Source organism: Rutidosis leptorrhynchoides, chromosome 7 (assembly GCF_046630445.1).
Source record: "Rutidosis leptorrhynchoides isolate AG116_Rl617_1_P2 chromosome 7, CSIRO_AGI_Rlap_v1, whole genome shotgun sequence".
NCBI lineage: Eukaryota > Viridiplantae > Streptophyta > Magnoliopsida > Asterales > Asteraceae > Rutidosis > Rutidosis leptorrhynchoides.
The window spans coordinates 300,491,707-300,563,795 of record NC_092339.1 but is presented as its reverse complement, the minus strand read 5'-3'; the positions used below and the strand labels follow the sequence as shown (position 1 = coordinate 300,563,795).

The 72,089-nt window shown below is 34.3% G+C and overlaps 1 protein-coding gene across 1 annotated transcript; it reads left to right on the top strand.

The window, feature by feature from the left end:
* The first annotated feature begins 34,802 nt into the window (after positions 1 to 34,802).
* LOC139857739 (BTB/POZ domain-containing protein At1g50280-like) lies at positions 34,803 to 42,034 on the top strand. The gene is made up of 3 exons (XM_071846567.1): positions 34,803 to 34,917; positions 35,059 to 36,171; positions 41,464 to 42,034. Exons 1-2 carry the CDS (start codon positions 34,852 to 34,854, stop codon positions 35,626 to 35,628), a joined length of 636 nt encoding a protein of 211 aa, XP_071702668.1. The 5' UTR covers positions 34,803 to 34,851; the 3' UTR covers positions 35,629 to 36,171; positions 41,464 to 42,034.
* Positions 42,035 to 72,089: the final 30,055 nt, after the last annotated feature.

The window sequence follows — 72,089 nt, the reverse complement described above, 5'->3', positions numbered from 1 at the left end:
TAGTTTTTGTCCATAACAGTCCATCAGTCATAAATATAAAGTGCGAGTGTCCTCGTCAAATTATCCTTATACCTGAAGTTTAAATATTCCAACTAATTGGGGACTTAAACTGTAACAAGATTTTAATACTTTGTTTAATAATTACACCAGGATGTCGACTGAGTGTAACCCAAAGTTTTAATGCTTTGTTATCAATTATGCCAAGTGTCCTTGTACATAATTTCACCCCTGTGTTAATAATTCTAGTGGCTATTAATCCATTCCCGTGTCCGGTTTAATGAACGATTATTCGTACATATAAATACCCCGCCCATCGTGTCCGATCGAGTGTATATGGTTATTTATAGGTACGTCCAATTGTAAATCTTTATATTAAAATTAACAAACTATCATTTAGTTAAACAAATATAAAGCCCATTAATAGCCCATAGTCTAATTTCCACAAGTGTCGTTCTTTTGTCCAAACCCCAATTATGGTACAAAGCCCAATTACCCAATTTTAATATTTTTAGCCCAACATCATGATTACTTCGGATTAAATAAGCATAATAATAACTTAGCTACGAGACATTAAATTAAAAAGGTTGAACATAACTTACAATGATTAAAAATAGCGTAGCGTTACACGGACAGAATTTCGACTTACACCCTTACAACATTCGCTAACATACCCTTATTATTAGGATTTAAAATTAAAATTAAAATTAAAATATAAATATAAATATAAATATTACGTTGAGTGAAGAAGAAAAAGATGTGTTTATTTTGGCCAAAACGCGTTGAATTTATAGGACCTGGGCTGGATTTCAGAGCCATACGATCGCATGGCTTTTGTGCCTCCAGGCCATGCGATCGCATGGCTAGCTGGGAGAAGTCACATATCTTTGTTTTCTTTCTTGCCGACGTTTATAAATAATAATATAATATATAAATAATTATAAGAATTATTTAAATATTATATTTTATTTATGTACATAGTTAACTTGTAATTTTTAGTCCGTTGCGTCGAGCGTTGAGAGTTGTCTCTGGTCCCGGTTCCAGATTTTCGAACGTCCTTGCGTACAATTTAATATCTTGTACTTTGCGTTTTAAATCTTGTACTCTTGTAATTTTGAGACGTTTCTTATCAATAATTGGAACCTCATTGATTGTATTTTATACTTTTGAGCTTTTTGGTCGTTTGCGTCTTCAATTCGTCGAATCTGTCTTTTGTCTTCACCTTTTATTATTTAAACGAATATCACTTGTAAATAGAACAGTTGCAACTAAAAGCTTGTCTTTCTTGAGGAATAATGCTATGAAATATATGTTCGTTTTTAGCATTATCAAATATTCCCACACTTGAGCGTTGCTTGTCCTCAAGCAATATAGTCTTGAAATACTAGAATCACTTCTTTATTCTTCACACTTTGTACATCAGTGATTTCAATATGGCGGTATAAACAATGGTAGTAACGATGTGGTTTACAGTCCCACATGACTATAAAATTTAGATCCTTTAAGGAAATTGGATCTTTATGAAAACATTTGATCTTTTGAAAATTTAATCTAGCTTTTACCCTAGACAAGTTTTTCAGAATAACCCTTCACCGGTGTTTGCAAAATATTTTTGTGGGCTTGGTGGGTTTCAGATTTGAAAATTTTAGCTCAAAACTTGTGGTTTTGTGTCACCCACTTGCTAACCTTGTATTAGGAAAGCAACACGTCCAGTTTACTTGTCCCGTATATTACCTTTCGGTAAACTACCGTCCGGTTGTAAAGGAAAGCGTTGAACAAGCAACTGTTAAGGCAATGTCCCTGACATGCTTTTAATTATGGTCTATAACGTGTCGGACGCAATTACTATCCTTTGTAGGAGCAATAGTAAAGCTCACCCTTATAATTTGTCAGTCTGGCACAAGGTCCTGTCTTTGACCATGCTATGCAACCACCGTTCTTACGGTTGACACCCGATTTGGTTCAGGTGACCTAATGAATTCCAGGTGAATTCCTAGGATTTTACGTTCAATGGTAATGAACGCATTAAAAATGGGTTTTCAGAAAACAAATCGGTTTATAATTTGATCAAAATATTTTCTCGTTCAAGCTCGAGTTTAGATATCATTGAATTCCATGAGTTTGAATTCTCAATCTTTAAGGTCAATCTCTAGGATTGAGTAATATCAGGCTTAAAAGCTGCTTTTTAATCTTTAAGGAGATTATCCTTTCTGGGGATCTGATTCATTAGTCTTATCCAGCTAATTTGCACGGTGCCCCCCCATTTTACGAGATAAATCCTTCTCATGGTTAGGATAAATCTGACCACTTGGCAACCCTGTTTAATGCTGAGGTCCGTGGATTTCCTGCTGATTTTAGTGATGACTTTTCTAGGTTTTTCATCAACCTACAGCTGGTCTGGACGACAACTTCATGACCTAAATCAAGAAGCGCGTTTCTTTTTCGGAAGACTTTACTTCCTTTTAATGATGGAATTGATTCATCGTGTAGATCTATCTCTTCTTTTCTTTCATCGGGTAAAATAGTTTAGTTTAGTCCAAAGCAAAAGTATTTTCAGTTATTTGTTACAGAAATATGTGACATATGTTTAAGATAACTTGGTAATTTGTCCCACACTTGGCTTTTATTTTCCTTTTTATTGTCCTCTATTCCATTTTAAATGAATTTTAACATTTTGGTTTGTTTCTCAATTTATGTCCTTTCTGAGGTAACAATAATTTCGGTGTTAACACCTAGTTTTATCGTTCATAAATATGTATAAACATGATTTTGAGTTCATTTAATTGAAAATTTTGAAAAATTTTACTAGAATTGGGTAGTCAGTATATAAGACTAGGGCTGTTCTTTATTATCAGAGAGCACTAGATTCTAATACAACTACTACTTTACTAGTATTTCTAATGGTAACCAAGTGTATAAAGTAAAAATTTTAAAATCCGAAAGAATTTAACCCCTTCCCACACTTAAGATCTTGCAATGCCCTCATTTGCAAGAAATCAGTAACAATTTAAATTATTGAGGGTGATTAGCATAGAAAAGATTAAATTTTACCAAAGTTTCCAAACATATTGGCGTTTGGTTGCTGAATGATAAATGGTGCATATCATTTGTTCATTTCGTCTGTTGTTACATCACATTTATTTGTCATCTTGTCGTCAAAATTAGTAGCTTTTGCCGCACTTAATGCCAGTCTTTGAAAATGCGCTGTTTTACCCTGTTTTGTACAATTTACAATATACATACATACATACAAATATAAACATGCATGACAATTTGAAATGGGATTTAATATCCCACTTTCAAATTCTAAATGTGAAATATTAGTACGCAGTAATAATAAAAATGATAAAGATTACATAAGTATATTCAATAACATAAGTTTAAACATGAATAAGTAAAAAGATAAAAACATAAAAATCATATAAATAACCAAATGGAACTAAATCAGTCTGGATATGGGTTCCAGTTCATCTCGTCAGGTGGGTTCCATTGTTGGTTATAGGTGTTCTGATAGGCTTGGTTATAGTCATACCGGTTAAAGGGTGGTCGGATATCGGGGCTATGTGGCGGAAAATGAGCAGGTCGAGTAGGTACATAGTTATTTGGTACCTGATATGATAGCTGGCTCATGATTTGGTGCTGATGAACTAACCAGCTATCGTGTTGGCGTCGCCTATAATCCTCGTATACTCGTTCGGAGTTCCACTGCTCATACATACTATGTCTGGCCGCGTTCGTCATTGCTTCCTCATCTATACGAACGTGGACGTCAAGAATAGCATCTCGAAAGACATCCCTAATGTCATCCGCCTCCTCCATTTCATCGTCTGAGCCTCTCTCTACCTGAGGATGAGATCCCTCATAGGGTACTGCCTGGTTACGTCTACTTTTTAATACCTTAGCACCCACATAAACTTTCAATCCTAAGGGCTCAACCTGTTCTCTACAAAGCTGTAATGGACCCCCTTGGTTCCTATCAACACCTAAATACTCTCCAATGAGAGTAACAAAAATACCTCCTCCTATTATACTCCCGTCCTGCATTCCCTCTACCATTTTAGATAAATAAAAAGCAACACAGTAAGGGATATTGACAAAGCTTCTAGGATCCCGAATACACTTTAGGTAGAATAAATCATGTAAGGTAATTTTTTCTTTATTATGACCTCTCTGTGTAATCGAGTTAGCCAAAAATCTATGAATAATACGAAGCTCGGCTCTGTCAATATGTGTATAGGAGTGTCCTCCTGCTCGTGTAAAAACATCAAAATGTGACATACGCCTCCAAATGGCGTCAGCGTCAAAGTTACTATCTACCCTTTCACCATAATGAATCAAATTTGTACAATCGGGTAATAGCAACTCACCAGGAGTATATATCTGTAAGGCCCTGGCCATGTCCAGCATGGACATTCTGTACATCCTACCGCCAAGGATAAATCTAAGAAATCTTCTATCATCTATTCTAACTATATTTGTATCAAGTGATACAGTACTCATCAACTCAACACACCATTCCTTATATACAGGTCTACGAATGGTGAAAAGACGTTCCCAATCTGTAAAAGAAGAACTGCCATACCTTTGAACTAAAAGCTGTCTAACACGGTCAGCTAGATGGACCGTTTCCAAAGGGGCCCAATCGATTACCCTTGGCACCTCTACATTTTTTGTTACCAATTTGAATTTATTCCTTTGATATGTCTCGTAATCTCTCCATCTTCTATCAAATCTCAGATTAGGATGTAGAGTGTGCTCAGGAACCGTTGGGAATTCTACTGGCGGCCTCATTAGGAATACTATGAATTCATCAACAAACTGTACCGGATCATAATAAGGTATGTGCTGATCAGGCTGTTGTTGTGGTTCTTGTTGTGGTTCTTGTTGTGGTTCTTGTTCGTGTTGCATTTATGGTTCTGGTTCTGGTGCTGGTGCTGGTTGTCTAGATGATGATGCTCCTGAACCTCCAGAATCGGCTTTCTGCAAAACACATTAAACACAAAATTTGTGCATCCAAATATGCATTAGTGTTAGCAAAATAACAACTTAAAATAATCACTATAACATGTTAAATCAAAATTAAATTTATACACATTTTCACAATTTTCTACAATTCTACACTTTTCAAATAAGCACATATGAAAATGTATACAAAATTCATAAGCATTTAACTCAAATAACATGTCAAAATAGTCATTACTAATAATTAAACAAGTCTCAAATGGCAAATATATCAAATTAATCAAGTTCATGAATTTTGGACTTAAAAAGTCCACTTTAATTTCTAAAAATCATGTTTAGGATCAATGTTTGGATCATTTAACTATCTAAACATGTTACACTACTCAATTTAGCAATAATTCATGACAAAAATCGGCCATAACCTGTTTATATCAAAAAGCCCCAAATTGCTCAAGAACACAAACCCTAGATTTCTAAAATTTTTGAAGTTTTTGACTTCAAATCATGTTAAATAGCATCAATCTAGGTTATACATGCATAAAATACTAACAATTTAACACTAATTACACTAGAAATTAACAAAATTGCATTAGGTAAAAAATTGGTAATTATCACAAAAACTAGGAATTTATAGAGTTTAGGGGTGTAATTTTTACCATTTTGCTGAAGAATGAGAATCTAGGCATGATTAGAGCAAGAAAAATGACGAATTACGGTGAAAAATGGCGAATTTTAGAGAGGATTTTGGGGTTGGTTCATGTTTGTGTGTGTGTTTTGTGGATGAAGAACAGAACATGCTGTATGTATCAGACCTGCATTTGGTCCTCATGCGATCTCATGGGTTCCAAGTGCAAACCCCATGCGATCGCATGGGGTGCCGGCTACAGTACTTCAGCCTTTTTTTTTTTTTTTTAAATATATCTTATACTAATTAAAACAATTAAGTAATTAATTTTAAAATTTTGTTTCCCTTGTTATTTAGGATGAGGTCGTTTCGGATCGATGTCCTAGTCCGTCCTTTGACAAAATTTTAAAATTTGTCTTTTTGTAGCGATTGTTTTAAAAGCTAAGATTTTTGGGTTTTTTTTAATATTTTTGGCATACTTTAATTCAATAAGATTAAAAATAATGATAATAAAAGTTCTCGTCCCTCCCTCGGGTAAAGCAATTTCGATTCAATGACCTAGTCTTCAACTTACGACGAATTTTAAAAATTATATTTTTAACTTAATGAGATAAAGTAAATTTTTGTTTTTAAATTCACACCAAACTTAAAATAAAAATACATAAAATTCAAAATTAATATTAAAAATTCACACCAAACTTAAAATTTGAAATGCATAAAATTAAAAATTTTTATTTAAAGATTAAAAATTCACACCAAACTTATATTATATTTTTCAAATATTTACAATTTTAAATATATTATCTTTACAAAGTTTACAATATTAATTTAAGATTTATATATTAATTTTAAAAACATGGTAAAAATAAAATTAAAAATCTTTTTGGCTTTTTATCCCACTTTAATCAATCAAATATTATCAAAAATATACGCCCCTCTTTTCGGTAAAGTAATTTCGGTTCCATGACCTAATTTAACTCATGACGAATTTTTGAAATATTTTGTGTTGATTGATTAAAGATATTTATACCTTAAGAATAAACGTTAAATTTCGCAGTGATGTAATAAATTTTTGAATGATATCAATAATTTCGGTCGCCAAACCTAATTTTATTTAATACCAATTTAATACTTTATAGCGAACAAATTAGCATTTATTATCAAAAGGTTAAAAATAAAAAATAAAAACTGTACAGACATACCTGTGAGATAGTATTCTTAGTTATATGATCTATCCCATTCATAAGATAGTCGGTTTAATTGGTTTTCCATGGCTACATAGGCGTAACCTCGAGCATTCAGTGTGTTTTCTTCTAAACATATGAACGGTCCGTCTCTGCATAAAGTAACAAATTCGGTGTTTGAATAGGTTTGATTATTTGAACATTTACCTCCATGTGACCATTTTCCGTATTTGTGACATCTTTCAAGGTGTCGTGCTCTTCTTTTCGCTGCGGATTTTGATTTTCCTTTACCAAATTGTAACTTATTATCTTCGCATCTGGATTCTTTTCTTACTCTGTCCAATCTTTCTCTGATTACTGATACTATTTCACTCGGAAGTGTGTCATTATTACGTTTAGTGATCAAAGCGTGTAGCATTAGACCATGGTTTAGTTCACAGGCAGTCTTCATTTCCTAAAAAAATAAAAATTCAGAATGGGGGGAGAAGACTAGTTCTTTAGGGTCTGCTAGGGAAAGACCATTCGAGTTCCATTTTCGAGAACTACACGAAAACAGACAATCTAACTCTAACAGAAATACATATTATCCTTTAAAGACTTGATTCTCCCCACACTTAGTTAGCTGTGGTATCGAAATTGTGATTAACTTCATTGTCGAATTCCATTGGACTATCTATGTAGTGTTTAACTCTGTGACCATTAACTTTAAATTCAATCCCATTTGAATTTATTAATTCTATCGTTTCCCATTTGAATTTATTAATTCTATCGTTTCGTATGGGAAAACTCTTTTGACTATGAATGGTCCAGACCATCTTGATTTCAATTTTCCAGGAAATAGCTTGAATCGTGAATTGAAAAGAAGAACTCTGTCTCCTTCTTTGAATTCTTTTAAACTTCTGATTCTTTTATCATGCCATTTCTTCGTTCTTTCTTTATAGATTAACGAATTTTCGTATGCTTCATGTCTTAATTCTTCTAATTCGTTTAGTTGACTTAATCGTAGACGTCCAGCTTCATGTATATCAAGATTACATGTCTTCAAAGCCCAAAATGCTTTGTGTTCAATTTCTACTGAAGATGACATGCTTTTCCATAAACAAGTCTAAAAGGTGTGGTTCCAATTGGAGTTTTGTAGGCTGTTCTAAAAGTCCAGAGTGCATCCTCCAATTTAATGGACCATTCCTTCGGATTTGATCCTACGGTTTTCTCTAGAATACGTTTTAAAGCTCGGTTGGTATTTTCAACTTGTCACTTGTTTGTGGATGATATGCGGTGGAGATTTTATGAGTTACTCCATATCTTTTAAGAATTTTCTCAAGTTTATTATTACAGAAATGAGTACCCCGATCACTTATTAAAGCTTTCGGTGTTCCAAACCTTGCAAAAAGACGTTTTAAAAAGTTGACTACAACTCGTGCATCGTTAGTTGGGAGAGCTTGTGCTTCCGCCCATTTAGATACATAATCAATGGCAACGAGAATGTAGAGATTATTATGAGATTTTGGAAATGGACCCATAAAGTCAATACCCCAAATGTCAAATACTTCACATACTTGTATGACATTTTGTGGCATTTCATCACGTTGACTTATTTTTCTGGCCCTTTGACAAGCATCACAGGATTTGCAAAGAAGGTGTGCGTCTTTGTAAATTGTAGGCCAATAGAATCCAGCATCGTAAACTTTTCTTGCTGTTAGTTGAGGCCCATAATGCCCTCCTGTTGGTCCTGTGTGACAATGGTTTAAAATTTTACTAGCTTCATCTCCAAATACACATCGGCGTATTATTCCATCGGGACAACTTTTAAACAGATGTGGATCTTCCCAGAAATAGTGTTTTATATCACTGAAGAATTTCTTTCGTTTTTGGTACGATAATCCTTTTTCAAGGAATCCACATACTAAGTAGTTTGCATAGTCTGCAAATCATGGAATTTCATTATAATCTATCTTCAATAGATATTCATCAGGAAAGTTGTCTTGTATGGCCGATTCATTTAGAACTTCTAATTCGGGATTTTCAAGATGAGAAAGATGATCAGCGGCGAAATTTTCTGCTCCTCTTTTATCTCGGATTTCAATATCAAACTCTTGTAAGAGTAAGATCCAGCGGATTAATCTTGGTTTAGCATCTTGTTTCGAAAATAGGTATCTAAGAGCAGAATGGTCGGTATAGACCACCGTTTTTGCTAGAACGAGATATGAACGAAATTTGTCAAAAGCAAAGACAATAGCAAGGAGTTCTTTTTCAGTAGTTGTATAGTTCATTTGTGCTCCTTGTAACGTCTTACTACCATAATATATAGGTTGAAATCGTTTTTCAATCCTTTGTCCTAAAACGGCTCCCATTGCAAAATCACTTGCATCGCACATTAATTCAAACGGTAGATTTCAATTTGGTGTTATCATGATCGGAGCATTAGTGAGTTTCTCTTTAAGAATATTAAAAGATTTGATACATTCATCTGAAAAGATGAATGGAGCATCCTTTTCTAGGAGTTTATTCATAGGAGTGGCAATTTTAGAAAAATCTTTTATGAAACGTCGGTAAAAACCGGCATGCCCTAGAAAACTCCTAACTCCTCTAACATTGGTGGGATGTGGAAGTTTAGCAATTACATCTACTTTAGCTCTATCCACTTCAATTCCTTCCTTCGAAATTTTATGACCAAGAACGATGCCTTCTTTAACCATGAAATGGCATTTCTCCCAATTAAGTACTAGATTTGATTGTTCGCATCTAATAAGCATTCGTTCCAGATTAACTAGACATGATTCAAATGTATCACCGAAGACTGAAAAGTCATCCATGAAAACTTCCATGCATTCTTCTATCATGTCGTGAAAAATCGCCATCATGCACCTTTGAAAGGTTGCAGGGGCATTGCAAAGTCCAAATGGCATGCGTTTGTAAGCAAAAGTACCATAAGGGCACGTGAATGTGGTTTTCTCTTGATCTTCGGGTGCTATTGGAATTTGAAAATATCCGGAAAATCCATCTAGAAATCAATAGTAACTATTTCCGGCTAGCCTTTCCAACATTTGATCAATGAAAGGTAAGGGAAAGTGATCTTTTCTGGTGGCGTCATTTAATTTTCTATAATCAATACACACAAGCCATCCTGTAACAGTCCTAGTAGGAATAAGCTCATTTTTTTCATTTGTAATGACAGTCATGCCACCCTTCTTAGGCACGCATTGAACTGGGCTTACCCATGGACTATCAGAAATTGGATAAATTAGACCTGCGTCTAGAAGTTTAATAATTTCTTTTTTAACTACATCTTGCATATTCGGATTTAGTCTTCGTTGGCGTTGCACATACGTTTTATGACCTTCTTCCATAAGGATTTTATTTGTGCAATACGAAGGACTTATTCCTTTAATATCATGAATCTTCCATGCAATGGCTGGTTTATGAGCTTTCAACACAGAAATGAGTTGTGATTTCTCATTTTCAGTAAGAGAAGACGATATTATTACAGGTAATACAGATTCACCATGTAAATAAGTGTATTCCAAATGGTTTGGAAGTGACTTTAACTCTAATTTCGGAGGTTCTTCTATCGATGATTTGTATCAATATCTGTCTTCTTCTTTTAGCATTTGAATTTCTTCTGTTGTTGGTTCATATCCATTAGCTATAAGTGTAGCTAACATTTCAGCTTCATCAATTGGTTCATTACCTTCTCCTAAAGAACATTCTCCTGTTCCTTGTAATTCTGGAAATTCTTCTAATAATTCTGCATGTGCATCTATAGTTTGAATATAATAACATGTATCATCTGCAGATTGAGGTTGTTGCATTGCTCTATCAACTGAAAAGGTAACACTCTCGTCCTCTATACTTAGGGTCAATTTCTTACCGAACACGTCTATCATTGCTTTAGCCGTGTTTAAGAATGGTCTTCCTAATATGAGAGGAACTTGAGAATCTTCTTCCATGTCCAGAACAATAAAATCTACTGGAAATACTAAAGTACCAACTTTAACTAGCATATTCTCCATTATCCCTCTAGGATATTTTACTGATCGATCGGCTAGTTGTATGCATATTCTTGTTGGTTTCAATTCTCCAAGGTCTAGTTTAGTGTATAGTGAAAACGGCATTAAATTTATACTAGCACCTAAGTCTGCTAATGCTTCTATTGAACTAAGACTACCCAGAAAACATGGAATTGTGAAACTTCCTGGATCAGATAGTTTTTCTGGTATCTTATTCAACAGTACTGCTGAACAATTAGCATTCATAGTAACAGCCGAGAGTTTTTCCATTTTCTTTCTATTTGTGATTAGATCTTTCAAGAATTTAGCATATATAGGCATTCCTGAAATCACATCAATGAAAGGAAGATTTACATTTATCTGTTTAAACATATCCAAGAATTTGGATTGCTCGGCTTCAAGTTTCTCTTTTTTCATTTTACTAGGGTAAGGAAGTGGTGGTTGGTATGGTTTAACATAAGGTTTATCCTTAACTGTGTTATCTTCATTAACCTTTTCAACTACCAGTTCTTTTTCCTTATCTTGTTCAGGTTGTGGTTCTTGTGGAGTAGGAATAGCTTCATCAGAAGTTACAGGTATTTCAGGTGGTTTAAGTGTTGTACCACTTCTTGTGGTAATGGCTTTGGCTATTTCATTCCGGGGGTTAGCATTTGTATCACTAGGTAGACTTCCCGGTTTTCTTTCACCTATTAACCTTGCTAGGTTACTTACTTCTTGTTCCAAGTTTTGAATAGAAGCTTGTTGATTTCTAAATGCTTGAGCATTTTGTTCATTAGTTTGTTTTTGAGATGTGAAAAACTGCGTTTGAGTTTCAACTAGCTTTGTCATCATATCTTCTAAATTCGGCTTTTTATCATCGGTTTGTGGTGGTTTGTTTTGAAAATTAGGTCTTTGCTGATTGTAATTATTGTTGGACACTTGTTGATTGCTAGGACCTTGTTGGTTGTTGTATGGAATATTTCAGTTATAGTTCTGGTTTTGATTGTAAATCGGTCTTGGCGGTTGATAATTATTCTGATAATTATTTCCAGGCCTTTAGTTTATGTATGAAATATTCTCTCTTTGTTCCATTGTTAATTCAATACTGAGACAATCTTTTGTCAAATGTGGTCCTCCACACTGCTCACAACTAATTCGTATTGAGTGAATATCCTTAGTCATCTTTTCCATTCGTCTCTCGACAGCATCTATCTTTGTGGAAATGGAATCTAAGTCATGGCTAGAATCGGCTCTAGCTGCTTTAGATGATCTAACGATATCTTTTTCTTGGTGCCACTCATGTAAGTGGGAAGCAGTGTTATCAATAATTTTGTAAGCATCAGTTTCTGTTTTCTTCATAATAGAACCACCAGCTGCTATATCTATGTCTTTCCTTGTAGTGATGTCGCATCCTTGGTAGAATATTTGTACTATTTGACAGGTATCTAAACCATGTTGTGGACATCCTCTCAACAACTTTCCAAATCTTGTCCACGCCTCATATAGAGTTTCATTCGGTTTCTGTGTAAACGTAACAATTTCTGCTTGAAGTCTTACGGCTTTAGATGCAAGAAAGAATTGTTTAAGAAATTTTTCAACTAAAACGTCCCATGTATCAATCGCCCCTTCAGGTAACGATTCCAACCAATCTTTGGCTTCTCCCTTTAAAGTCCAGGGAAATAACATGAGATATATCTGTTCATCCTCCACTTCTCGGATTTTAAATAGTGTGCAGATCCTATTAAAGGTACGAAGATGTTCAATTGGATCTTCCTTCGGCGCACCACTAAATTGGCATTGATTAGTCACCATGTGTAGAATTTGTCCTTTGATTTCATTGTAGTGACCCGAAATTTTCCATGTTTATATATATTAATTGAGATTGATATTTACATGAATAAATGTTTCCAACATGTTAAGCAATCAAACTTGTTAAGACTTGATTAATTGAAATATGTTTCATATAGACAATTGACCACCCAAGTTGACCGGTGATTCACGAACGTTAAAACTTGTAAAAACTATATGATGACATATATATGGATATATATATAGTTAACATGATACTATGATAAGTAAACATATCATTAAGTATACTAACAATGAACTACATATGTAAAAACAAGACTACTAACTTAATGATTTTTAAACGAGACATATATGTAACGATTATCGTTGTAAAGACATTTAATGTATATATATCATATTAAGAGATATTCATACATGATAATATCATGATAATATAATAATTTAAAATCTCATTTTATATTATAAACATTGGGTTAACAACATTTAACAAGATCGTTAACCTAAAGGTTTCAAAACAACACTTACATGTAACGACTAACGATGACTTAACGACTCAGTTAAAATGTATATACATGTAGTGTTTTAATATGTATTTATACACTTTTGAAAGACTTCAATACACTTATAAAAATACATCTACTTAACAAAAATGCTTACAATTACATCCTCGTTCAGTTTCATCAACAATTCTACTCGTATGCACCCGTATTCGTACTCGTACAATACACAGCTTTTAGATGTATGTACTATTGGTATATACACTCCAATGATCAGCTCTTAGCAGCCCATGTGAGTCACCTAACACATGTGGGAACCATCATTTGGCAACTAGCATGAAATATCTCATAAAATTACAAAAATATGAGTAATCATTCATGACTTATTTACATGAAAACAAAATTACATATCCTTTATATCTAATCCATACACCAACGACCAAAAACACCTACAAACACTTTCATTCTTCAATTTTCTTCATCTAATTGATCACTCTCAAGTTCTATCTTCAAGTTCTAAGTGTTCTTCATATATTCTACAAGTTCTAGTTACATAAAATCAAGAATACTTTCAAGTTTGCTAGCTCACTTCCAATCTTGTAAGGTGATCATCCAACCTCAAGAAATCTTTGTTTCTTAAAGTAGGTTATTATTCTAATACAAGGTAATAATCATATTCAAACTTTGGTTCAATTTCTATAACTATAACAATCTTATTTCAAGTGATGATCTTACTTGAACTTGTTTTCGTGTCATGATTCTGCTTCAAGAACTTCGAGCCATCCAAGGATCCGTTGAAGCTAGATCCATTTTTCTATTTTCCAGTAGGTTTATCCAAGGAACTTAAGGTAGTAATGATGTTCATAACATCATTCGATTCATACATATAAAGCTATCTTATTCGAAGGTTTAAACTTGTAATCACTAGAACATAGTTTAGTTAATTCTAAACTTGTTCGCAAACAAAAGTTAATCCTTCTAACTTGACTTTTAAAATCAACTAAACACATGTTATATATCTATATGATATGCTAACTTAATGATTTAAAACCTGGAAACACGAAAAACACCGTAAAACCGGATTTACGCCGTCGTAGTAACACTGCGGGCTGTTTTGGCTTAGTTAATTAAAAACTATGATAAGCTTCGATTTAAAAGTTGTTATTCTGAGAAAATGATTTTTATTATGAACATGAAACTATATCCAAAAATTATGGTTAAACTCAAAGTGGAAGTATGTTTTCTAAAATGGTCATCTAGACGTCGTTCTTTCGACTGAAATGACTACCTTTACAAAAACGACTTGTAACTTATTTTTCCGACTATAAACCTACACTTTTTCTGTTTAGATTCATAAAATAGAGTTCAATATGAAACCATAGCAATTTGATTCACTCAAAATGGATTTAAAATGAAGAAGTTATGGGTAAAACAAGATTGGATAATTTTTCTCATTTTAGCTACGTGAAAATTGGTAACAAATCTATTCCAACCATAACTTAATCAACTTGTATTGTATATTATGTAATCTTGAGATACCATAGACACGTATACAATGTTTCGACCTATCATTTCGACACATCTATATATATTTTGGAACAACCATAGACACTCTATATGTGAATGTTGGAGTTAGCTATACAGGGTTGAGGTTGATTCCAAAATATATATAGTTTGAGTTGTGATCAATACTGAGATACGTATACACTGGGTCGTGGATTGATTCAAGATAATATTTATCGATTTATTTCTGTACATCTAACTATGGACAAGTAGTTGTAGGTTACTAACGAGGACAGCTGACTTAATAAACTTAAAACATCAAAATATATTAAAAGTGTTGTAAATATATTTTGAACATACTTTGATATATATGTATATATTGTTATAGGTTCGTGAATCAACCAGTGGCCAAGTCTTACTTTCCGACGAAGTAAAAATCTGTGAAAGTGAGTTATAGTCCCACTTTTAAAATCTAATATTTTTGGGATGAGAATACATGCAGGTTTTATAAATGATTTACAAAATAGACACAAGTAAGTGAAACTACATTCTATGGTTGAATTATCGAAATTGAATATGCCCCTTTTTATTAAGTCTGGTAATCTAAGAATTAGGGAACAGACACCCTAATTGACGCGAATCCTAAAGATAGATCTATTGGGCCTAACAAACCCCATCCAAAGTACCGGATGCTTTAGTACTTCGAAATTTATATCATATCCGAAGGGTGTCCCGGAATGATGGGGATATTCTTATATATGCATCTTGTTAATGTCGGTTATCAGGTGTTCACCATATGAATGATTTTTATCTCTATGTATGGGATGTGTATTGAAATATGAAATCTTGTGGTCTATTGTTACGATTTGATATATATAGGTTAAACCTATAACTCACCAACATTTTTGTTGACGTTTAAAGCATGTTTATTCTCAGGTGAATACTAAGAGCTTCCGATGTTGCATACTAAAATAAGGACAAGATTTGGAGTCCATGTTTGTATGATATTGTGTAAAAACTGCATTCAAGAAACTGATTTCGATGAAACATATTTGTATTGTAAACCATTATGTAATGGTCGTGTGTAAACAGGATATTTTAGATTATCATTATTTGATAATCTACGTAAAGCTTTTTAAACCTTTATTTATGAAATAAAGGTTATGGTTTGTTTTAAAAATGAATGCAGTCTTTGAAAAATGTCTCATATAGAGGTCAAAACCTCGCAACGAAATCAATTAATATGGAACGTTTTTAATCAATAAGAACGGGACATTTCAGTTGGTATCCGAGCGTTGGTCTTAGAGAACCATAATTTTGCATTAGTGTGTCTTATCGAGTTTGTTAGGATGCATTAGTGAGTCTGGACTTCGACCGTGTTTACTTGAAAAATGATTGCTTAACAAATTTTGTTGGAAACTATATATTTTTAACATGTGAATATTATGTGATATATTAATCTCTTAACATGTTTGATATTGTGTGATAGATGTCTACCTCTAGCACAAATTCCATTGACTCACCTAATAATAACGAAGAGTCGAATATATATTGGACTGATTCACAAGTTCCCGAAGAGGAACCGGAAGAAGAATCAGAACCGGAAGAAGAATCAGAACCGGAGGAGGAGGAACCGGAAGAAGAAATAGAACCGGTGGGGGAAATAATAAAACGGTTAAGTAAAATAAAATCCTCAACCAACCGACCAAGGTTAATTATGGTCAACGGTGTTTCCTCCAAGGAAGCAAAATATTGGGAGGATTACCAATTCTCCGATGAATCGGATCCCGACGAGGATTCCGATGATGTTATAGAAATTACCCCAACTGAATTTAAAAAGGCAAAAGAGAACAATAAGGGAAAGGGCATAAAAATAGAGAAATCTGATTCCAACCCCGATGAACTTTATATGTATCGTCAACACCCGTATTTCTTAAATTGTAACAATAACCCGGGAACCTCTAAACCACCAGGTTTTTCTAGACCAATGTGGAAAACGACAGCTAGTATTAGGGGAACATCATATATCCCTAGAAACTTGGCAAAACGAACCAAAACCGAAGAAGAAGAAACGAACGAGTCGGAATAAGATAGTTGTATTCGTGTGGTGTAATATATGTAATATAGTGTGCTTATGCTTTATGATATATGTAAAAATTGCTTGTATTAATAAGTATTTTTTTTATGAATCTAACTCTTGTCTATTTTACAGTTTAAAAACACAAAATGGATAGACAACCCAATATTTTAAGAGACCTACCCGGAGACATGATTGATGAAATCTTGTCTAGAGTCGGTCAGAATTCCTCGGCACAACTATTTAAGGCGAGATCAGTTTGTAAGACATTCGAAGAACGTTCCAAGAATGTCTTGGTTTATAAGAGACTTTCGTTTGAAAATGGGGGATATCACATTGGGAAACCCATAAGTTACGATGTGTTTACTTTGACGCATATATTGCGGGGAACCCAAATGCTATTTTACGCAACGGGTTAAGAAATTATTTTGACTCAATGTATCCGAATATAGGACTTCATGATTTAGAAAAAGCGGCTAACATGCAACATAAAGATGCATGCTATGCTTACGGGTTATTAATGTTCGCTTCTCACCAAAGTGAGAAAAAGAACATCGGGCTACAACTATTAAACAAAACGTTCCCACAAGTGACGGAGTAGGTAATTGGGGTAAGAAATGAGGTTTTTAGGTTATTACGAGACTGTTGGTCATTACGTAACCCTCGTCCCTTTGACGACGTTACAACACGCTGTCTTATCAACGGCCATAACGGTTATGTTCCACAAGACTAAGGATGGGAAGTAGTCCTAGTAAAACCAGAATGCATGACTTGTTTCTGCACGTATGAATTACGTGTCTTTATTGCCTTTGCTGAACAACTTGTGTACTAGCTAGAATTATCTTCACAACTATCTTGTATCAAAGTTATTGTGTGCTATATTTCATGCTTTATGTAAAATAAGCGGTATTGTAAGTTTGTAAAATATTGTATAAAAGTTTGAACGCGAAATATTATTATAATCAGTTTTTCATATAGAATTGTAGTAGTTGAATTGTATATTAGCTACTAAGTATGAACTTAACGGGTAGGTACTACCCGAATTTAAACTTATAAAACGCTAATATGAAGAAAAAGCTTTTATAAATGAGTTCATATTATGCTACGAAATACTATTAACTACTCTTAATATTCTGTATGATTAACTTGTTCCATTTGACTATTTTGAAGGAAATGGCACCGACTACTCGACACACCGTGAATATGAATGAAGAGGAATTCCGTACTTTTCTAGCTTCAAACATAGTCGCAGTACAGGCTGCGCTACATACCAACAATAACCGTGGATCTAGCAGTACAGGAAATCGTGTAGGATGCACCTATAAAGAATTCACTGCCTGCAAACCTTTGGAATTTGATGGAACCGAAGGACCGATCGGATTGAAACGGTGGACCGAGAAGGTCGAATCGGTGTTTGCCATAAGTAAGTGTACTGAAGAGGACAAAGTGAAGTACGCTACGCATACCTTCACAGGTTCTGCGTTAACATGGTGGAATACCTATCTAGAGCAAGTGGGACAAGATGATGCGTACGCACTACCGTGGTCAGCATTCAAGCACTTGATGAACGAGAAGTACCGTCCCAGAACCGAGGTCAATAAGCTCAAGACAGAACTTAGAGGGTTACGAACCCAAGGATTTGATATTACCACGTATGAAAGACGATTAACAGAATTATGCCTATTGTGTTCGGGAGCGTTCGAAGATGAGGAAGAGAAGATCGACGCGTTTGTGAAAGGATTACCGGAAAGAATCCAAGAAGATATAAGTTCACACGAGCCCGCCTCCATACAACAGGCATGTAGAATGGCTCACAAACTAGTGAACCAGATTGAAGAAAGAATTAAAGAACAGACTGCTGAAGAGGCCAATGTGAAGCAAGTCAAAAGAAAGTGGGAGGAAAACGGTGATAAGAATCACCAATACAACAACAACAGCAATTACAATAATAATCGCAACAATTATCCCAACAATCGCAATATCAATCGCAACAACAACAAATGACCCAACAACAACAACAACAACAACAACAACAACAACAACAACAACAGCAACTACAACAATCGTCCCAACAACAATAACAATCGCAACAACAACAACAATCAGAAGCAGCTATGCCAAAGGTGTGAAAAGTATCACTCGGGGTTCTGCACCAAATTTTGCAACAAGTGTAAAAGAAATGGTCATAGCACGGCGAAGTGTGAGGTCTACGGACCAGGGGTTAACAGAACGAAAGGAACAAATGGTTTCGGAACGAGTAATGGCGGAGCAAGTAGTGTCGGAGCAAGTTATGCCAATGTAGTTTGCGGAGCAAGTAGTGTCGGAGCAAGTTATGCCAATGTAGTTTGTTATAAATGTGAAAAACCGGGCCACATTATTAGAAATTGCCCGAACTAGGAGAACACGAATGGACAAGGCCGCGGAAGAGTTTTCAATATTAATGCGGTAGAGGCACAGGAAGACCCGGAGCTTGTTACGGGTACGTTTCTTATTGACAATAAATATGCTTACGTTTTATTTGATTCGGGTGCAGATAGAAGCTATATGAGTAGAGATTTTTGTGCTAAATTAAGTTGTCCATTGATGCCGTTGGATAGTAAATTTTTACTCGAATTAGCAAATGGTAAATTAATTTCAGCAGATAATATATGTCAGAATCGAGAAATTAAACTGGTTAGCGAAACATTTAAGATTGACTTGATACCAGTAGAGTTAGGGAGTTTTGATGTGATAATCGGTATGGACTAGTTGAAAGAAGTGAAGCAGAGATCGTTTGTTACAAAAATGCAATTTGCATTATACGAGAAAAAGGAAAACCCTTAATGGTGTATGGAGAAAAGGGCAACATGAAGCTACATCTTATTAGTAATTTGAAGGCACAAAAACTAATAAGAAAAGGTTGCTATGCTGTTCTAGCACACGTCGAGAAAGTACAAACTGAAGAAAAGAGCATCAATGATGTTCCCGTCGCAAAAGAATTTCCCGATGTATTTCCGAAAGAATTACCGGGATTACCCCCACATCGATCCGTTGAATTTCAAATAGATCTTGTACCAGGAGCTGCACCAATAGCTCGTGCTCCTTACAGACTCGCACCCAGCGAGATGAAAGAACTGCAAAGCCAATTACAAGAAATTTTAGAGCGTGGTTTCATTCGACCAAGCACATCACCGTGGGGAGCTCCTGTTTTGTTTGTCAAGAAGAAAGATGGTACATTCAGGTTGTGTATCGACTACCGAGAGTTGAACAAACTTACCATCAAGAACCGCTACCCACTACCGAGAATCGACGACTTATTTGATCAACTACAAGGCTCGTCTGTTTATTCAAAAATTGACTTACTTTCCGGGTATCATCAAATGCGGGTGAAAGAAGATGATATTCCAAAGACTGCTTTCAGAACACGTTACGGTCATTACGAGTTTATGGTCATGCTGTTTGGTTTAACTAATGTACCAGCTGTGTTCATGGACCTTATGAACCGAGTGTGTGGACCATACCTTGACAAGTTTGTCATTGTTTTCATTGATGACATACTTATTTACTCAAAGAATGACCAAGAACACGGTGAACATTTGAGAAAGGTGTTAGAAGTATTGAGGAAGGAAGAATTGTACGCTTAATTTTCAAAGTGTGCATTTTGGTTGGAAGAAGTTCAATTCCTCGGTCACATAGTGAACAAAAAAGGTATTAAGCGGCAAAGATAGAAACTGTTGAAAAGTGGGAAACCCCGAAAACTCCGAAACACATACGCCAGTTTTTAGGACTAGCTGGTTACTACAGAAGGTTCATCCAAGACTTTTCCAGAATAGCAAAACCCTTGACTGCATTAACGAATAAAGGGAAGAAATTTGAATGGAAGGATGAACAAGAGAAAGCGTTTCAGTTATTGAAGAAAAAGCTAACTACGGCACCTATATTGTCATTGCCTGAAGGGAATGATGATTTTGTGATTTATTGTGAAGCATTAAAGCAAGGTCTCGGTTGTGTATTAATGCAACGAACGAAGGTGATTGCTTATGCGTCTAGACAATTGAAGATTCACGAGCAAAATTATACGACGCATGATTTGGAATTAGGCGCGGTTATTTTTTCATTAAAGACTTAGAGGCACTACTTATATGGGGTCAAAAGTATTATATATACCTACCACAAAAGTCTTCAACACATATTTAATCAGAAACAACTGAATATGAGGCAGCGTAGGTGGATTGAGTTGTTGAATGATTACGACTTTGAGATTCGTTACCACCCGGGGAAGGCAAATGTGGTAGCCGACGCCTTGAGCAGGAAGGACAGAGAACCCATTCGAGTAAAATCTATGAATATAATGATTCACAATAACCTTACTACTCAAATAAAGGAGGCGCAACAAGGAGTTTTAAAAGAGGGAAATTTAAAGGATGAAATACCCAAAGGATCGGAGAAGCATCTTAATATTCGGGAAGACGGAACCCGGTATAGGGCTGAAAGGATTTGGGTTCCAAAATTTGGAGATATGAGAGAAATGGTACTTAGAGAAGCTCATAAAACCAGATACTCAATACATCCTGGAACGGGGAAGATGTACAAGGATCTCAAGAAACATTTTTGGTGGCCGGGTATGAAAGCCGATGTTGCTAAATACGTAGGAGAATGTTTGACGTGTTCTAAGGTCAAAGCTGAGCATCAGATACCATCAGGTCTACTTCAACAACCCGAAATCCCGGAATGGAAATGGGAAAACATTACCATGGATTTCATCACTAAATTGCCAAGGACTGCAAGTGGTTTTGATACTATTTGGGTAATAGTTGATCGTCTCACCAAATCAGCACACTTCCTGCCAATAAGAGAAGATGACAAGATGGAGAAGTTAGCACGACTGTATTTGAAGGAAGTCATCTCCAGACATGGAATACCAATCTCTATTATCTCTGATAGGGATGGCAGATTTATTTCAAGATTCTGGAGGACATTACAGCAAGCATTAGGAACTCGTCTAGACATGAGTACTGCCTATCATCCACAAACTGATGGGCAGAGCGAAAGGACGATACAAACGCTTGAAGACATGCTACGAGCATGTGTTATTGATTTCGGAAACAGTTGGGATCGACATCTACCGTTAGCAGAATTTTCCTACAACAACAGCTACCATTCAAGCATTGAGATAGCGCCGTTTGAAGCACTTTATGGTAGAAAGTGCAGGTCTCCGATTTGTTGGAGTGAAGTAGGGGATAGACAGATTACGGGTCCAGAGATTATACAAGAAACTACCGAAAAGATCATCCAAATTCAACAACGGTTGAAAACCGCCCAAAGTCGACAAAAGAGCTACGCTGACATTAAAAGAAAAGATATAGAATTTGAAATTGGAGAGATGGTCATGCTTAAAGTTGCACCTTGGAAAGGCGTTGTTCGATTTGGTAAACGAGGGAAATTAAATCCAAGGTATATTGGACCATTCAAGATTATTGATCATGTCAGACCAGTAGCTTACCGACTTGAGTTACCTCAACAACTCGCGACTGTACATAACACTTTCCACGTCTCGAATTTGAAGAAATGTTTTGCTAAAGAAGATCTCACTATTTCGTTAGATGAAATCCAAATCAACGAAAAACTTCAATTCATCGAAGAACCCGTCGAAATAATGGATCGTGAGGTTAAAAGACTTAAGCAAAAAAAGATACCAATTGTTAAGGTTCAATGGAATGCTCGTAGAGGACCCGAGTTCACCTGGGAGCGTGAAGATCAGATAAAGAAGAAATACCCGCATCTATTTCCAGAAGATTCGTCAACACCTTCAACAGCTTAAAATTTCGGGACGAAATTTATTTAACGGGTAGGTACTGTAGTGACCCGAACTTTTCCATGTTTATATATATTAATTGAGATTGATATTTACATGATTAAATGTTTCCAACATGTTAACCAATCAAACTTGTTAAGACTTGATTAATTGAAATATGTTTCATATAGACAATTGACCACCCAAGTTGACCGGTGATTCACGAACGTTAAAACTTGTAAAAACTATATGATGACATATATATGGATATATATATATATATAGTTAACATGATACTATGATAAGTAAACATATCATTAAGTATATTAACAATGAACTACATATGTAAAAACAAGACTACTAACTTAATGATTTTTAAACGAGACATATATGTAACGATTATCGTTGTAAAGACATTTAATGTATATATATCATATTAAGAGATATTCATACATGATAATATCATGATAATATAATAATTTAAAATCTCATTTGATATTATAAACATTGGGTTAACAACATTTAACAAGATCGTTAACCTAAAGGTTTCAAAACAACACTTACATGTAACGACTAACGATGACTTAACGACTCAGTTAAAATGTATATACATGTAGTGTTTTAATATATATTTATAAACTTTTGAAAGACTTCAATACACTTATCAAAATACTTCTACTTAACAAAAATGCTTACAATTACATCCTCGTTCAATTTCATCAACAATTCTACTCGTATGCACCCGTATTCGTACTCGTACAATACACAGCTTTTAGATGTATGTACTATTGGTATATACACTCCAATGATCAGCTCTTAGCAGCCCATATGAGTCATCTAACACATGTGGGAACCATCATTTGGAAACTAGCATGAAATATCTCATAAAATTACAAAAATATGAGTAATCATTCATGACTTATTTACATGAAAACAAAATTACATATCCTTTATATCTAATCCATACACCAACGACCAAAAACACCTACAAACACTTTCATTCTTCAATTTTCTTCATCTAATTGATCTCTCTCAAGTTCTATCTTCAAGTTCTAAGTGTTCTTCATATATTCTACAAGTTCTAGTTACATAAAATCAAGAATACTTTCAAGTTTGCTAGTCTTGTAAGGTGATCATCCAACCTCAAGAAATCTTTGTTTCTTATAGTAGGTTATCATTCTAATACAAGGTAATAATCATATTCAAACTTTGGTTCAATTTCTATAACTATAACAATCTTATTTCAAGTGATGATCTTACTTGAACTTGTTTTCGTGTCATGATTCTGCTTCAAGAACTTCGAGCCATCCAAGGATCCGTTGAAGCTAGATCCATTTTTCTATTTTCCAGTAGGTTTATCCAAGGAACTTAAGGTAGTAATGATGTTCATAACATCATTCGATTCATACATATAAAGCTATCTTATTCGAAGGTTTAAACTTGTAATCACTAGAACATAGTTTAGTTAATTCTAAACTTGTTCGCAAACAAAAGTTAATCATTCTAACTTGACTTTTAAAATCAACTAAACACATGTTATATATCTATATGATATGCTAACTTAATGATTTAAAACCTGGAAACACGAAAAACACCGTAAAACCGGATTTACGCCGTCGTAGTAACACCGCGGGCTGTTTTGGGTTAGTTAATTAAAAACTATGATAAACTTTGATTTAAAAGTTGTTATTCTGAGAAAATGATTTTTATTATGAACATGAAACTATATCCAAAAATTATGGTTAAACCCAAAGTGGAAGTATGTTTTCTAAAATGGTCATCTAGACGTCGTTCTTTCGACTGAAATGACTACCTTTACAAAAACGACTTGTAACTTATTTTTACGACTATAAACCTACACTTTTTCTGTTTAGATTCATAAAATAGAGTTCAATATGAAACCATAGCAATTTGATCACTCAAAATGGATTTAAAATGAAGAAGTTATGGGTAAAACAAGATTGGATAATTTTTCTCATTTTAGCTACGTGAAAATTGGTAACAAATCTATTCCAACCATAACTTAATTAACTTGTATTGTATATTATGTAATCTTGAGATACCATAGACATGTATACAATGTTTCGACCTATCATGTCGACACATCTATATATATTTCGGAACAACCATAGACACTCTATATGTGAATGTTGGAGTTAGCTATACAGGGTTGAGGTTGATTCCAAAATATATATAGTTTGAGTTGTGATCAATACTGAGATACGTATACACTGGGTCGTGGATTGATTCAAGATAATATTTATCGATTTATTTCTGTACATCTAACTGTGGACAACTAGTTGTAGGTTACTAACGAGGACAGCTGACTTAATAAACTTAAAACATCAAAATATATTAAAAGTGTTGTAAATATATTTTGAACATACTTTGATATATATGTATATATTGTTATAGGTTCGTGAATCAACCAGTGGCCAAGTCTTACTTCCTGACGAAGTAAAAATATGTGAAAGTGAGTTATAGTCCCACTTTTAAAATCTAATATTTTTGGAATGAGAATACATGCAGGTTTTATAAATGATTTACAAAATAGACACAAGTAAGTGAAACTACATTCTATGGTTGAATTATCAAAATCGAATATGCCCCTTTTTATTAAGTCTGGTAATCTAAGAATTAGGGAACAGACACCCTAATTGATATGAATCCTAAAGATAGATCTATTTGGCCTAACAAACCCCATCCAAAGTACCGGATGCTTTAGTACTTCGAAATTTATATCATTTCCGAAGGGTGTCCCGGAATGATGGGGATATTCTTATATATGCATCTTGTTAATGTCGGTTACCAGGTGTTCACCATATGAATGATTTTTATCTCTATGTATGGGATGTGTATTGAAATATGAAATCTTGTGGTCTATTGTTACGATTTGATATATATAGGTTAAACCTATAACTCACCAACATTTTTGTTGACGTTTAAAGCATGTTTATTCTCAGGTGAATACTAAGAGCTTTCGCTGTTGCATACTAAAATAAGGACAAGATTTGGAGTCCATGTTTGTATGATATTGTGTAAAAACTGCATTCAAGAAACTGATTTCGATGTAACATATTTGTATTGTAAACCATTATGTAATGGTCGTGTGTAAACAGGATATTTTAGATTATCATTATTTGATAATCTACGTAAAGCTTTTTAAACCTTTATTTATGAAATAAAGGTTATGGTTTGTTTTAAAAATGAATGCAGTCTTTGAAAAACGTCTCATATAGAGGTCAAAACCTCGCAACGAAATCAATTAATATGGAACGTTTTTAATCAATAAGAACGGGACATTTCATTCATAATCTGGCGCATTAATGTCTGGATGAGTAATTGCGTGACCTTGGCCAGTGCGTTTAGCTCTCATTCGGTCTTCCATACTTAAAGGTTCCAGATTCTCCATAATTGAATTTGTTGAATCGGAATCACTAGAGGATTCTGATTTAATGGTTCATTCCTCAACAATCTCTGTTTGAATGATTGGTGGTTCCGGAGGAAAATTTAATGGTTCAGGATCTATGAATCATCCCTGAATATTCTCCGGATTCTCAATTGTGAGGTCGGGTTCAAAAAATGGATTATCGGAAATTTGAACTGGAGTACTTGGTCGACTGGATTACGATTCTAAAGAAAAATCAACGGCGGTAATATTTGCTAAATGTATTGATTTAGTTACAGATGGTGAACGTACAAAAGGTGGTGAACGTCTTGCTCGGTGCATTCACTGAATATCCTATTAGTTTTTAAAAGGAAAGAAAAATTATATAAGTTATCCAATTAATAGACTTTTCTGATTTTGCCCACGTTTCGAATAGTCAAAAGATGCAGCAGAGGGGCATGATTCATTTGGTCTCAATATAATTGAGGACTGTTTGGCTCCAATAACCCGGTCCACGTACAAATCCAACTATTACTACGAACCAGAAAATTTTGATGTCTATTAATTTAACTACTTAAAATAAATTTTCGTAATTTTAAGAAATTTAGATAAGAAGTAGAATAAAAATCTATGTCCTAAAAACTAGAATAGCGAGAAATAAGAAAGAAAAAGAGCGCGTCGAAAAAGGTCGAAAAAGAAAAGAAAAATTGAAAAAGGCGTTGAAAAATAAGAAATAAAAAGAGTGACTTATAAAACTTTAAAACATTCGCCTAACCCAACCTTATTACTACCACTAACTTAAAATTATAATCGCAAATTGAGATTACTAATTGGAATGATAATTGATACATAGGTAAAAGGTGTCTAAAAATATTAAAGCTTACAAGAAAAACTATAACCCAAATGGCAATAACTTAAAAAGAAACTAAAACTTAAAAAGGCGTCGCAAAATTTTAAAGCACCTAAATCTTAGTCTAAAGAAAAAGCACTTAAGGAATTTTACGGCAAAGCCTAAAAATCTAGAAGTAAAAATAACTATGGCAAAAACTATGAGTTAAAAATAAATACGAGCGAAAAATACAAAAATTACGCTAAAACTATTAAAAAGGGACAAAATATAAAAATATATAAAAAGTTGTAAAAATTACAATTTTTATAAAAATATTATTTTTATATTATTTATTTTATAAAACTATTAATTTTATAATTTAATTATACTAATTAAACTAAATAATACAAATTAATAATAAAAACTAAATTAATAATTAAAAATTAAACCCTAATTAGGGTTATAATAATAATAATTATATATTAATTAAAACCCTAAACAGGCGGCTGAGGTTACCAGGCCTGTCAAATCACCTCATGCGATCGCATGAGGTGTTAGTTGATTTTCCATGCGATCGCATGGCTTGCGAAATTGGGCCAGACTCTGGGCTGCAACAGTGATCGGGCAGAGTATGTTTTCTTTTTCTTTTTTTTTTTTTTTTTTTTCTGTTTTGCTGTTTTAATAAAATTATGTAATATATTTATATAAATTAAATAAACTTATATTTTTATAAAATAAAGATAAAGAAACTTTTATATAACTTACAAACTCTTAAAAATATTTATATTTTTGTTTTTCTTTTTATATTTTCGAATATTTAAAACGTATTTTTACAAAAGCGTACTAAAAATAAAAATCTTTTTTTTTTTGTGTGGCATTTCGCTTCGGCGTTCCCCGGCAGCGGCGCCAAAAATACTTGATGTTAAAGCTAAGGGGTATAAAATACTATTAAATTTTACAAGGAAATACTATTAAATACGATACAATTTTACACAAGATATTTATTTATTTATTGAATGGATATACTTAAACCTTGCTACAACACTTATAGGCAGTGTACCTAATCGTACAGTAGTGTAGTTTTTAGTAAGTCCGGTTCGTTCCACAGGGAATCTTTTTCACAAAGCTTAACGCTATATTAGTTTAAATTTATAAAAATACAAATATATATATAAGTAATATTATTATTATAAAGGGGGGTTTTTACCGTTTAATGACCGGTTTGTCGATTTTAAAACTTTAGTCGCAGTTAAAACCAAATGTAAAATATTAAATAAAAGACTTAATTTAAAGCGTAAAGTAAATAACGATAATGAAATTGCGAATAATAAAAGTGCGATAAAATAAACTTGCGATAATTAAAAAGTACGATAATTAAAAGTGCAATTAAATACAATAACAATAAATAAAAATGCGATAATTAGAAGTGCAATTAAATATAAAATAAAGGAAATTAAATATGAAATAAAAGAATTATGCTTATTTAAACTTCCGTAATCATGATGTTTGACGTGTTGATTTTAGTTTTATGCCCATGGGTTAATTGTCCTTTGTCCTGGATTATTTAATATGTCCGTCTAGTTTTTGTCCATAACAGTCCATCAGTCATAAATATAAAGTGCGAGTGTCCTCGTCAAATTATCCTTATACCCGAAGTTTAAATATTCCAACTAATTAGGGACTTAAACTGTAACAAGATTTTAATACTTTGTTTAATAATTACACCAGGATGTCGACTGAGTGTAACCCAAGGTTTTAATACCTTGTTATCAATTATGCCAAGTGTCCTTGTACATAATTTCACCCCTATTTTAATAATTCTAGTGGCTATTAATCCATTCCCGTGTCCGGTTAAATGAACGATTATTCGTACATATAAATACCCCGCCCATCGTGTCCGATCGAGTGTATATGGTTATTTATAGGTACGTCCAATTGTAAATCTTTATATTAAAATTAACAAACTATCATTTAGTTAAACAAATATAAAGCCCATTAATAGCCCATAGTCTAATTTCTACAAGTGTCGTTCTTTTGTCCAAACCCCAATTATGGTACAAAGCCCAATTACCCAATTTTAATATTTTTAGCCCAACATCATGATTACTTCGGATTAAATAAGCATAATAATAACTTAGCTACGAGACACTAAATTAAAAAGGTTGAACATAACTTACAATGATTAAAAATAGCGTAGCGTTACACGGACAGAATTTCGACTTACACCCTTACAACATTCGCTAACATACCCTTATTATTAGGATTTAAAATTAAAATTAAAATATAAATATAAATATAAATATTACGTTGAGTGAAGAAGAAAAAGATGTGTTTATTTTGGCCAAAACGCGTTGAATTTATAGGACCTGGGCTGGATTTCAGAGCCATGCGATCGCATGGCTTTTGTGCCTCCAGGCCATGCGATCGCATGGCCAGCTGGGAGAAGTCACATATCTTTGTTTTCTTTCTTGCCGACGTTTATAAATAATAATATAATATATAAATAATTATAAGAATTATTTAAATATTATATTTTATTTATGTGCATAGTTAACTTGTAATTTTTAGTCCGTTGCGTCGAGCGTTGAGAGTTGTCTCTGGTCCCGGTTCCAGATTTTTGAACGTCCTTGCGTACAATTTAATATCTTGTACTTTGCGTTTTGAATCTTGTACTCTTGTAATTTTGAGACGTTTCTTATCAATAATTGAAACCTCATTGATTGTATTTTGTACTTTTGAGCTTTTTGGTCGTTTGCGTCTTCAATTCGTCGAATCTGTCTTTTGTCTTCACCTTTTATTATTTAAACGAATATCACTTGTAAATAGAACAGTTGCAACTAAAAGCTTGTCTTTCTTGAGGAATAATGCTATGAAATATATGTTCGTTTTTAGCATTATCAACAGGCCCCGTAATATCTAAGAAGGCGAAGAAGAAAGTTAGTAAGGGGAACACGGAGGTTGTCGTGGGTAATTTGTAAAGCGTATAAAGTAATTTTCCCCTCAGGAGGGTTGTCAGCAGTTTGTCCAATGGTGGGAAGAACAGGGTTGTATTGATTGAGATGGCGAAAGGCAATCTTTAATCCATCTAAATATTCACTAGTTAATGATGAAGCCATCGTGCTAACTTCTGGAATGTCAGCAGTATTTGATGAAGAAGGCTTGGCGTGTTCTTGGCCAGTACTCCGTGAAGAAGCCATGATAATACAGTAATAGATATCAACAAGAAGAAAATAGCAGTAAGATGAAGTGTACTGACCTTGGAAGACGGTAAACCTTAAAAAGTTGAAGATTGAAGAAGGCGATGAAGATTTGGGAGGAATATGCTTTTTGGATCTTGGCAAAGGTAAAAAAGTGATGGTAACAGGGTTATGACGGTTTTTATAAGGGTTCATCGGTGCAATTTTTATGGTCATGATTGAGACACGTGTATGGGTGAGTTTAAACGAAGGGTGCAAGTGTAACGACCCGGAAATTTCTGACCAAATTTAAACTCTAATCTCTATATGGTTCCGACACGATAAGCAAAAACCCTAAAGTTGACCCGCACTTTTTCGATCGTTCTATACTTATAAGATTAATATTTACATAAATTAAACCTAACCAACATGATAAGCAATCCAAATTGTTGAGACTTATGTTTTCGAAAAGAGTTTTACACAACGTTTGACCGCTAGTTTGACCGATGATATCACGAACTATACAATATATGATAATTATACGTTTGTGTATATATATGTATATATACATATTTAACATGATCTAAGAATGTTTTAATATCTCATGTTGTATTAATAACAATAAGTTATAAGTATATTTTGAAACTACTAACTTAAGTTTTCAAAACGATAACCATACGTAACGTTATTTGACTTAAATACTTATGACCTATAATGTTTATACATATATCGTATAAGTAATGTATTTAATCACTTTTAAAGACTTAAATACATAAAACAATATAAGTATATTTACAAAAGATAGCTATATTTGAATCCTCGTTCCGTTTTCTCAAAGATTTCTATACGTATACCTAGGATATATGTACCCGTATCATACGCAGCTTCTAGATGTATTTACTATTGGTATATACCAATAAAAATCTGCTCCTTAGCAGCCTTAAATGATTAAGAAACATGTGGAACCAACCATTTGTCAAGTAGCATGAATTATTTAGCAAGAAAACAAAGTTAGGTATCTTTTTTTTCCTTTATAACCTAAAAACGTTTTTATGCATGCACACCATTTCTTCACCCCATTTTCTCATACTTACACTTCCATTTCTCTCTCAAAATACTCTTAACTTCATACTTGATCATCTCCAAGCATTTTCCCCATCATTTAGCTTCAAAAACCTTACTTAAACACCATAAGAAAACCATACAAAAACACTTCAAGAAATCCTTCCAAGAACACAAACTTACTTCCAATCTTTCATCCAATTCCATCACCCTTTTGGTTCTAGATTTTTACTCCTCTTTTACAGCAACCTTGTCCAAGGAACTTGAGGTAGTATCTATGTTCATAACCTTATTCGATTCATATATATATAGCTATCATATTTTGTGGTATACAATTTTAACAACAAGAACATAGTTTGAAAGTTTTCAAACTTGTTTGCAAACTAAATAGATCCTTCTAACTTAACTTTTAAAATACTTCAAGACCTGTAATATAACTTAAATATATGCTAACTTAACAAGGTATAACTTGGTTTTTCAAAGAATATCTTAAAAACTGTTTTTACGACGTCGGAGTGTAACCGGGGACTGTTTTGGGTTGGATAATTAAAAACTATCTTAAACTTTGAATTGGAGGTTTATGTTCTGGAAAAATGATTTTTACTATAAATATGTTAACACATAAAAATTTCATGATTTAATTCAAAGTATAAGTATTTTTAGAAAAATGGTCATTAAGTGTTATTTTTTTTGTAACAAAAATGTTTAACTTCATAAGTTTCACTAAAGTTTCACCTATGCCGTGTGATTTTGAATACAAACCAAGGTATTTTCAGTTCATAGTCTTAAAGAGGGACTCGATCCAAGGAGATGGCAAGTTGAATCAACGAAAACGGATTTGTAACGAAGAAACTATGACCGAAACAAAATTGGTTATCCTAGACTTGTTTAACTTCGGGATTAATTGGGAAAAATTAAATAAATCACATATTTCTAAGATAACATGATATTTTATATATATGTACTTATAATTCAATTTTATATGGTTCAGGATCACCAGTAAACAACACGAGAAGATTAATCATAAGATCCCATGTTTGTACGCAACACGTCATTTGACAACACCGGTACTTTATGTACGCAACACGTCATTTGACAACACCGGTACCGTGGGTCAAGATTAATCTCGACCAATACATATACGATGGGGTTTTATTTATTTCGTTGGGGGTTTTATTTATTTCATTGCGGGTATATTAAACATCTAAAAATGAACCATTAAAATTGAATTACTAACATCGAGCTGCTAACTACGGACTAAGGAATTATTCAAAGTATTAAAAGTATAACAAGTATATATATGTGACGCTTGTTTAAAAAGAAAAGGTATTGATATATTATATATGGATAGGTTCGTGATATCAACCGGAGACCAAGTCAAATTATATATATCTTCAAGACGAAAGTGAGTATATAGTCCCACTTTTAAACTCTAAATATTTCGGGATGAGAATACATGTATTTTATGTTTTACGTTATGGACACAAGTAACTGAAAAATATATTCTACGTTGAGTTGTACCACTGGCATATTTCCCTGTAGCTTGGTAACTAATATTTACAGCGGTATTGTAAACGCGAATCCTGTTGATAGATCTATCGGGCCTGACAACCCCAACCGGACTGGACGACCAGTATTCAACGGTTGCACAGTACTTCGTTTCGTGACTACACTTGGTACAGTGTAGTAAGATTTCATATTAAAGGGAATATGCGACGTGATTAATTGTTAAGTATGGTTACCAAGTGCTCAACCACTTAGAATATTTTTATTAAAATGTTTATATATGAAATCTTGTGGTCTATATTTATATCGCTGTCGACATTAAACCTATATCTCACCAACTTTATGTTGACATTTTAAAGCATGTTATTCTCAGGTATGAATTAAGTCTTCCGCTGTGCATTATCTCGTACTAAGGATACTACTTGAGGCCATTAAGGACTTATATCATAAGGCGTTGCATTCGAGTCATTGAAGTTCATAGAGACTATTATTAAGTAAATGGCGGTTTAGGTCATTTGAATATTATGAAATGTCAGGCGAATATGTCAATTATGGATGTAACTATAGATTGCCTTTTAAGAATAAATGCAACGTTTGTAAGATGTATCATATTGAGGGCAAGTACCTCGCAATGTTATCAACTATTGTAATTCGTTTGTAATCAATATGGACAACGTCCGGATGATTAGTTTCGGATCCTTTCAGCAAGATAACACTTTTTACAGCTGGAGGCGCGTGGATGATCTTAACCGTAAAAAATTAATCATAACAGTGTCAGTAAAATTCGTCTGCATTTAATGCCTAAAATGTTTTCCCCGATGCAAGTGGGCAATGAACAGGCTGGTTTGGCATGCGTTATCAAAAGTTTAACAACTTAATCATTTTTCAAATGCTTAAGTCCTTAAACTGGGGGGACTTAATGGTGTATCCTATCGTATACACACATAAAAGGCATAATAGTTGCATAAAAATAGCATCAGGAAGGCTGGAAACAACAGTTTTGTGGAGATTGTCCGTCCAGCGTTCTCCGCTGTACAGGCTGCTCCGTCATGCGTAAGCCCTGAAGGCCGCCTAGCGCATAAGCCCTGGCCGGAGAGCGCCGCATTTAGCATAAATTTCGGAGCACATGTAACAGAACGTATCATCATTTGACACGTGTTCCCAAACAAATCTGGTAGATCTGACACTATAAATAGACCCCTTGGGTCGTCATTTTAGAGAAGTTCAGATATTCTGACAACTTTGAGAGCTGAGACTTCACTTCTCTTTCTCTCTCTACTTTCTTTCACTAGAAGTCATCCGGCTAGCACTCTTACACTCTACGGACGACAGATTGATTAAGCCACCCCACAAGTTTCTACACTTGTGAACCGGGTCTGCAGGGATTATTTTCCGAGGGTAAAAATCAATCGGCAACACTCCGCCCTCCTAAAGCTAGATCACTTCTAGTCTCTTGTTGACATACTAAGCCTTACCTCATAAGGAAATAGGTGTTAACATTAGAGGAAGCTCGTTTATAGATAGTTTTCCTTTAGTTAGTTGTTTCTAGGTGCGAGCTTTCCATTTTCCCTCGTTTATTTGTATTCTCTGTTAATGACGTTTTTCTTTGAAAAACGACATCATTTTTATATGAGTTTTCGTTATAGTTGCCAAGAAAAAGAAAAAAAAAACAACTCCAACTTTCCAAGTACGGTTAAAACATACGATCACACATTACTTCTGCTATTATCTTAACCTACTAAACTACTAATAATTCTGCTAATTTTTCATAAACTTAAACATCCATATATTTGTAGATGGAAAATTTAGCTCGGTGTCTCTAACGATCTTTCCGACAAGGCGACAGAAACATCTAAAAGGACATATATTTAAATCCATTTTCTTAAAATTAAAAATAATATAAATATAAATTAATATGTATACATTCCCACTTGTCTAATTACATAATAACAAAATTTAAACAAAATTCAATCGCCAGAGATTGAGTTAAGATAAAACATCAATCCGTGATTAAAAACACTTGTTATACTATGCAACTAGCTAGCCTACTTCATACAAAGGATGATTTTTTAATTAGGGAGGGCACATATTTTTATTCAGATATATGCAGTTTAACTGTGTTATTCTTCACGCGTTTGTTTTGCTTTTTTAGTCATTTCAAAATGTGGTAAATTTGAACTTATATAGTCACTCAAAGTATTAGAATGTCAATCACTAAAACATCTTAAAATAGTTAACTAGTCTATAACATCATATTTCTTCAAAAAATGCTTCATCTACTAAACTAAACGTACAGCATGATATTTTCACATATATACTCATGTTTATTAGCCAACTCATAGTGAGTCATAATTCATTTATTTAAAAATTTGTTTGTGGTCCTAATAAACAAAAATAAAAACACACTCATGGATTGAGTATCAACTCTTTCTTACTTCTACAATCAATGCAAAAGAAGCTGCAACATCATATTATCCATGGCAGCAGAACTCTGTGATTTGCAGGTTCATATTAATGGTCAACAAACATTCTATCTACATGAGGTAATAATTTACAAATCATCATTTACTTATTCTTTATATTTTTATTTGAAAAAAAAAACTGATTGACACATAGCTAAATATCAAGAGTCTTTCGTTTAGTATTATTGTTTATTATTAACTCTGATTAGGGTTTTCTTGCAGAAAACAATATCAAGATTCTCAGGGAAGTTAAGAAAGATTATCAAGAAAGAGAAGAAACGAACTCAGATTCGAAAAACCGGAATTGAGATCAATGATTTCCCTGGGGGGTCAGATGGGTTTGAATTATTTTCAAGATTTTGTTACAACAATGGCGAAATTGATATTTCGGTTTTAAACATCTCTCTCCTTCATTGTTGTGCGGTTTTTTTAGGCATGAATGATACTCTTTTGCCTAAAACTTCTGAGATTTTATCACGGATGTCTGACTGGTCATGGACAGACATCCGTGATTGTCTCAAGAATTGCACTCCATTCATTTCGTATGCCGAATCTTTCGGCATACTTGAAAAACTTATATCCAATCTCATTATCAAAATTACCCAAAACTCATATTGCACAACTTTGATCCCATATTCATCTTCGTCATCTTCTCCTGATAGTAGTACTATAAAGCCTAATAGTACTTTATCAAGACTGTCATCCAGTTCATCAACTAAAAGGTTATGGTGGTTTGATGATTTGACAATTTTACCTCCATTGATAATAGAAAGATTTGCAAAGGATTTATGAGCTTATGGCAATGAAAATAATAATTTAGTTGTCACAAGATTCCTTCTACATTATTTAAAATCTTCATCTCAATCAAAGTTACAATCTTTTTCAAGAAATGATTATAGTGGTCTTGCTGATTTAGTAGTTTATGGAGTGATATCAATGGGAAAAAATGCATTTTCATGTAGAGGGTTATTTTGGGTATTAAGAATTGTTTCAAGTTTTGGGTTGAGTAGAGAGTGTAGAGTTGGGTTAGAAAGATTGATTGGTGGGGTGCTTGATCAAGCAAAAGTTGATGATTTGTTGGTGAGTAATAATGGATCAAGTGGTGTGTATGATGTAAATCTTGTTTTGAGATTGATAAGAGAGAGTAATAAAGTTGAAGGGGTGTGTTTGGAAAGAATGAAGAAAGTTGGGGGGTTAATTGATAAATATTTGGGAGAGATTGCACCTGATCAGAATTTGAAGATATCAAAGTTTTTAGGGGTTGCAGAGAGTTTATCAGATTGTGCAAGAGATTGCTTTGATGGGGTCTACAAAGCCATTGATATATATCTTGAGGTAGCCACTACTTTATATTCACATTTTGTTTATATTTGGTGAGTAACATGTTACATGCTATATAAGTGACCTTTATACTCCGTATAATAATATAAATATAAATATAAGTAAGAAATGAATATGAGAGACTGTATGAGATATGAGATATGAATGAATATGAATATGAATATGAATAAATTTAATTTAACTACTTTTATATAATCATATAAGAACTGATGAAACCTAAAATGTACATAACACTATAAGTTACAATTATTGAGGTTTGTCATTTCCTTCAACATCTATGCATAGAAAAATAATATTCCATTAACATTGCAATACTTTAGGGTTGTACGTATGTAGTATACGTATATATAGTGCTACGATTTGAATATATATACGTTTTTGAGGACAAGAGAAGAGGAAAGTGTTAATATTTTTGCGGTGAATGTTAATTTTTATATAAATGTCAAAAAGTTAAATTTAAAATATGATGTCAAATTCAAAGTTTTATATATAGCCTCCATTGATTAATTTTTTTTAATGGTTATAACATCAACTGATAATTCAATGACCACGATTCATTTTTTTCTCTTTTTTGCTTGATAAAATTTTTTTAGCACGAGAGATGATTATATTAAAACAAGTCTTGTAAGGAGCTAGACAAAAATTATCAATCCTAAAGTTTCAATCTATTTAAAGATGTAACTGTTTCTGAGCCGTTATATATTCTAAAGAGCGAAGATACAAATATTTCTCACAATCATTCTCATTCTTTTCCGACCTAAAAATCATGCTATCCAAGAGGGAATTAACTATTCGGGGGAAGCGGGGGAAGCAAAAACTTTTTTTTTCTTTTTCGTTTTTTGAAAAAACTTTGTTCACGAACATTATAGATGAGATGAAAATATGAACATTTAGTAGAGGCATTTTGTGATAAATGTTTTTATTTTGGAGGAAAAACGCTCGAAGAAGTAATATATAACAATTATCGTGTTTTTCGAGCGTATTTTGAGGTTTTAGCTATTGGGGTTTAGATATTAGGGTTTATAGGGTTTAGATATTAGGGTTTAGAAATTTAGGATTTAGGGTTTAGATTTAGGGTTTAGATTTAGGATTTAGATTGAGTTTTTAACACGAACGGTTTAGAGTTTAGGGTTTATGGTTTAGGATTTAGGGTTTGGTGTTTTGGGTTTATGGAATAAACCCAAAACACCCATAAACCCAAAACACCAAACCCTAAACCCTAAACTCTAAATCGGGCTAAATTTTACTTCACAAAACATGAAGAAAAAAACGTTCATATTCTTCACGAACAATATTATCTTGAATGTTATTTTTGTCGATCGTTTTCCCGCCTAAATAATAACATTCATCACGAAGTGTCTCTTCTAAATGTTCATATTTTCGTGTGATCTTGATGCCGGGAAAAAAATTTTTCCAAAAAAACGAAATTTTTTTTTTTTGCTTCCCCCCGCTCCCCCCGATTGGTTACTTCCCCATTGATCCTGTCCCTATATATATATATATATATATATATATATATATATATATATATATATATATATATATATATATATATATATATATATATATATATATATATATATATATATATATACACACACACACATATATATATATATATATATAGGATCAAGAGGAAAGTAACAAATCAGGGGGAAGCGGGGAAGCAAAATCTTTTTTTTTCGTTTTTTGAAAAAACTTTGTTCACGAACATTATAGATTGGATGAAAATATGAACATTTAATAGAGACACTTTGTGATAAATATTTTTATTTTGGCGGGAAAACGCTCGAAGAACTAATATATAACAATTATCGTGTTTTTCAAGCGTATGTTGAGGTTTTAGATATTAGGATTTATAGGGTTTAGATATTAGGGTTTAGAAATTTAGGGTTTAGATTTAGGGTTTAGATTTAGAATTTAGATTGAATTTTTAACACGAACGGTTTAGAGTTTAGGGTTTAGGGTTTTGTGTTTTGGGTTTCTGGAATAAACCCAAAACACCAAACCCTAAACCCTAAATTCTAAACCCTAAACTCTAAACTCTAAATCGGGCTAAATTTTACTTCACAAAACATAAAAAAAAAACGTTAACATTCTTCACGAACAATATTATCTTAAATGTTATTTTTGTCGATCGTTTTTTCGCCTAAATAATAACATTCATCACGAAGTGTCTTTTCTAAATGTTCATATTTTCGTGTGATCTTGATGCCTGAAAAAAAAATTCCAAAAAAAGAAAACGAATTTTTTTTTTTGCTTTCCCTTGCTTCCCCCAATTGGTTACTTTCCCATTGATCCTGCTCCTATATATATACTAGTAGTTATTTTTATTTTTTTTATTTTATCTTTTTTGCCCCTATATATATACACTAGTATATATACACTACTAGTAGTTATATATACTAGCAGTTATTTATTTTATCTTTTTTGCCAAGATTCATAGTTTGTGCATCTGCAAGTCAAGAGATGCCTTTGTTACGGAATAGGTGATAGGGACACACAGAAAAAAACATAAGATATGACAAAAAATGGTTATTACCAACAGTTTAACATTTTTGGACTAGCATTTAATAAACACATATTCCGTATATGGACATCATTACACTCTCACTCTAAATTTGTCTGTGTTTTCATTTTATTAAATTTCGTATATTTTAATGTTTTTTTTTTTTTTTAAATCATGTTAAAAGAATAAAAGCGATCATTCATTTTTTCGAGTGGTACATAAACTAATATATATTTAATTATATACATATACACATTAATTAATGTTGATGCATATCTGTATCGCCGTTGCTGGGCGAATAACGTTTATTATTCTATTGTACACCTAGTTGATGTATACGCATGAAACTGGTCAGTTACAGGAGCATATGTAACTGTTGGGCCATAACGTTCAGAAGCTCATTCGTGTGAATGAGGCTCATTAGGGTTGATGTCTAGTTTGCCTATAAATAAGTTTATGTGTTCTTTAGGGTTAAGAGAGAAGAGAGTAACCTTAATTGGGATAGCCGTTTTGGCGATCCAGTGCATAGGGGAGATCATGCTCGATCTCCCTGACCACCGATGTTTCTCTGTTTAAATCAATATTGTAATCTCGATATTTATATATTATATTGATTTTATCTCTTCATGTTTATAATGTTCATCTTTTATCTTGTTCTTAAACGTTATTCGATGCTTATTTATGGTCAAAAGATCAGTATTGGTGGAATCAGGGGACCAACAATTAATTAAAATTTTCATATTTAAGTTGAATTTAAATTTATACGCAAAGTAAGATTTCATTAGTTCATTGTTAACTTATATGATATAAATTTATAAGTAGCCAAATTTATAAGTAGCCAAATTTATAAGTAGCCAAATTTAATACGACAAATAAGATTTCATTAATTTTTTACATCTTTTAAAGATAAAAAATTTGTCAATACTACTTTTTAATACACAACTTTTCCTAAATAATTAATATAACAACTAGTGAAATAACCTGTGAAATCACGAGTTTGTTTAAACGAAACAGTTTAATGATATGTTTTAGGTATTAAGTGAATGTAAATGCTAAAGTCATTTAGTTTAATAACCCGTGAAACCACTGATTCCGACTAAGAAACTTAATAATCAAATTATTGTAGTTTATAAAATGCGTATAGCAAATAATGACAGCGAAAGCGTACCACAAATATTTTGCCTGGAACATACGATCCGAAATAATCAAAGATTTTAAAAGAGAGAATGCTAAACTATTAATATGAAGATATGTGATATTGTTTTGAAATTTTGACCAAATAATATGCAGGAGAAATTTTTTTAAATTTAGAAACAGAATAATTATTTAAGTTATATATCTTTTGCATTTATTTTTCATTATTATCATTTTTCCTTTAATTGTTATTAATTAAATGTATATAATTAAAATTAATTGTTATTTATGACATCATCATGGTGTTCTAAGAATTTTTTAATTTTTTTTTGAATTTTTTTAATTTAAAGCTTAAAAAATGTATATTTATGAAATCTTCATTTTAAAATTTTAATAGAAACTATATAGATAGATATCATCTTTATAAAGTGCAACGTGCTTTTCTAAAATATAACTCCACATATATTGAAGAAGTAGAAAATGGTAAGAACGTGAAATAGGAAACAAAAATAAAAAACCAGAAAGTGGGTGTTTAGGCAGGGATGCAGTTTGTTTGTGTCATCTAGTTAATGGCCCTATATATTTTACTGGACGGCCACATCACCTATATAAATGAGTGTTATTGGTAAAGATGTAAAGAGTAACTACTTAATTTTAGACTTCTCATTTTTTTTTAACGGCGATATCGAAATCGAATATTCTCATTTGTCACTCACATACGTGTTAAAAAGAAACTCAATTCGCGACGATGTTAACAGTACCATCGAAGGTTGAATAAACTCCTCTTGAAGTGAGAATCGAACTTGGGTTGGCAGTAGCCCAAGTTGAATTTCATCTCATACCACTCAAGCCAAGCTTCGGTGGTAATTTTAGAATTCCCATTGATGACAAGAACTCTATGTCCATAGCATTACTATTGTATAAGCTTCTTATATTAGTACAATCTATGGCACGAGAGGTTATATAATTTTTGTTTCTAAACGCCACTTTGATAAATTCATTAAGTTATGCATTATTGGTCTGTACAATACGTCGGAGGTAATAACATAAGCACTCTCTTTACGTTTGATAGATGGATGACTTGCTCTGCTTATAGGTTAGATGAACGATTATTTAAAGTAGTCATTGGAGGTTGAAACCATCAATGATTGAAACAAGAGGAGACAATCGGCGTAATAAATCGCCATCGCTAGAAGGTTCTGTGACGGTGATGAGGTGTGAATGGGGCAGAAAACCTCAATTAACAAATATACGGTGGGTCAAAAAGACGAATATACCCTTGATAATATAATAATATAGTGAACAGTAAATTGTGATGTGTTTTAATGATATAATTATAATTATAATTTAAACTAAGTGCATGAAATCTGACCTTTGTTTTCTATGTCTGGGCAAGGGGCATAGAATAAAATAACTTACTCCGTATATTTTAACCAAGTCTCTTTACATCCGGGGGTAAATGAAAGAATGTCTACATTATATATATCCACTCTAGCCACTCTATGTATGAGAGATTGGAAATTGATATTATTGTGTGTATAATATAGTCTATTAATGCAAAGTTTTAATGGATTTATTTTGTGAATTTATCATTGCTCTTATTATTATTATGGATTTGGATCTTAAGGTGTTTGAATGTGCAGTCGCACCCATGTCTATCATTGGAAGAAAGATCAAGGTTATGCAGATGTTTAAACTATGAGAAGCTAAGTTTAGAAGCATGTAAAGACTTAGCCAAAAATCCAAGGATCCCACCAACAATCGCGGTCCAAGCACTCAAGTCACAACACTCGAACATCCCCAACGACCATCATCATCATCATCATCATCATCATCATCATCATCATCATCATCATCATCATCATCATCATCAAGATTACTCATTCAAAGACGACCTAATATATGAAATCCCTTTGACAAAAAGTAGTAGAGAGCTCATGGTGCTCTACAACAATAATGGAAACCAAGACCATTTTGAATGCGATTCAACAGACCGTAGCTCGAGAAGTAGCTCACGAAACGAGCATACCGAAGTAGATGATGAAGGTGTGGTGAAACTAAATTTGCAAAAGATGCAATGGAGAGTGGTGGAATTGGAGAAAGTTTGTAGGGAAATGAAGGGTCAAATGTCTAGAATGGTTAAGGGCGATCGAGTCATGTCGTCTCAAGGTAGACCATTGCCGAGATTGTGTTGACCCATGCATTGTAAGGTTTTTTTTTTTTTTTTTTTTTTTTTTTTTTTTTTTTTTTTTTTTTTTTTTTTGTAACTTTATTTTGGTCTTAAGTGTATAATACTAAGATATTAAGATCTGTTATGAGTGTGATTGTATGTATATAAGTATATTATACGTTTGATATATGGGTTTCATCAAGTATCGGTTTAGAAAGTTGTTTCATCATTAGAAAAGGAAAGCTAAATATAATTATTGGAAAAAAATTGGTACTTGGAATTGTTAGAGAATTATGTTAGCCCAATGTGGGTTTGAGTCCGTTAGAATTTAGTTTAGAGTTTTAATGGCGTTCTTTGTAATCTATAAATACCGCACTAATAATAAAGTTATGAACACGAGTTGCATTATTCAATAGGAATCAGTGGCGATTCTAGGATTGAAACTCTGTGAGTTTTTATATAATTATTTGAATGATACTTTGTAATTTTTTTCTTTTAATATATGATTGTTTACTTCAAAGAACCAATTGATATTAAAAACATATGGGGTCTATCTTTAAATTTAATAGTGTCCTAAAGAAGTTTAGTAGTAATTTGTAAATAAAAATTAAAAAATAGCAAGGTTAAAGGACTCCACTTCCTTCAAGGTAAACTCGCCACTGCTTGGAATGTAGAAGTCATTGTTAAAAATGTTATTTATAGAACGAAATGATTAAACATTACATTTCTCCTAATTTAAATTTTGAGTCTACTAATAAGTAGAGGAGGACACTCGATGAGAAAAAAAGGGGTAAGAAAGGTAAAGAAACGGAACCGAACCGATTGAGTTTGGTTCTAAATAATATAATTTTTTTTGTAATTATTCTAAATAAGAAAAACTATGAATGTTGTAAAATTGACGAATTTTGTTGTTGGCCCTTTAACTTTGTACAAAACGTGTTATAACACCCCGTCAAATTCTCATCTGACGGCGTGTTAATCATAGGTCACACAGTAACAGTCACGCCCTCTAAATGAGACGTTTCAAAAGTATTCGCATTTAATTTTATTGAAAACAGTTGACTTTAAAACATAAGTCAATAACCAAAAACAAATACTATTGTGATCGTAACCACAAGACAACAGTATTTAATAAGTGTGAAAGTTTAAATGCGAAAATAATTATTGTCTTTAAATAAATCATGCTGACTCCACAGCCAGACCATGCACCAAGCAAACATCGGAAGCTAGTAACTCTTATGGACCTGAGAACAAACACGCAAAAACATGTCAACAATAATGTTGGTGAATCTACATGTTTAAGTAATATAAAACAGTATCTGAAAAACAGGATTCAGAAAAATAGTTCATTTGCATTTGACCACGAGATTTCAATAAGCATAACCCAAGCGTTGCAAAAAAGTACATACATCCATGAGCACTTGAATACTAGCATAAAGGCCTGTGTATAGTTTACAACTACACTTATCCTTTACTCCGTATATCGTATACACTTGTTCGAGTGTACATATAGTTCAAAGTAAATGTACCACAATTATAGTAAGGTGAGGTCTGTCTAACCTAACGGATTCGTCCATCTAATTTGTGCTTACCCGAAGGTTATTAAAGTATTCAAGCTAGGGGCTTTGCGAACAATAACTCAACATGTATAATAGTACTCGTGTCAAAAGTAAAAGCATTTGTAAAAATGTAATGTAACCATCGTGTATTCTCATCCCAGAAAATATGTAAAAAGCAGGACTGTAAACTCACCTTTGAAAAGCTCGGTATGAAAAGTTAGCAAAAATAGCTTGTACGGTTTACGGCCGAGTAATGCGACCTAGATATACGTATTTAGGTTGGTCAATAGTTGTATCTTATACATTTTTTATTTCATAGAGTAAGTTGTCCTATTGCTCAGACCGACGCGTTTCAATGTAAAAGTTAACACATAGTCAACTAGTTCATGCAAGTCAACAAAAGTCAACCAAGGTCAAACAAAAGTCAAACTTGGTCAAAGTGGTCAACCAAAGGCAACACCTTAGTAGGTTCATGTCAATGTTGGTCAAATAGTCAAACTTAGTTTATATCGTTCATTTCCAGTTTCAGTTTCAAGTTTTACCGATTATCGATTTCGTTGTCATACCGCATGTTAAGTAGTGTGCAATTAAAGACACATGAATATATGACAAATAAATTTCATTCATGACATGATAATGATCAGTATAAAACCTACATTCATTCACAAGCTCAAAGTTATGTCTCTAGCACGAAGCACATAATCGCATTCACAATACACATTGCACGAAATCAGTTTTAATCTGCGCATCATCTTTATATCGGGCATAACTGGAGCTAGGAGTATGAAAATCAAGCAAGGTCAGTGGCTAAATTTCAAGGAAAATCTAAACTAACATATCAAAAGATGAGGTGATTTGGTTTAGCCAATTGGTACAGTTTATTCCGGAATGTGAGACGTTCTGTTTCAGTCCAATTCAGTAGTTATCAAATCTTTGGCCTTATTGTGCATAATGTAGCAGGTTACAAGGTTTGAAATAAACTAGAATTTTGTTCCATAACATATAAACCGTTAATATCCAGAATTTCAAGTCCTAAAAATATCCACAACTCAACTTATATAGCTAAAGGTGCATACTTAGCAGATTCGGACAGAATACAGGTAGTCGTTTTCGCACGCATTACGCAAGCTATACATATCCAGTCATCACAAGGCCTAGATGAAAAGTTATCTACAACATATGAATTTTATATAAATGCAAAGACATGGTTCAAAAAAACAAAAATTGCTTTTAAAATCTGTTTTAAGTTACCGATTAAACGATTTTTACCAACAACGATCATTTAAGCATAAAATGAGTTCTACAACTCCAAATAGCATGATATCCTAGTCCAAATTGAATGTTTTTAAATTATCTACACAATGGAAATCAGTTAATAACTCAAATCATTACCCATTTGTCTAGAATTCGGATTATATCACAGATTTGCAACAAAACTTAATTAAACATATCTTGCACATACGGTAACGAAAATACGCAATTTCAAAGCCTAAAATTATTAGTATTTCGAGAGAATTCTGAATATGTAATAATTTTTAACATTCAACAAGTTTAAGTTTTTGTAATCACACAAATCAAATTCGGGTTTAACCCTAAAGACGTCAAACAAACAATTTAACGCACACAATTAATAATACACGTATAGACTTGAGCAATTGACAACATATACTATGAAATTTCATCAAAATTAGATTTATGAAAATTAGGGTTTATAGATTTATACCTTTGATCAACAAATTAGTTATACCAACGCGTAGAGGATGACGAGAATTACAATCTTTATGTTGAAAGTATAAGCTAGAAATTAAAATTGATGGTGGTTGTATTGGGGATGGTGGTCGACGAACATAGGGAGCAGGGAGGAGAAAGAAGTCACCCGTTTAGGTTTAAGGATAATTATGTGTAGTGTTTAGGTTACTAGTTAATTTATATCAGGGCCTAATTCACTAGTGACTAATACAAGCCCAAAACACAAAAGTTAATGGGATGGCTTGGGGTGTTCGGCTGAATGGGGCCCAAGGGGTGTTCTCGGGCTCGTGTTGTCCAATTCCGTTTACTCGTGGTTCGTTTCAAGTGTCGTTTAAATGCGCTGAAGTCCCGGAATGCTAAACCGATCGTTAAAACGCAACCAAGTAGTCTAATTTATTACAACAATTAATAAATTAAATATTTTTCAAAGTTAATAATTATTAAAATAATTAATAAAATAAACCCGAGTGTTTTCGTTACTCGAAAGATAGTTTTGTAGTTATTCAAACCGTTTAGTTTTTATCGTATTTCATTAACTGAAATAAGTTTATCAATTAATATTAACCCATATTAATTCAAGTAGCCCACCAATGATCAAGTATGCATTTAATACACTTAAACACATATAAAGTCAAGTAATCACCGTTAAAATAATTAACAGACAGTTAACGAAAGTGACGGAAAAAGTAGGGTTGTTACATGATAGTGCTCCAAATGAACATATATTTAGTATCAATATCCTTCCAATATGTAAAGCTTTTAGTTGAATTTGTTCTATTTTCAAGTAATATTCGTTTAAATAAATAAGTGCGAAGACAAAAGAAGCAAACGACGATTTGAAGACGCAATTGACTAAAAAGCTCAAATGTACAAGTTAAACTCCAAGTGGTTCAATTTATTGATGAGAAATGTCTAAAATTTACAAGAGTACAAGTTGCGGAACGCAAAGTACAATATATCTAAGCGTATGAAAAAGGACGTTCGAAAATCCGGAACCGAGACATAAACCGAGCATCAACGCGCAAGTTAACGAACCTAAAATTACAAGTCAACATTGCACAAGAATATAATATAATTTATATATAATTATATAAAATTATATATATATAATTATATATTAAATAATCGAGCAGCCCACGTTTTAAAAGCAAAATATCTGAGTACAGCTGGCCATGCGATAGCATGGCCAGGAAGGGTGAAAATCATGCGATCGCATGAGCACAGGAGGCTGGCCACATCTATAAATTGGAATGTTTTCTGCTCGAATTACACACCTTCACACAATCTTTCTCTCTTCAGTTATATTTATATTTATATTTATAATTTTAATTTTAATTTTAGTTTAAGTTTAATAATAATTGGGTTATTGTAAGAAATATTTTATGGGTTTTAAAGTCGGAGTTCTGTCCGTGTAACGCTACGCAATTAAATACCACTGTAAGCTATGTTCTTCCTTTTTAAATTAATGTCTCGTAACTAAGTTATTATTATGTTTATTTGAGCCGAAGTAATCGTGATGTTGGACTAAATATTAAGACGGGTTATTGGATTTTGTATTATAATTTGGGTTTGGACAAAAGACTGACACTTGTGGACATTGGACTATGAACTATTAATAGATGGGGGGTATTGTCTAATCGAATGACAACTCATTGGAATCTGTCAAACCTATCTTCAAATTAGTTAATCTAATAATTATTAAATGATTATGCATGTCCTATTTAGTGACGTTTATACGACATCTTTTACGATCATTTAATTAATTATTCGGGTTGGGTAATTGATTATTCAAACTGATCAAGTGGGTAAATTAATGTTCATATCTTATTAAAACAGGGGTGGATTACATACAAGGGTAATTGATGTAATTGTTAACAAAGTATTAAAACCTTGGATTATACGCAGTCGATAAACTGGTGTAATCATTAAACAAAGTATTAAAACCTTGTTACAGTTCGAATCCCTAATTAGTTGGAATATTTGACTTCGGGAATAAGGTTAATTTGACGAGCATTTTATAATTATGACCGATGGACTATTATGGACAAAAACCAAATAGTTATCAAATAAATCCAGGACAAAGGACAATTAACCCAGATAAATAAATTAAAATCAAAACGTTAAACATCATGATTACGGAAGTTTAAATAAGCATAATACTTTTATTTTATATTTCATCGTACCTTTATTTACTGTCATTTTAATTACTGCAATTTACTGTATCGCAATTTAAATTCTGTCATTTATATTATCTTCATTTATCTTTACGCTTTATTTAAAATCGACAAACCGGTCATTAAACGGTAAAAACCCCCTTTTATATATTATTATTACTATATATAATTATAAATTATATATATTTTATATAAATATAGTTGTTAAAAATATAGTACGTAATCGCTAGCTCCTTGTGGAACGAACCGGACTTACTAAAAACTACACTACTCTACGATTAGGTACACTGCCTATAAGTGTTGCAGCAAGGTTTAGGTATATCCATTCTATAAATAAATAAAAAACTTGTGAAAATTGTATAGTATTTCGTATTAAAAATAATACTATTTCGTACCCTACCGCTGCATACATCATTACACGTCGTAGTTGACTTTAAACTTTATTTTGACTACGTTGAGCTCAAACTATCAAGATATCTCATTAATGACCTTAGAGATAACGAAAGTTAAATTTTACACATTAAGTTAAAACACGTGATGGTCACAAGATGTTCTAATTTGGGAGATCTTTTAATATAAATGGACTAAAATACCCTCACGTGTTGTGCACGTGTTTTAACTTAATGGGCAAAGTTAACATTCATTATCTCCAAGGTCATCTGTGAGATATCTTGATAGTTCGAGATCAATGAAGTCAAAAAAAAAAAAAAAAGTTTAACGTCACCTATGATGTTTGATACAAAGTTGAATGACCAACGACGAAATTTTGTCCAAAATAATTATTTTCTAAGTATTCTAGATATAATTTGTGAATAATATTAAAATAAATTGAGGTTCTTATAAAGGTGCATTTCAATTATAAATGATTCATTACACATTTGTTCATCATTTGTCGTTTAATGGTGACAAACAAACAGGTTAAGTGCTGATAAATTCAACATTCCACATTGAATTATTCATATAAAGACTATTAAACAGAGTCTAAGGTCATCTAATAGTCGTACATTTACTCTATAACTGTGGTTGTTCATTGATTTATGTCTTGACAAGGGGACTATTGATTGTGACGTGTGATATTGCTCATTTACACTATGTTTCTTAACGTAATATATACCTCGTTTTACTCGGATTTGATCTTCTTTATGCTTACAAATGAAGAATTTGGGAAAAGTTGTGTTTTAGGCATGATTGCAGTCTTGGGTATGAAATTGGTGCAAAATTGACCAAAGTATGTGAAAAAGATCAAGAAAACTGCAAAGTACTGAAATCTGACCAAGAACGACGTTCCACACCATGGGAACGGCGTTCCATACTCCAGAATGGCATTCCAAATGAAGGAACGATTTTCCACCTGCAGAAAAAGATGTTCCAGGTCTGAAGAATGACGTCCCAATATAAAGGAAATGAAGAACAGTGGAGCAGAGCATTTAGAGACCGAATTGGGAGCGACATTCATAATTAAGGAACGAAGTTCCATTTTTAAGTACACAAGAATGACGTCCCATGAAGTGGAATGATGTTCCACCCTATCGAGCAAAAGGAACAACATTCCAAATACAGGAACGACCTTCCACTGGGTTTTGTGGGCAGAATTTTTAAGTGGAGTATAAAAGGAAAGAGATGGGATTTTTCATTGTGTGCAAGTGTAGAGGTTAATTAGTTTTGGAGGCTGAGGTTAATTAGGGTTTATCATCTCATTAATTAGCATTTTGATTAAGTTTTCATCAAGTTTTCATCAATTACATCAAGGATTTGGGCTAGCTCAAGATCTAGGGCTTGTTCTTCATCATCTTCATCTTCTACCTCTAACTCAAAGTTGTAATATCATAGTTTGGTATAATTTTATCTTTATTATTGCAATATGATGTTTGAATCTTCATTTACTTCTCTTATTATGTTAGTCCTAGCCATGCTTGGCTAGAGTCTTATATGTACACTTAATTATGAAGCTTGTAAGCTAAGGATTGTTCATATTTATGTTTATGATTGTGTTCGAATGAATTTATGAGTTTTTGATTGAGTTATGCTATTAGAATTAGCTAAAGAACCTTTGCTATCTTTGTTTTGGACTTTACTTTGATTATATGAGTTGTCTAGCTTTTCTTAGGGATTTGATTAGTGAAGCAACTTGTACTTCAGCACTTAGGTGATCTAGACAATCAAATTGGGGATTTCAAGGGATTGGGTTCTTGGTTTGGATTGGTTTTCAATTGGTCCTTAGTGAAAATAGTGAAGTTTGATTTTCTTAAGGGATTTTGATGACCAAAGGATTTTAGGGGACTTTAATCCAAGTTAAGTATTAATAGCACTCTTATGATTCAACTAGATCTTATTGATGTAAGCTTATGTAAATTCGCGAATATTAATTTGATCATTATAGTTTTGGTAGGGATACTAGAACATATTGTTTGAACACAATTTGATCTTAATTAGAACAAAGAACAATCCGAATGCTTCAAGTGGAATAGTCAAGTGTGCATGCTTTTATTATATTGTTAGTTTCTAATCATTTCTATTTACTTACTAATATTGCGAGTGTCTTTCAAAACGTTTCAAAATCCCCCAACCAAACAAACCTTAGGATAATGATTAGTTTTCATTAATCCGATTGGCAATAATCACTCTCTTGGGATGAATCTTAAACAGAAAACTTACTATTACAAGGACCGAGTTATTGTTTCTCGAAGCTTGTCACCTTAGTCAAGTCCACGTTAAGGGCATACCCCTTTTCTCTTCAAGGTGATGCAAAGATTTGGTTAAGAGATCTACCTTCCGACACCATTCTCACTTTTCAATAATTGAGTGATGCTTTCATCAATCATTTCTCTCCACCATCGAAGGCGGAGAGACTTAAAATGGAGATCAATGCTTTTGCTCAAAGGGGTGATGAATCATTATATGACGCTTGAATTTTTTTCAAGAAGATGTTAAGAGCATGTCCACCACACGGTTTATCAAAGAGAGAGTATATCCATACTTTTTATCGAAAATGATAAGACAAGGAAAATTCTAGACTCCTCCACGGGAGGTGTGTTCATGTACAAGTCGCCAAATGATGCCGAGATTTTACTAGAAGATATTTCAATCCACACCTATGAATGGAATCCTTCAGCTAGGGATTACCCAAGAAAGAACATTTCTCAAGTCGAAAGTGAAGACGGTCAAGTTACACTTGCAAGCTTAAACAATCAATTTCAATCCTATGGTTAAGAGTTAAGGAAGATACAACAATCCCTTGTTTCTATACAAGTTGGATGCGAAAGATGCGATGGAACTCACCTTACAAAGAATTGTCCATAAATCAACCAATGCAATTAACTCGATTTGAACAATATCTTAATGAACTCGGATGCGCATGTTAACTATGTGGGTAACCAAAACTATCAATGAGGCAGTTCATCAAGTCATAACAACAACTCCTACCAAGGCAACCAAGGTTACTTCCAACAAAACCAAAAATAAGTCGCCTTTAACACCCACACCAATCCACCACCCGGATTCCAAACCCAAAACCGAAACCAAAGTTACAACCAAAATCGGAGCAACAACTACCAAACACAAAACCAACAATCTTACAACAACCAAAGTAACCAAAACTACACTCAAGGATATCAATAAAACCAAGGTTATAACCAATACCAAAATAATCAAGGTTATAATTAAAACCAACCTCAACAATACCAACAAAATGCCAATACTTCCAACTATAACCAAAACTAACAAAACACTCAACCACCTCAACCAACAAGAAATTTAAAGGAGATTATGCATCATTCCAAAACCTATCAATAACCTAGAAAGTACGGTGGGGAGACTATTAAATCAAGTAGCCGAGAGACCTCAAGGAGCTTTACCGTAGAACACACAAGTCAATACCAACATCAACTACAACAATAACCGAAACCATCAAAACCAAAACAACAAAAATACAAGGAACATTCCCATTGAAACCATCAACAACAACCAACACCGAAATCAAAATGAAAATGTCAATGCCATAACCACCCGAAGTGGTTTAACCTTGAATGAGGAAATGAAAGTCCCGAACTACAAACCCTGTATCACCCAAGAACCACTTCCACACTTTATTGAGAATGAGATTGGGGCTAGTAGTGACAAGGGTAAGGAAAAGGTCAACTCAATCGGGGTTAAGGGTAATGATGAAAAGGTTAAGGAAAAGGGTTGTGAGCCTTTGAAGGCTAAGCAAGAGGTTCCATATCCTAGAGCTTTAAAGAAGGAAAAGTTAACGGCTCAATACAAAAAGTTTCAAGACATGATGAAAAATGTGACGGTCAACTTTCCAATCACCGATTTTTTCAAAGGGATGCTGAATTATGGTCGTTTCATCAAGGAGTTAATTTCTCAAAGGGGTAAATATCAAGATGAGACATCCTTTTTCATTGAAAAAGAATGTAACAAGATTCTAGCATCAAGGCCAAGGATTCGTAAAAATTTAGGAGATCCTGGAAAAAATTTTTCCCATGCAAGTTTGGTGATTCGGAAGTGTTCAATGCACTTGCCGACTTGGGTGCTGTAACGACCCAGCTTTTTCGACTTGCTTTTGTGCTTTGTGTTTTCGCGAAACTGCGTATTTGTGCGTACTGAGCTATATTATACTCTGGGAACTCCCTACATGTTGATTTCTTTTATTTATATGTTAAAACGTGCCTTTAAGTATGTAGGTTACTTAACTTGAACCCCGGAAGCTTTTATGACCGTTAGTGTCACTTGACGTTTTTAACGAACTGCGTACTGTGTACACGTTTAACTTTTTTCATAATCGGAATATTATGACTACGAAATATTAATTATTATTTTATAATAATAATTACTTGGGTCTTTGGATGCTTAATTACGCGTAGTAATTTACTTATGCTTACTAGTTAGTCTTGTTGGACTTTCTACCTTATTGGACCTTAGCCCACCCTACACTAGTTAATGGACTATTTAATTAGCCCAATTATTAATAGCTAGTGACCCATTAATAAGTAAGACAAATGCTCATTTATTAGAGGGAACATGCTAGCATTTGTGTCAAGTATTATCCTTAATGTTGCATGTGATCCTAACATAAGCACCTACTTTAGACAACCATTAACTAAAAAGCAAACTTTTATCCCCATTGTCCCCCTCCCTTGCTCACAGCCTAAACACCACCACCACCTCTTCACCATCTGTAAATACAAGCCTTATTCCATCCATTATACACTTGCTCTCATTTGCATTTCACACACACTTACTCTCTAATTCTTTCTCTAGACTTTCTCTCTCTAAAAAGTGTAAGTAATTGACTTTTCTTCTTCTTCCCTTGCCTTTCACGAATTCATCATCATCATCTAAGGGTCTTGCTTTTTAGCTTTGATCTTGATTATATCTTGTAGATTCAAACTTGGATTTGAATCCTTCAAGAACATGGAAGATTCAAGCTTTCTAGCTTTGAATCTTCACCTACTTTGTAGATCTAAATCTTTTTACTTTAATCTTGTTATTTTGTTACAAAGATTCAAACTTGTGTTTGTAATCTTCATGTATATTAAAGATCCAAGCTTTATGCTTCAAGATCTTCAAGAACAACCAAGATGCAAGCTTTCTAGCTTGAATCTTCATATCTTTTATTGGATCTAAGTTTTCTAACTTATGGTCTCATTATTTTGTTATAAAGATCAAAACTTGTGTTTATGGTCTTCATGTAACTTAAAGATCCAAACTTTATGCTTCAAGGTCTTCAAGAACACTAAAGGTCCAAGCTTTCTAGCTTTGTGACCTTATAACTTGTGTGAAAAGGATCCAAGCTCTCTAGCTTAGGGTTCCATCACTTCATTTGATCTAGATTGTGTTAATACTTGTTTGATTGAAGTAAAGTTTGTAACTTTGTTTGTAAATAGGACTTGTATTTGTGTTAAGACTAAGGATATGATGTAACCTTGGTTCATCATCCATCTAAGACTCTTAAATGAGTTGTGTTCTTACTTGGTCTTAACATATTGTGTGTTGATGGTAGAATCTTGGTCAAGGTGATGCTAACCCATCAATGAGTTGTACACTTGAAGCTACAAGCATCAAGGATGAGAACAGTGATGAGCATCTAGCACCAAGAACCCCACCGGAGCACTTGTTTACTGTTTTTCGGGATCTGATCAGATTCCTGGACTTCTGGAAAATTTATTTTCAGTTAGTTCTTTTCTATTAGATGACTTTTCGTTTAGGCCTCGATTTAATCTGATATATGGTTTAGGATTTATGGCCCTCCGAAAGTCACTACGCCCTTGTAACGTTGTGCGGAAATTTCTGACCTACTCGCACTTAAACCATCGCCACGGTCAAACGATGACTAGTTAGTTTCTGAAAATTGGTCAGCGGTTAGAGGACTCACTTACGGAGCCATAGCCATTGACTACGCGTCTTTTCGATTTACGTAGAGGTCGTAGAAGCTGATCCAATTCAGCCTATTGTTTCGATCTCTATACTTGTTAAACTTACTTAGCTTTTACAATGATGAATGATGATGACACATAAACTTATTTTATGCACTATTAGAACCTATAAGGACAACATACTGACCTAGTAACCTTTGATTTAGGTTGACGACCTTTCGAACCAACTTACTACTTGCATACTTTCATTACCGACTTTACCGCTTTTATCACTGTGAGTTATAGCTTCCCTTTTTTACTTTACTATTTTTGGGACTGAGAATACATGCACTTTTTATGTTTTACTTATTTGACGCGAGTACTTAAACTTTACATATGTGTGGATTATATAACGGCATAAACTTTCCCCTTAGCACGGCAACGTTTAACTATTGGTTTTTGAACCGGTAGACGCAAATCTTAGATATGGATCCATAGGGTTTGACATCCTCACTCAGGCTAGTCGCGCTAGCATTTAACGGGTGTTTAATACTTCGAGGACATACGCACTCGCTAGGTGTACTTTTAGGGGGTGATATTTATATTTACGTTAAGTCTAGTTACGATGTGCCTACGGTTAAGCATATACTTTTCATACTGTTTGAAACACTGAAATCTCATGGCCTACCTTACATTACTGTTACAACTTAAACTATAGCTCACCAACATTATTGTTGACGTTTTAAGCATGTTTTCTCAGGTGCTTAGAGGTTTATTGCTTCCACTGTTAGACTTGCTGTCTTGGTGTTATTGATTGCTGTTAAGGACCTGCCGTGTTAGATTTCCAATGCATTACTTAGAGATGTCTCAATCATGAAACTTTTATTTTGCATTCGCAACTTATGTTATTTGAATAATGGCTTTGTAATGACCTTTGTGTCACGTTATCTTTTGTAAAACGCTATCTTTTTATGAATGCAAACTGGTTTTCAAACAGCATATAGTATTTGAATGTGTAAAGATCCTGTTGTTGACGAATCATACACGATGGATTTGTACGGGGCGTCACATTTGGTATCAGAGCATTGGTTGTAGGGAATTAGGTTGCATTAGTGAGTCTAGACCGGGCCGAGTAGGATTCACTAATAGGACTAATCTACAACTTGCTCGTTTACTTGTTTCTGTGGAACTGCTGCATGCTACTGATAGATATTACTGCATGTTACTACTTATTACTACTGCATGCTACCGCTTACTTTACTGCTGTATGAACTTACTGCATGCTACCGCTTCCTTTTACTACTATGTGAACTTGTTGTAAGCTATTGCTATTCTCGCTACTGCATGCTACTATCTGCTTTTGATTGCATGTTACTTCTACTTAGTACTGTTATTATTGCCATGCTATGTACTGCTGTAGACGATCTAAGATGCTGTAGTTACTATGCCTGATTACGTGCTTGCTACCCGTCTGCTTTTCGCCGTACCGACTTGGAGAATCTACCTTTCCTAGTTCAGATGTTTTTCTGAACCCTTTTCCCAATCGCCTAACCCTAAGGATTAGTATTGTAATCCACCTGTTACTACCGTACCACCGTTCCAGAGATCGAAACATTACTTCACGTAATCCAGGAAGAGTACCCCTCGGATTACACGCTCACTAAGGTTGGTCCTCGGAGGAAGAGATATGAGAGGACTTGTCGGAGTAACCGCACCCCGAGCTCACCCTAATTAGCCACGTACAACGTATGAACATTAGAAGGATGTTCAGTTTCTGCAAGATGACTCGTATCTCGTACACTTTCACGGCCGTCACTTATCTCTTTCATCTTTCACCGCTGCTCGACGATCTAACGACACTTCTGGATTTAGGTCCCCAACACTCTTAGGAATTGGAGAAGTCGGGAGGACATCTCCTTTCACAAGGTCAGAGTACCTTCTACTGATGCTCAGCCATACCCAAAGACTTGGGAGTCGCCTCAAGACATATCATATTACTACTTGCTACACGTACAACTCGACACGAGACCCAGATTGAATTTCTGGAAAGGAACCTGACGATGTTACCCGAACCCGAACATTTTGAAGAAATTTCGGGACATTTAGGCATTGATGCATGACCTACGGAACCTACGCACCCACACCGAGAAACTGAGAAATTAATTTCGTAGATTTTGTTTTAAGATAACATAGATAAATCACCGTTAGATGAAATTGAGTAGAACTCGAAGTGATCACTTTACATTAACCATATGGAGTGATATTGGAATGAACGTACGATTTAGTACAATATAATGATGCCAGGTCAGCGTAATTATGTTGAAGTAAAATTTGCAGAAGTCCCCATGTCACTATATAAGGGAGATGAAGCGATTCAAAGAAAATTTTGGTAGGAACCACTTGAGTTTACGCATTATGGTCTGTTAGAGGTAGGGAAAGAATAACCACTTAGCCCAGATACTGTACAAGAAGGGCCTTGATTGTAGAATTGATAACCCAAAAATCTGTTATAGATATAGACATCCAGGACACTTAAGGAAAAGTTTTCAAATAGGAAAAACTTTGGACTTACTTGCAGTAGAGCAATCGTTATGGAGACGCGCATGGATCCTGATTATAGTTAGGGGACGATTCGTCACAACGTTTTATTTTCTCGAGGTTGTTTATTACTAGAGCGATAGAAACCTTATATCTAAGGACCTTAGTGTTATGACTAATAAGCCATTAACAACCATGAGGGTTAAGTATTCTATAGAACAAACAAATGGTAAGCTGGCAGAGATAGAGGAATAATTTAAGGTAGTACCTTAAAATTAACAGGTGGGTCATTTGGAGATGACCTCATGTCAACAAAACTTGGAAGTTTTAAAGTAGTAGCGAAAAGGATTAGTTACCTACGCACAAGCAGATGTTATTTGAGAAGATTGATAGAATTTTCAGGGTGGTATAATAAGATTTGGTTAGAATGAACCTTAAGAATAACCTAATGCTCATCAAGTTAGGAAGCTTGATGTAATGGATGGAATGAACTTTAGGATTAACCTAATACTCTTCAAGTTAGAAAGCTTGATGAAATAGTTGGAACGGACTGGCTTTCAAGGATGAAAGCGAAAGTTATTTATAGTAGGATGATTGTTCGTATACCTCGTGAGAATGGTGAGCCAAAAGCCATCTGGGTTACTTCAACAACCCGAGATCCCACAATGGAAATGGGAAGAGATGACAATGGATTTCATCTCGAAGCTACCGAAAACAATATGCAGTTATGACACTATCTGGGTTATCGTTGACCGCCTCACCAAATCTGCTCACTTCCTAGCCATGAAACAAACCAATACAGTGGATAAACTCGCACAACGATACATAAAGAAAATTGTATCCCGTCACTTCAGCGATTCAGATTCTATATTAAGGACTACCCAAGAATCCTATTTGATAAATCATTCTTACGCGGCTCTAAATCCTAACTTATTCCGAGAGATTTCTTATTTGATGATGATCACACCATCATCCTTCTTACTTTGACATTAGTCATACCAGTTCAAAATTTCCAAAATCAATGGGTAGTTAATTCCCATTCTCATACTCTCCCTTTCGTGTCTCACTTATAAGCAACAACTTCACAATTAAGCATTTTTGGTCGAAGAGCTTATGCCCTACTAATAGTCATCAATCACATTTAATTTCAATAGTTTTCATTACCTCGTAACATTTTTGCTCAAATATCACCCGAAATTTTCAAAAATCTTTTACTCATAAATCTTTTTGTAACCTCCGAAATATAAAAATTTTGTTTGCCAAAATTTTGCTCACACTATTTTACTGTGCGATCCTCTCAAAGTTTTATAAAAATAAATTTATTTTATTGTCATTCGTACAAATTTTAGAAACCATATATGTTATATATAATAAAGTAAATAATTACTTATTTTTGACTAGTACATATGAAATTTTACTTTCGCTTTTACAAAACAATTCTTTTATTCAAAAGATATTCTACTTAGAGTAGTCTATATTTACTAAGAACTTCGTTTCTTTCCTTACATTGTCACCTAAAACGATTTCTATAAAAAAAAATTCGTTGCTTATTATACAAAATTCTTCGTTGCTTATTCGTATCCAAGTCATCATGAAGACTTTACAACCGTCAATATTGAGAGTTTCATGTGTGTGTGTGTGTGTGTATGTGATGAAGGCATTTACTACCACATCATGCAGAGCCTTCGGGCATCCACTAACACTCAAACCATTCAAAATTACTGCGTTACTCCAGGAATCTTATTTGTCACACCTGTCGGAGCAATGCTCTTTCTTACACAACTCTAAGTCCTGACTTATTCCAAGGGATTCGCATTTAGTGATATTAACACCATTAGTATTCCGACTTTAACATTAGTCATAACCTGTTTGGCATTCTGCAAAGTCAAGAAACGATTAACTTCTCGTCCTCATGCTCTATCCTTCATACCTCACTTTTTAGTAACGGCTCTGCACGTGAACATTTTTGGCCCAGAGACTTCTGTCCTGACAATTATCAAAACTACATTTAAATCATTAGTTTTCATTACCTAGTAACATGTAACCCGATGATTCAAAGATTTTCACTCAATACTCGTAACCTCTGAAATACAAAAAACTATGTTTATCAAAATTTTTACACGTTGATTTTTACACGTTGTTATTTGCGCGGACCTCACGAGATTTATGGACAAATGAAAATAATAAAATTTTTCTATCACTCATGCGATTTATAAAATCATATATGTATGTATATAATTAAGTTAACAAGTTTACCTTTACTTATTTTGGTTGGTACATACTAAGTGATACCTTCAAATTCTTTAAAAATCGCTCCTTTGATGAGTGTTTAACTAAAGTCAAATGGTTTTGTGCAAAATAGTACACGTTGTACATACTTCTAAATTTACTAAGAACTTCGTTCTGTTTATGTTGTCACATCAAACATTTAAAGGTTTTTCAAAACTTCCTTGGTTGATTTTATTAAAGGTTTTCATATTAGACTACACCATGTATGGACCACACTTCTTCTCGCCCTCCGTTAGGGATGAAACTTACTATTAAGATCTTTGTTAAAAACCCTTGAGCCACTTTGGATGGCAGTTTTATAAAAATTATTAAGAAGTCTTTGCGCTCATGAAATCTTCCCCTTAAGGTTAGACTTGGCAAAATCGCGGGCTGATAAATCAGTTTTTCGATGTACACTCAGTGGTCACCCTATCGTAGGGAAAGCACTAGGCAGATTTCTACTCTCAATGTTTCACGACTAAATCGCAACACCCTCGTAAACGTCATCTCTATGAATAAGTAGGTTGAGGTACAAGGAATCGTTTGTGAGATTCTTTTCACTTAGAGTAAACCGTTCTTTATGACCAAGGGTTCACATATCCTCTCATCCGTGCATCCCCTTAAGTATAAGGACAAATTCAGGATGAACCGCTTGGATAGTTCACTCTCGTTAAAAGATCACACCTTTCGTGCGATTTTCTTTCAGAATTGTAGTGTAAGATACTTTAGGAATCCATGAATCTTGTTATCCTCTTGGAAGGGGACTGCTTAAAACATTTACGGCACTGATGTGGATAATCTACATGTTTCTTCCTCTATTGGTTACAACTATATGTTGTTCTAGTTAATATTAACCCTAACTTCTACATGTAACTGAAAGGATAAAGTTACATTATAGAACTGTGCTTACATTCCATCCAAGGATAAGTTCACACGCAGTATGTTGTGATCACCATGTTTTCCATTCTACCTGTCAGCTTTAAATTGCGACATAAGCGCTCAATGTTTTAGATGAGTTTAGCAACATTCATGATGTATTTCATGCATCCAGCTTACTGAAGATGCCTGTAGGGCTAAAAACATTATCTTTCCTTTTGTGGGCATATATTCAGATGACATACACATGTTAACCAAGAACGAAATCAATTTGTTGATCTCTTAGGACAAGAGACTAAATCAATGGCATATACCTATTATTACTTTTATACGCCCAAGCACCTTTCAAGGTAAACAACTCACTTTTGAGCCTACGAGTCTCTTGGGACTTTGATACGCTCCTTCTTATTCAAATACGGTACCATTATTGGTCACTCATCCAAAATTTTGGAACGAAATTTTCTTTAACAGGTGGGTAATGTAACGACCCAGCTTTTTCGACTTGCTTTTGTGCTTTGTGTTTTCGCGAAACTGCGTATTTGTGCATACTGAGCTATATTATACTCTGGGAACTCCCTACATATTGATTTCTTTCATTTATATGTTAAAACATGCCTTTAAGTAAGTAGGTTACTTAACATGAACCCCGGAAGCTTTTATGACCGTTAGTGTCACTTGACGTTTTTAACGAACTGCGTACTGTATACATGTTTAACTTTTGTCGTAATCGGAATATTATGGCTACAAAATATTAATTATTATTTTATAATAATAATTACTTGGGTCTTTGGATGCTTAATTACGCGTAGTAATTTACTTATGCTTACTAGTTAGTCTTGTTGGACTTTCTACCTTATTGGACCTTAGCCCACCCTACACTAGTTAATGGACTATTTAATTAGCCCAATTATTAATAGCTAGTGACCCATTAATAAGTAAGACAAATGCCCATTTATTAGAGGGAACATGCTAGCATTTGTGTCAAGTATTATCCTTAATGTTGCATGAGATCCTAACATAAGCACCTACTTTAGACAACCATTAACCAAAAAGTAAACTTTTGTCCCCCTTGTCCCTCTCACTTGCTCACGGCCTAAACACCACCACCACCTCCTCACCATCTATAAATATAAACCTTATTCCATTCATTATACACTTGCTCTTATTTGCATTTCACACACACTTACTCTCTAATTCTTTCTTTAGTCTTTCTCTCTCTAAAAAGTGTAAGTAATTGACTTTTCTTCTTCTTCCCTTTCCTTTCACAAATTCATCATCATCATCTAAGGGTCTTGCTTTTTAGCTTTGATCTTGATTATCTCTTGTAGATTCAAACTTGGATTTGAATCCTTCAAGAACATGGAAGATTCAAGCTTTCTAGCTTTGAATCTTCACCTACTTTGTAGATCTAAATCTTTTTACTTTAATCTTATTATTTTGTTACAAAGATTCAAACTTGTGTTTGTAATCTTCATGTATCTTAAAGATCCAAGCTTTATGCTTCAAGATCTTCAAGAACAACCAAGATGCAAGCTTTCTAGCTTGAATCTTCATATCTTTTGTTGGATCTAAGTTTTCTAACTTATGATCTCATTATTTTATTATAAAGATCAAAACTTGTGTTTATGGTCTTCATGTAACTTAAAGATCCAAGCTTTATGCTTCAAGGTCTTCAAGAACACAAAATGTTCAAACTTTCTAGCTTTGTGACCTTATAACTTGTGTGAAAAGGATCCAAGCTCTCTAGCTTAGGGTTCCATAACTTCATTTGATCTAGATTGTGTTAATACTTGTTTGATTGAAGTAAAGTTTGTAACTTTATTTGTAAATAGGACTTGTATTTATGTTAAGACTAAGGATATGATGTAACCTTGGTTCATCATCCATCTAAGACTCTTAAATGAGTTGTGCTCTTACTTGGTCTTAACATATTGTGTGTTGATGGTATAATCTTGGTTAAGGTGATGCTAACACATCAATGAGTTGTACACTTGAAGCTACAAGCATCAATGATGAGAACCGTGATGAGCATCAAGCACCAAGAATCCCACCGGAGCACTTGTTTACTATTTTTTGGGATCTGATCAGATTCCTGGACTTTTGAAAATCTGATTTTCAGTTATTTCTTTTTGAGTAGATGACTTTTCGTTTATGGTTTAGGATTTATGGCCCTCCGAAAGTCACTACGCCCTTGTAACGTTGTGCTGAAATTTCTGACCTACTCGTACTTAAACCATCGCCACTGTCAAACGAAGACGAGTTAGGTTCTGAAAATTGGTCCGCGGTTAGAGGACTCACATACGGAACCATAGCCACTGACTACGCGTCTTTTCGATTTACGTAGTGGTCGTAGCAGCTGATCAAAGTCAGCCTATTATTTCGATCTCTATACTTGTTAAATTACTTAGCTTTTACAATGATGAATGATGATGATGATGACACTTAATCTTATTTTATGCACAATTAGAACCTATAATGACAACATACTGACCTAGTAACCTTTGATTTAGGTTGATGACCTTTCGGGCCAACTTACTACTTGCATACTTTCATTACTGACTTTACCGCTTTTATCACTGTGAGTTATAGCTTCCCTTTTTACTTTACTATTTTTACGTATTTGACGCGAGTACTTAAACTTTACATATGTGTGGGTTATATAACGGCATAAACTTTCCCCTTAGCACGGTAACGTTTAACTATTAGTTTTTGAACCGGTAGACGCGAATCTTAGATATGGATCCATAGGGTTTGACATCCCCACTCGGGCTAGTCGTGCTAGCATTTAAAGAGTGTTTAATACTTCGTGGACATACGCACTCACCAGGTGTACTTTTAGGGGGTGATATTTATATTTACGTTAAGTCTAGTTACCATGTGCCCACGATTAAACATATACTTTTCATACTGTTTAAAACACTGAAATCTCGTGGCCTACCTTACATTACTGTTACAACTTAAACTATAGCTCACCAACATTATTGTTGACGTTTTTAAGCATGTTTTCTCAGGTGCTTAGAGGTTTGTTGCTTCCGCTATTAGACTTGCTGTCTTGGTGTTATTGATTGCTGTTAAGGACCTGCCGTGTTAGATTTCCGCTGCATTACTTAGAGATGTCTCCATCATGAAACTTTTATTTTGCATTCGCAACTTATGTTATTTGAATAATGGCTTTGTAATGACCTTTGTGTCACGTTATCTTTTGTAAAACGCTATCTTTTTATGAATGCAAGCTGGTTTTCAAACAGCATATAGTATTTTACTTTGTAAAGATCCTGTTGTTGACGAATCGTATACGATGGTTTTGTACGGGGCGTCACAGGTGCAGTCATTCGTATGACACCGCCATTGGTATAGCCGAGGTGTAAGACCATGAATTTTATGCATCATAAAGTGTCAATAAATGTATGCTTCAGAAACTACCACCAAAAGTCTACCTTATACTTATGCATTTTCAGAATTTACATCAGAAAACTGTACTGCCTTCCTTTTTAGTTGTAGTGCACAGCGCGCTCATTTTCCCGGCGCACAATAGTAGCTCGCAACAAGCTTCGTAATTTTAAGGTTTTAAAGAGGGTGTTTTAGTCTTTTCACTTTGAAGTCGGGTTTTATACCCCAAAACTGATCCCAATCTCATTCTTATACTCTTTTCCACCAACCAAACCATAGAGAGAGATAAGAGTTTCTAGAGAGAGAAAACTTGAGTGGGTGATGAAGATGGTGATTTTTGTCCAAATTAGAAGCAGGTCTTGGTTCTCCTTGATGTTTCTAGTTACTAGCTCGGTTTTTGAGTTGAGGTAAGCCCTAGATCCAATTTTATTTACTTTGATTTTGATTTGGACTTAGGGTTTGTGCTAGTTAGGGTTATAAACCCCATTTCTTGTGAAATTTGGGGGTTTTGAGTATTGTTAGTGTAAGTGAACCCGATTATTGTGGGTTTAGGGGTTGATGACGAATTCAGAAGTATTTGTCATGGTTTGGGTGTTAAATCACTAGATTGTAAGTTTGTTAGTGATTTTGGTGTTCTTAAGAACATGTTGTTGGTCAAAATGGGTGTTGACTTTGATTTGTTGTCAAACTAAGTTTTGAGTCAAGTTTTGGTGAATCAAGTATGTAAATAATTGGTTTAGTAGTTAATTGGTGTTTTGGAAATATAATTACTAGCTGTTAGTGATTATGGGCATTTTTGTGACTTGTGTCAAAATGGGTAAATTGAATTGGGTCAAATTTGATGATGACACTAGTTTTGGTTAAATGGATGTTTAAACATTTGTGTTAAGCATTAAATGACGTTTTTGGATGTAATTACTTGTGAGAATTAATTTTGGGTTAAAATGATATTTTAACATAAGTCAAACGTGGTCAAACGCAATATGGGTCAATATTGCACGTGTTGTAGTTTTAGTGTAGGTGACGGTTTGGAATGATCACTACCTAAGTAGTAATCTAGTTTCGGGACCTACGTTGGTCTATTCGGTGTTAAGTATAATTTGGGTAGTAGTGTGAGTTGGAATTACCACCAGAAGTGGTAATCGGATTGTGTCCATTAGGTGTTAAATGGGCGGGTTATGGCGAGCAATGTGTGATCCCTCGGCTACGGGATGTTTGTGTCAGGTTCTCTTTTAGAGAATGGTTATTTATGTGAATATTGTGCCGATGTATGATGGTTGCTTGCTCGGATTTAAGGACGGAGATCATATCATACATGACTTGTGCGGGCATTCCAAGGTGAGTGGAATAATTATACGTGTATGTATATGATGTATTTACTTGTATGACATGAAATGTGAGTTTAGTCGTGGTGTTAAGACACCACATTTTATGTGGTGAGTGGGCTAGTCGCGGTGTTAAGACACCACTCCGGGGTCAATGACATGTGGGTTAGTCGCGGTGTTAAGACACCACATTTTTCGTGATGGGTGGGTTAGTCGTGGTGTTAAGACACCACCCGTGGGTTAGTGATACGCGATGTTTAGTACACTAATGGATGTTGTAAACTCCGATGGTCCTTCGCGAGTACCATTCCCTTGTGCTTATGGTTGAAAATGGTTGTGTGAGTTTTGTATTAGCAAGTTAAATTGTGAACTATATGTTATTGGAGATGCTAGCTTATTGTGAATTGTGGATATTTAGTATGCACTGTGATTGCATTGTTGTTGAGTTGCTAACTCGTATGTGGTATTTGTGTAAGTGTTTGCAAGTAAGTAGATTATATATGTATATGTATAATTATTGCATTCACTAAGCTTTATGCTTACCCCTCTCGTTGTTTACGTTTTTATAGGTATTGTGATTTTGAAGCTAGCTAGTTGTTAGACTAGATGCTTAGGAGCACTTGGGCTCGATGGGGTAGCTTTTGGATATTTGAACGCGGATTGGGGATTTGGTAGCCCTCGGGATTATGCTCTTGGTATCGAGTTGGGTTATAGAGTCCTAACTCGTCTAAATGTACATTTGGGTCGAAATTACACCGTTTAGTTGTATGGAGTGTAGAGACCATTTTGTAAACTTATATACAATTGTTGTACGTTGACTTTGTACATCGTTAAATAGGTATTGGTAAAATGGAATTTACCTTGTTGGAAACTTTGGTGTTTACCTTAAAAATTGCTGATCATGTTTTGTATTATAAAGCGCGCCACGCGGACATATGCGCACCGCGCATATGTGTCTGGTTCTAAACTGTTTTAAAAAGGAAAAAAAGTGTGTTTAACTTGTGTTACGTTTTGGGGTCGTTACAAGTGGTATCAGAGCATAGTCTAAGGGAATTAGGTGACCTTGGAATAGGTGCTTAGTCTTAGACTTATTGACGGTTGTGCATTATTTACGGATTTGTAGAAATACGAGTCGGGATGATAATAGTTAGTGCCTTAGCGTAAGTACACTAACTAGTACATGTGGATAGGTGGGGCCTTAATTGGTATTTGCGCTTGTACCTTAGATAGATATTCTCCTAAAGTACTAAGTTGACTAGGAGGTTGCTTGACGATAGATCCTTAAGTAGTGGTATGACACTGCGGTTGTGATTATGTGCAATTATTATTATATTATATATATGTGTATATACATGTTTCTTTTGGTGCGGTGTCCTAGGGACGAATCTATTAGAGAGATTCGGATGTTTTGCGGTTTGAGTGATCAAGTTCACGGTAAGGACATTGGTCATTCGGGTACTAGGAGTTATTACGTGTTGTTTTGTGTGAATGTTGCGCTAGTCCGGGTAACGTACTTTGCATGGCCATGTGGAAATGGTAGGGTACACAATTGTAATAGCGACCGATCACCATTATTACGAAAGTGTATCTTGACACCAAGCATGACATGATGAGTACCGAACGGAGGAAACGTGGCATGGTTAGGGTAGAATCAGGACGAGTTAGGAATCTTTTATTGGTTCCTAGGATATAGTTGTCTCGGGTGATGTGCTTGTTGTCACATCGGGTTCATTGTGAGTCGAGAATTGTTACAGTGGTTTCGGTTAGCTAAGGTGAGTGAGCAAACTCACGAGTATGGTGCGTGCTTAGTCACCCTAAGTAGTGGGTGTACTATTGAGGCTGTCATTGGTTGTAGTTACCTAGGATGACCGATTAATGTGTGCGTGTGTGTGCGTCGAGGACTTGAATTTCGTAATGGGATGCAACAAGTCTAATGATTGTAGTATTGGGTTACACTCCGTAGAGTGTGTGGTTAGAGAATCGTCTAAGGATTCTAGTTGTGAGTCACCTTGGAATTGGCGAATCGAGGAGTCTTCGGGTCGTTAAACTCATAGGAGTGGGACCCGTATGACAATGGTTGCGTTAGTGTGTTAGTGTGTTGTGGATTATAGGGTAACATTCCTAACGGAATATGCCATGTAGTTGTGGTTTTATCGAGGTGTGGAAGGGTGTAAGACTTGGTGTTCCTAATTATCTCTTTAGTGTTAGATGATAGGTTTCGCTAGGCTATATCGTTTGGCCTTGTTTAAATTGCGGGTAGCGGGTGATCGCTTGGAACTTTTGATGAGACAGTAACCCATAAGGTTTGTCGGGTAGTATGACTTCGGGTCATTATTGTGGAGAGATGGGTGACATCGGGTGTATGGAACCTAAAGATCGAGTTTCTAAATATCGGTAGATTGTGGTGGGAGTCTGCATGACACTGTGTCAGGTGCATTCTTATACCTGCTAGTATAATGTTCAACTTCGGTGATGGTATGATCACTTTGTGCCTAGGGTGCCCGTGAGATACCCTTAGAAGCAGCGGAGATTACAATACTGATCAATGGGCGATAGTAATTCGACGGTTTCGAAAGTCGAAGTTTAAGGGCATTGCAGTAAATACTTCTAATGAAGTAACGAATGAGCGAATCTTGTTGCACTTAAGTGATAGGCGGTAAAGATGACCGGTGATCCGGTGATGGACTTAATGGTCGGTTAGGCTGAAGGTTATGATGAAGTGTTGATATTGCGGTCGATGAAATTATTGTGTCAGATTTGGTCACTCTTCTCCATGAGAGTGAGCAGTTGTTGATAAAGGTTCGTTGAGTATAATGTCGGGTGATCTCGACTAAGATGCATGACTGATTAAGCGGAGTGGCATATGCCTAGGCTTAGAGGCGTACGTAGGACTTTGGTGGAGTTCGCTTGCGAACATTGAAGGGCTATTAGTTGCGATTCGTGGTATGAAGGTGCGAGGTCGTCATGTGTACGACATCTCAAGTGATTGTGTATGATGGCTCTGAGAGCCTAAAGTGAATTTGCAGTGATTTGGTGTTTATGACTAATGATGAGAATGATCATGTGTGTCGTGGAATGGCAATTCCACATGATGTTATCATCTTGGCGGTGAGAATGTGGAGCTGAATCCTAAGTGGGGGAGTTCTACTCCGCCTGAGGAAGCTCCGGTGGTGTTATGTATAGTGGAGTGTCGGAGTGTACTGTGCTAGGCCCCGATAAGGATTCAGAGTTCCTAACGAGGAAAAGTGACGAGTTGTTGATGTCGACTCGAGATCATGCGTTACGATTGTGAGTCAAGATTCCGGAATGTTATGTGTAGAGTTTGTGATGATGGGATCGAATGAAGTGTAAGTCTTCTTTAGTAAGGTGGTCGTGTAGTACCAAAGTGCGGTATGAGACCAAATGTGAAGCTTGAGATCTCGAAGTGAAAGAATGAAGCTGTCGTTGCGGGTGCTCTCGTAGTGAAAATATGGGTTGTAGTGAAACTTGGATAGCATTATTGAATGGGTACGAGTTTGATATTGTGGTGGATATTGTATTTTCCCTGTCGGGAAATGTAATCGTGGAAATCGTTAATGGATTATTCCACTTTATGGATGATTGTGAGGCGGGGAGTGTCGGTTACGATTGTCTCACATAGAAACACGCGGGTATTGTTTGATTGCGAGGGTGTGTTTCCTAGTGATGCGACATGTTGGTTGCATTAAAATGTGGAGGCCATCCTTAACGGACGGTCTACGCATGAGAATTCACCCGGTGATGGTGGATATTTTCGTGGGTCGTGGGGCGAATTGCGGTATTGTTGTGATGATAATTCGCTGTTGACGGGATTCTAGTATAAGAATAGTCTCCATGCTAGTACTAGAAAGCCGTCTTGTGTGGTCATATGGTAGGGTTTAGAGGAGAAACCCTGTGTCGAGTGTGATGTTTTGGCTAGCTCGTGGTGTATTATTGTCGTCCTGGATCAATCCAGTGACAGATGGTCATGTGCGAATCGATTGATGGGAAATTTGTATCCCTAGGGTGATTATTTTGGTGATACCGAAATTTCTTCGCTGAAGGAATAACCCAGTTGTGGTGACTGGGGAAATTGGTTCTTGATTCAGAGAATATTAATGATTGACCAATTGAGTGGTGCGTTTATGAACCGATGAAGTACGGAGTTTTAATGAGGCATGAATCCTTCTCAATTTGGATTAATGTAAGACTTGGTTCACGGCGTAATGGACCTAGTAGATCGCGTTGGGTGATATGGTTATGGATGTAGCTTGTTGCGAGTTGTAGCCGAGAGAACTTGAAAGGATATATGGTGTTTTCCGTATTTCCTAAGTGAGCATTTTGGACGTTGAGTGTATGAGATACCGCTTGTTGCGGTAATGCACGCTAGTGATTACTAGCGTGTGGTGAGATATTCGGGTTAATAGAAATTGTTGTGGACATCGAGTTTAGATGTATATCGGAGGACCATAAAGTGTGGGTCCGGTTTGTTAAGTAACGAGGATCACAGGGATGTGATCGAGTATAAGTGGGGGAGAGTTGTAAGACCCTAAATTTTATGCATCAGAAAATGTCAGTAAATGTATGCATCAGAAACTGCCACTAAAATTCTACCCTATACTTATGCATTTTCAGAATATACATCAGAAAACTGTGCCGCCTTCCTTTTTAGTTGTAGTGCGCGGCGCGCGCTCATATGCGCGGCACGCAATAGTAGCTGGCAGCAAGCTTCGTTATTTTAAGGTTTTAAAGAGGGTGTTTTGGTCTTTTCACTTTGAGGTCTGGTTTTATACCCCAAAACTTATCCCAATCTCATTCTTATCCTCTTTTCCACCAACCAAACCTTAGAGAGAGAGAGAGAGAAGGGTTTCTAGAGAGAGGAAACTTGAGTAGGTGATGAAGATGGTGATTTTTGCCCAAATTAGAAGCGGGTCTTGGTTCTCCTTGATGTTTCTAGCTACTAGCTCGGTTTTGGAGTTGAGGTAAACCCTAGATATGATTTTATTTACTTTGATTTTGATTTGGAGTTAGGGTTTGTACTAGTTAGGGTTATAAACCCCATTTCTTGTGAAATTTGGGGGGTTTGAGTATTGTTAGTGTAAGTAAACCCGATTATTATGGGTTTAGGGTTTGATGACGAATTTGGAAGTATTTTTCATGGTTTGGGTGTTAAATCACTAGATTGTAAGTTTGTTAGTAATTTTGGTGTTCTTAAGAACATGTTGTTGGTCAAAATGGGTGTTGACTTTGATTTGTTCTCAAACTAAGTTTTGAGATGTAAATAATTGGTTTAGTAGTTAATTGGTGTTTTGAAAATATAATCACTAGCCGTTAGTGATTATGGGCGTTTTTGTGACTTGTGTCAAAATGGGTATATTGAATTAGGTCAAATTTGATGATGACACTAGTTTTGGTCAAATGGATGTTTAAACATTTGTGTTAAGCGTAAAAATAAGGTTTATTGAAGTAATTACTCGTGAGAAGTAATTTTGAGTTAAAATGATATTTTAACATAAGTCAAACGTGGTCAAACGCAATATGGGTCAATATTGCACGTATTGTGGTTTTAGTTTAGGTGACAATTTGGAATGATCACTACCTAAGTAGTAATATAGTGTCGGAACCTAGGATGGTCTATTCGGTGTCAAGTATAATTTGGGTTAAATTGTACTTTGTAGTGTGAGTTCGAATTACCACCCGCAGTGATAATCGGATTGTGTCCATTATGTGTTAAATGGGCGGGTTATGGCGAGTAAGGTGTGATCCTTCGGCTAAGGAATGTTTGTGTCGGGTTCTCTTTTACAAAATGGTTATTTACGTGAATATTGTGCCTATGTGTGATATAGGTGACTGCTTGCTCGGATTTATGGACGGAGGTGACTTGTGCGGGCATTCCAAGGTGAGTGGAATAATTATACGTTTATGTATATGATGTTGATAATGCTAAAAACGAACATATATTTCATAGCATTATCTTTCAAGAAAGACAAGCTTTTAGTTGCAATTATTTTATTTACAAGTAATATTCGTTTAAATAATAAAAGGTGAAGACAAAAGACAGATTCGACGATTTGAAGACGCAAATGACTAAAAAGCTCAAATGTACAAGATTCAATCCAAGTGGTTTAAATTATTGATGAGAAACGTCTTAAAATTACAAGAGTACAAGCTGCAAAATGCAAAATACAAGATATTAAATTATACGAAAAGGCGTTCGAAAATCTGGAACCGGGACATGAACCAACTATCAACGTGCTGCTCGGAGCTAAAATTACAAATCAACTATGCACATATATATAATATAATATATAATTAATTATGTAAATTATATATATATATATATATATATATATATATATATATATATATATATATATATATATATATATATATATATATATACATTAAATAAATAAACGTCGGCAAGCAGAAATGTCCCGTTCATATCGATTATAAACGTTTCATATTAATTGATTTTGTTGCGAGGTTTTGACCTCTATATGAGACGTTTATCAAAGACTGCATTCGTTTTTAAAACAAACCATAACCTTTATTTTATCGATAATGGTTTAAAACCATAACGTAGATTATCAAGTAATGATAATCTAAAAGATAACGTTTTACACACGACCATTACATAATGGTTTATAATAATATTACACATCGATTTAAATCTCCGAATGCAGTTTTTAAACAATATATTACAAGCATGCTGACTCCAATTCTTGTCCTTAAATTAGCATGCAACAGCGAAAGCTCTTAATAATCACCTGAGAATAAACATAAAACGTAAACAAAAATGTTGGTGAGTTATAGGTTTAGCCTATATATTTATCAATCGTAATAATAGACCGCAAGATTTTATATTTCCATTTCTCATAAACATCATGCATGCATATAGCCATCTGCATAAAAATCATTCATATGGATTGAACACCTGGTAACCGACATTAACCATAATGCATAGAATATTCCCACAGACATCGTCGTCTGTATAATAATAATCTCGAAGTACTAAAGCCATCCATAGACATGAATGGGGTTGTTAGGCCCAATAGATCTATCTTTAGGATTCGCGTCAATTAGGGGCCATTTCCCTAATTCTTAGGTTACCAGACTTGAAGGGCGATATTCGATTTCGATAATCCAACCATAGAATGTAGTTTCACGTACTTGTGACTATTTTGTAAAACATTTATAAAACTGCATGTATTCTCATCCCAAAAATATTAGATTTTAAAAGTGGGACTATAACTCACTTTCACAAATTTTTCCTTCGTCGAAAAATAACACTTGGCCACTGGTCGATTCACGAACCTATAAAAAATATATACATATATATCAAAGTATGATTGAAATATATTCACAACATATTTTATTTACGTTTTTTAACGATTTAAGTTGTTAAGTTAGCAGTCCAACGTTAGTAGTTCACAATTAATTGTCCACAGTTAGTAGTACAGAAATAAATCAATATAATTTCTCGAATCAATCCACGACCCAGTGCATACAAGTCTCAGACTCGATCACAACTCAAAGTATATATATTATTTTGTAATCATCCTCAACACTGTATAGCTAACTCGATCATTACCGCATATAGAGTGTCTATGGTTGTTCCAAATAATATATATAGATGACTTCGATATGATATGTCAAAACATTGTATATGTGTCTATGGTCTATCAAGACATGTATAATACAATATAAGTTAGTTAAGTTATGGTTAGCATGGATTTGTTATAAAATTTACGTAGCTACAACAAGTAAAATTTTCCAATTTTGTTTTACCCATAACTTCTTCGTTTTAAATCCGGTTTGAGTGAATCAACTTGCTATGATTTCATATTGAACTGTAATTTATGAAACT

What these genes read in the sequence shown, in the direction of transcription:
- LOC139857739 (XM_071846567.1), top strand. Translation starts at nt 34,852, where the DNA reads ATGGCAGCAGAACTCTGTGATTTGCAGGTTCATATTAATGGTCAACAA. An exon ending in AAACATTCTATCTACATGAG is followed by an intron (nt 34,918 to 35,058) that starts GTAATAATTTAC and finishes GTTTTCTTGCAG; the next exon opens with AAAACAATATCAAGATTCTC.